Source organism: Oncorhynchus clarkii, chromosome 9 (assembly GCF_045791955.1).
Source record: "Oncorhynchus clarkii lewisi isolate Uvic-CL-2024 chromosome 9, UVic_Ocla_1.0, whole genome shotgun sequence".
Classification (NCBI taxonomy): domain Eukaryota; kingdom Metazoa; phylum Chordata; class Actinopteri; order Salmoniformes; family Salmonidae; genus Oncorhynchus; species Oncorhynchus clarkii.
In genome coordinates this window covers 49,413,788-49,480,078 of record NC_092155.1, presented here as the reverse complement: position 1 = coordinate 49,480,078, position 66,291 = coordinate 49,413,788, and the positions used below count along the sequence as shown (strand labels likewise).

The following is a 66,291-nucleotide window of genomic DNA, read 5'->3' as shown; positions in this document are numbered from 1 at the left end:
GGAGCCTTGTGTCAGACACAGAGTATCCACTTCTGAAGCAGTGTGTGCAAAAGGTGACATCAGTTTTTGTCAGCGTTTATTCATGTGAAGCAACATTTTCAACAATGAACATTGTGAAATAAAAACGGAGAAACAGACTGACCAATGCACACCTCGATTGCCTAAAAAGGATAGCAACAATAGACTATACATTTAGAATTAATTCAGTCAAGGAGCAGAAGGGCCATTTTTGCTCATCCAACTACTGAGGTAACCCTTAATATGGGTCTTATACATGTGATGTAGCCTATTTGATGTGTGTATGTATATATTTGTGATGTGCTGTACATCAAATCAATTGCATGTGCTCTATTTCTCTGAATTTGCTCTCAATTGATAATTGATCGGAAGAAAAAGTACAACAAATTAAAGATCTGTGCGGCCCTCTGAATGATTGTCTCAACCCAAAGTGGCCCCCTTACAAAAAAATGGTGAGTAACACGGGTGTATGGTGATGTCATATTGCAGAGTCTACCTTTAACATGTGACTAAACATGATGATGAGGCGAGTGCAGCTTCTCTATGCCTTCTAAACAGTGTGGATAGATGTAAAGATAATCAATTATGACAAACCATGATGACACATACAGTGCCTTGCGAAAGTATTCGGCCCCCTTGAACTTTGCGACCTTTTGCCACATTTCAGGCTTCAAACATAAAGATATAAAACTGTATTTTTTTGTGAAGAATCAACAACAAGTGGGACACAATCATGAAGTGGAACGACATTTATTGGATATTTCAAACTTTTTTAACAAATCAAAAACTGAAAAATTGGGCGTGCAAAAATATTCAGCCCCTTTACTTTCAGTGCAGCAAACTCTCTCCAGAAGTTCAGTGAGGATCTCTGAATGATCCAATGTTGACCTAAAATGACTAATGATGATAAATACAATCCACCTGTGTGTAATCAAGTCTCCGTATAAATGCACCTGCACTGTGATAGTCTCAGAGGTCCGTTAAAAGCGCAGAGAGCATCATGAAGAACAAGAAACACACCAGGCAGGTCCGAGATACTGTTGTGAAGAAGTTTAAAGCCGGATTTGGATACAAAAAGATTTCCCAAGCTTTAAACATCCCAAGGAGCACTGTGCAAGCGATAATATTGAAATGGAAGGAGTATCAGACCACTGCAAATCTACCAAGACCTGGCCGTCCCTCTAAACTTTCAGCTCATACAAGGAGAAGACTGATCAGAGATGCAGCCAAGAGGCCCATGATCACTCTGGATGAACTGCAGAGATCTACAGCTGAGGTGGGAGACTCTGTCCATAGGACAACAATCAGTCGCATATTGCACAAATCTGGCCTTTATGGAAGTGGCAAGAAGAAAGCCATTTCTTAAAGATATCCATAAAAAGTGTTGTTTAAAGTTTGCCACAAGCCACCTGGGAGACACACCAAACATGTGGAAGAAGGTGCTCTGGTCAGATGAAACCAAAATTGAACTTTTTGGCAACAATGCAAAACGTTATGTTTGGCGTAAAAGCAACACAGCTGAACACACCATCCCCACTGTCAAACATGGTGGTGGCAGCATCATGGTTTGGGCCTGCTTTTCTTCAGCAGGGACAGGGAAGATGGTTAAAATTGATGGGAAGATGAATGGAGCCAAATACAGGACCATTCTGGAAGAAAAGCTGATGGAGTCTGCAAAAGACCTGAGACTGGGACGGAGATTTGTCTTCCAACAAGACAATGATCCAAAACATAAAGCAAAATCTACAATGGAATGGTTAAAAAATAAACATATCCAGGTGTTAAAATGGCCAAGTCAAAGTCCAGACCTGAATCCAATCGAGAATCTGTGGAAAGAACTGAAAACTGCTGTTCACAAATGCTCTCCATCCAACCTCACTGAGCTCGAGCTGTTTTGCAAGGAGGAATGGGGAAAAATGTCAGTCTCTCGATGTGCAAAACTGATAGAGACATACCCCAAGCGACTTACAGCTGTAATCGCAGCAAAAGGTGGCGCTACAAAGTATTAACTTAAGGGGGTGGAATAATTTTGCACGCTCAATTTTTCAGTTTTTGATTTGTTAAAAAAGTTTGAAATATCCAATAAATGTCGTTCCACTTCATGATTGTGTCCCACTTGTTGTTGATTCTTCACAAAAAAATACAGTTTTATATCTTTATGTTTGAAGCCTGAAATGTGGCAAAAGGTCGCAAAGTTCAAGGGGGCCGAATACTTTCGCAAGGCACTGTATTTATACACTAAGTATTCTTTGTTGTATTTGTGTGATATTTTTTTCTAAATGTTTTATTTAAGAAATGTTTTTTTATTTTTTTTATTTTACTTGCTTCATGTACTGTGAATGGATCACATGAAATGGCGTTCATTACATTTGGTCTATAACAAGACGGACCGATGTTACTCTGGGAAAAAAATACATTATTATTCTTTGTGTCATCGCCATAGAGTGGGTTTCAAAATGTAAGGGTAATTTTCCCAAAACCGGGGAATTTTGGGTAAGTTACTGGAATTTTGCAACCCTAGCCATAACACACTTGTTATTTTAAATCAATGCTTTTGTCAGAGGAGGTTGGTGTGAGGAGCTGTAGGAGGATGGGCTCATTGTAATGGCTGGAATATAATTAATGGAACGGAGTCAAACGTGGTTTCCATATGTTTAATGTGTTGGATACCATTCAGATTTTTTTCCATTCCAGTCTTTACAATGAGCCCGTTCTCCTATAGCTCCTCCCACCAGCCTCCTCTGGTTTTGTGTATCATGCTACTTTATATCCACACTAAATGTTGTGTCTCTGCATATGACATGCCATCAGATGAGGTTGTATGACAAATGGTAAATGCGCTACGCTTAGTTAGCGTTGGGACCAGAGGGATCCGTTTCTTTGCCCAAAAAATATTATGGACACACCTGTGTTTAGTACGTCTGCTGTGATGGTTTAGGCATTGCTCTGAGCTTGTTGAGAAGTTTGTGAAAGCTTGACAAATGTAGGAAAGCAAGCCCATGGCAAACACCATAGGTCCCTTGAAAAGAGCAGAGACCTCTGTCTTCTGCCTTGACATTACTCTTCAAAATAAAGGTCTCTTTGTTTTGTAAATCATTCAAATGTATCCACCTTATTTTTGTATAATTATCACTGTAGAAAATATGTTTTAGAAGATATAATACAAAAGTGTTGTGTTATTTTCAATGATAGCATATTATATAGAGAGATATATTGTCATAGTGCACATCTTCACCTTTCCAATGCTTGAGTTGTCCAGACTCCCTGTTGCCTGGTACTAAAATGACATGCATGGTCAGGCTGGCTGTGTAAGGTGTTCTGATGTGTCGGATACGGAGGGATTGCACGAGGTCCTGGTCCCAGTTTTCCACATTTGACTGGCTCTGGGAACCTAGCCCACACTTATAAGCTACCAATTACCTATCCGGCAAATCTTCAGTGGAAAAATCCTCCCAGGGTTGTTATTCCATGGACCATCGCACCTGTTCTTATCACTGGGATCACAGTCACTGAAAAGTCCAGGAGTCAGTTGCGGTGCCACTTTACGGTTTACAAGTGATCCTGACACCGTTAAGGAGAAGTCTCCAGGCACATCATTTGTGTTTGATTAGTTCCTGCACGGCTCAGCTGCTCCTCCTGAAATTGTAGCACCTTCTCTCAATGGGTCGTTGCCATCTGTGGTGATCCTTCACTGTAACAGACTACCAGAGTCTAATTCATAAAGAGTAACCCAACTTGACATGAGTGAGACTGGAGTGACAGGGCTTCGCTTTAGCGTAACCAACACTGGCGTCCCATTCATGCTGCCTGTCAGAATACATCCCCACCAGACACTCCACACTGTAGCATTTTTTATTAGTTATGAATGAATCACATCTTTTATTTGAGGTTGAGATGGTTTGCCTAGAAGGCCAGCATCCCGGAGTCACCTCTTCACTGTTGACGTTGAGACTGGTGTTTTGCGGGTACTATTTAATGAAGCTGCCAGTTGAGGACTTGAGGCATCTGTTTCTCAAACCAGACACTCTAATGTACTTGCCCTCTTGCTCAGTTGTGCACTGGGGCCTCCCAGTCCTCTTTCTATTCTGGTTAGAGCCAGTTTACGCTGTTCTGTGAAGGGAGTAGTACACAGCGTTGTACGAGATCATCAGTTTATTGGCAATTTCTCTCATGGAATAGCCTTCATTTCCCAGAACAAGAATAGACTGACGAGTTTCAGAAGAAAGTGCTTTGTTTCTAGCCATTTTGAGCCTGTAATCGAACCCACAGATGCTGATGCTCCAGATACTCAGTCTAAAGAAAGTTTTATTGCTTCTTTAATCAGAACAACAGTTTTCAGCTGTGCTAACATAATTGAAAAAGGGTTTTCTAATGATCAATTAGCCTTTTAAAATGATAAACTTGGATTAGCTAACACAACGTGCCATTGGAACACAGGAGTGATGGTTGCTGATAATGGTCCTCTGTACGCCTATGTAGATATTCCATAAAAAAATCTGCCATTTCCAACTACAATAGTCATTTACAACATTGACCATGTCTACACTGTATTTCTGATCAATTTGATGTTATTTTAATGAGAAAAAAAAGTGATTTAATTTAAAAAAACAAGGATATTTCTAAGTGACCCCCAACTTTTGAACGGCAGTGTGCTTCCTGTAAGTTATTCTACAGACATATAGTACCAGTCAAAAGTTTGGACACACCTACTCATTCAAGGGTTTTTCTTTATTTGTTCTAATTTCTACATTGTAGAACAATAGTGAAGACATCAACACTATGAAATAACACATATGGAATCATGTAGTAACCAAAAAAGTGTTAAACAAATCAAAATATATGTGAGATTCTTCAAAGTAGCCACCCTTTGCCTTGGTGACAGCTTTGCACACTCTTGGCATTCTCTCAACCAGCTTCATGAGGTAGTCACCTGTAATGGATTTCAATTAACATGTGTGCCTTGTTTAAAGTTAATTTGTGTAATTTATTTTCTTAATGCGTTTGAACCAAACAGTTGTGTTGTGACAAGGTAGAGGTGGTATACAGAAGATGGCCCTATTTGGTAAAAGACCAAGTCCATATTATGTCAAGAACAGCTCAAATAAGCAAAGAGAAACGACAGTCCGTCATTACTTTAAGACATAAAGGTCAGTCAATATGGAACATTTCAAGAACCTTGAAAGTTTCTTCAAGTGCAGTCGCAAAAACCATCAAGCGCTATGATGAAACTGGCTCTCATGAGGACCACCACAGGAAAGGAAGACCCAGCGTTACCTCTGCTGCAGAGGATAAGTTCATTAGAGTTAACTGCACCTCAGATTGCAGCCCAAATAAATGCTTCACAGAGTTCAAGTGACAAAAACATCTCAACATCAACTGTTCAGAGGAGACTGCGTGAATCAGCCCTTCATGGTTGAATTGCTTTGCTGGTGACACTGTGAGTGATTTATTTAGAACTCAAGGCACACTTAACCAGCATGGCTACCACAGAATTCGACAGCGATATGCCATCCCATCTGTTTTGGGCTTAGTGGGACTATCATTTGTTTTTCAACAGGACAATGACCCAAAACACACATCCAGGCTATGTAGGGTCTATTTGACCAAGAAGGAGAGTGATGGAGTGCTGCATCAGATGACCTGGCCTCCAAAATCACCCGACCTCAAACCAATTGAGATTGCCAAGAGTGTGCAAAGCTGTCATCAAGGCAAAATGTAAAATATCTTTAACACTTTTTTGGTTACTACATGATTCCATATGTGTAACTGCATAGTTTTGCTGTCTTCACTTTTGTTCTACAATGTAGAAAATAGAAAAAAAATCAAGAAAAGCCCTTGAATGAGTAGGTGTGTCCAAACCTTTGACTGGTACTGTATGTAGCTGGTAGATGATAGTTGAAACTAAAATCTTGAGTCCACAATTGTTTTCTGTTCTACTTACTCTAACAATAGCATGTGTCATAATAGTATCACAAGTCATCACAAGAGTGGTTCTCGACTTAAAAGAGTTGCCATGACTTCAAATGTTAAGTTGTCTCAACATGTATCTTATAATGCAACTAAGTTGACATAAGAAGGTAACTCATCCGTTGAAGTTAAAACGAGTACACATGTTTTTCTGTGTACTGTATACATCAACTAACTGTACTACAGTAGCTACGTCTTTCAGGACGGCAGCCTAGGCCGCTCGAGTTCCCGATGCGGTCCATCCTGGCTCCGAAGCACCCTGTGAAAGCTTTACTCCTGGTGGCCATGACCAGGTCCTGCAGCCTGCTCCTCTGACTCTGCACCCCGCTGTAGCTCCCTTCTGCAGCTGGCTCCCGTACGTCTGAGAGCAGAAGCCTCTGTGGGGCCTCTGGGGCCACGTCTCACCCTGGGCTAGCCTGACTGTGTTCGTGCTCTGGGTTGGCGCCCTCGTAGTCCACCGCAGCCAAGGTCTCCTCGAATCGCTCCAGTAGATTCTGTACAACAGGGAGTTGACATGGACGTCCCCATATTTCATGACTTGATTAAGTTGCAGTATCCTGGGCACTGTTTTGGACATCTACCACAGACAAACAAGTACCTGAAGCCATTGACATGGAGGCGATTCAAAATGTATTTACCTTTAAATACAAGAAACCTTCATTTCAAAATAACTTTTTTTTTACTTACTCAAAATATGGTTTTGAAGAGCGCATATTAGGTCAGACATTTTGTCATTGACTAGCTGTTGTTAGATCACAAAAGTTTCCAGGCCATTTGTCAAACAACCATCCATCAATCTAATTCAACACAACTTTATTATCAATTATATCAGGGATAAAGAATCAGTGTGCCCTACCTACATCAACTGACTGGACTAGTAGCTACCTATCTCCAATTGGGCCAAATTGCTAGCAGGGTAGGGTCAGCCCAACATATGGACTGCCACATGGAGTCCCCATGAGGTGGCCTTCCTCGCCATGCCTGATGCAGTTTAGGTTCTGGTTTGTTAGTGCTAAGGCGGGTTGTTAGCCAAGCACGCTCTTATATAGGCACTTAGACATAAACACACACACACACCCACAGAGGAGACGATCTGGTGTCAGTGGCTCATCATTTTGTGCATTGTCTGAAGTGCATTCTGACACCTCTGTCTGATAAGGCTGCTGGTAAAATGTAATTTTAAGTGGCGGCAGGCTGGTGACTGATGTGTGCGTGTTCGTGTGTGTGAGAGGATACTCATGGTAGGGCCCGGTCACACAAACAGCAGTCTTTTTGGCCTGCGCTCAGACATGGCCGTGCGTTGCCGGGAATCCATCCGCTACACAAATACTTGGCATTGCTCTCGCTACAAACCCTAAATATCCATAGTGGGTTAAAAGCATGCTCTGCTAGTCTATATATAGTGGGGGTTTATTCATGAAACATTTCTCCAGGTTAGAATATGTGTTAGGGAATGTTGATTGCATCATACTGGCTTACTTGGCAAACATAACATATATAAAGACATTACAAGACATGACAAGGCAAAAATAGGCAATTAATAAGTGTTAGGTATGGTCCTAGGAAGCCTGTAGGTACATTCAATAACCTTTAGCTCTGTCTAAATGGTGTGTAATCCACACCTTTATCTGAACAAACACTTACATTGGCCTAGTTTAGAATGGTTAAAGCATCCTTAAAAGAAGCAGAATATCTTCCTTTGAGTGTGTGGACCTACTTTATAGTGTTTTCTCTTGGAGGAGTTTCCTAATTGTCTTGCATGGCCCAAGAGAGAGAGAGAGACCTATGAGAGGCAATGTATGACTTAATTAATCTTGAGTGGTGGTATTTACGAGTCGTCAATAATAAATAGTCGACTTGTGTTGTGGCAATAGTTACCAGGCCCTCCTATCAGTATTGTGGTAAAGCATGTGAATTGTCTGCTAAGGGGACTGTGGTTGGGCATTCACTGATATATGGATGAGAATCTTGGGTGCTTAAATATCAGACTACATATCTCATGTCCTATCCATGTCTGGCCAGAGTCATGGGTTTGTCAACGTTGTGAAATCATGGAACTATTGAACCAAAGTATAAAGTTACACGTCAAAAATACGTCTGGATGAGTCAGAGGGGTAGCCGAAGACTATTTCCCGAGCGTTCTCTCTCCATGGTGCTGAAATAACAATAGCAGTGCCGAAGACGGTGTTGAAGCAAACCTCGAATTTGAGGTTTATTCCTTGTGATTTTACTTACAACCAAGTTGTCACGCGCATCAGCGATATTGGACTCCCCTGGACTCACTCATCACCTGTTATTTCCTCCCCTATATTTGTCAGTTCCCTGCTCTGTTCCCCGCTGCTGTATTGATAGTTTTTAGTTTGTGTTACTCGTTTGCTGACGCTGTTCCCGTCTCGTTCCATGTCCATTCTATATTAAATGTTTTACTCCCCGTACTTGCTTCGTCTCCCCAGCGTCAACTCATGTGACACAAGTCGTTTTTATTTGCGTCTCTTCTGTGTGTTTTTATTGTTTTGTGAGGGTCACCCTGCTAGGTCTCTTGTGAGTTAGTGGGCTATGGTCAGGTCATCCCAATTGATAATCACCTGACTCAGTTTGGCTTATGATAGGCCTATGAATAGGATCCCAAGGGGTTTAGGCAAACTTCACATCTTATTATTTTCTCATTGATTATTCAGCCTGAACCTATGACTTAGGCAGTCTGTTGTTTTGAATAATTCATTTTTCCTAATGGATGGTATAGAAAGTAATTTGACAAAACATTTCATGAGCAATTGTAAACATTTATTGTACATCAATGACACCATATAAAGAAACCTCTTGCATTGGTTCAAATAAATATATTGGCAATAAACAAAAATGTAATAAATTGAAAATAAATAGGTAGCCTACAGACTATAAATAAGAATACCCCTTGGTAAGTATTGACTTTGCTGTTCCAGGTAATGTGTAAGACTTCATCTTCTCTTTGGATCTGAAAATAGAGAAACAAGAAATTAGCCAACGCAATTTTGTCTCTCAACATAACTCTCACAATGGATATTAGTCAACTTAACCACGCGGTTTTGGAGTCGACTACTTGGACCCTATTTGATTAAGAGATTTCGTCTGATGCACAGTAGTCTATGATATTAACCTTAACTATACCCACTGTATTTGCCAACCGTGTTGCATCCAAGAGAGCTCATTGAGCCGATTCGGTCTAGCCTTCGCCCGAAGCAGCCCGAGTATCTCTTCGATGTTGAGTCGTTTCGGACAGTTTTCAGGTCCCGAGCCGAGAGGAACTCTCTTATTGCAGATTTGTCGAGTCGGTTTTGTTGTTGCTCACGCTCATCCTCTGCAACCATTGCGATGGCTTCGTGAGTCATGTTGTCCAACTTTTCTGTGGCGACCCGCTCGACCTCGCTCCGCTCAGGAATGGACTCTCCAAGTCGATGGAGAAGTACCTAAAATGCCAAAAGCAAGTTTCAACAAACGTTTTCAATGGTGTCTATCCTTGGGCTTTAACGTATAGGAAATATGAACTACATGATCTATCCACAACAATATCTCTTAAAGGCGCAAGACTCACCTTTAAGACATCCATGTCGTCATTGGTCAGTAACCCGTTGTAGACAGGATATGCGCTGAGCAGCGGCAGATTTAAGAACAGGATAAGGCCAAAAAGAGGAATGTTGGAGAGCTGCATTATTCTCTTTCTTCTTCAGTGAAGGTGAAGTGGTGTGTGAAGCTTATTGATTTTCTTCGCAGTTGTCGTTGTTTCTACACACCTACCGCATGGTCTTTTATATCTAGTCTGACACGCACAGTTATGCGAGGAATTGGAGTTGCATGCCAACACCTGATTGTGATAACAGTAGCTGTCGGAAGCAACTCCTTTTAAAGCGTTGTCTTCCTAGATAATGGGGCATACCCATGACATAGGCCTAGTCAGTTCAATCCTTTCTTTAGAAACACACGTTCATACATTTTATTGTAGGAGATTGTTGACTTGGAGTAGGCCTACAGGAAGTCATAGGCTTAACACGGGCTTTGCCAACAGTGTGCCGCTGTCTAGCATTGAGGACAGACCTCGCGGCTTGTTTATTGTTACTAAATGTGGTGATATTCACGATTAAGTCATTGTGAAGTTCTTAGTAAACCTCAATGATTCAATGACTATATGTCATAAGCCTATATGGGTTTTAGGTAAACTATATGCATAAAAGTGAGTTTAATGAGATATACCCAGGGGTGGACTGGGACAAAAATGCAGCCCTGGCATTTCAGCCACATCTGCCCGTATCACTGCATGCGCCCACACAGGCAGTAACGCTACTGACACATAACATAGGCAACTATAGTACACCTTTTCTCAACTTTTACTGTACCAGTGACCGGTGAAACATAGTCATCCTTTTTTAACCAGCTCATGTTTTAAAACAAATGCAACATGTAAAAGCACCACTACAACTCACCACTATAACTCACCACTATAACTCACCACTACAACTCACCACTACAACTCACCACTATAACTCACCACTACAACTCACCACTATAACTCACCACTATAACGCACCACTACAACTCACCACTACAACTCACCACTATAACTCACCACTACAACTCACCACTACAACTCACCACTATAACTCACCACTACAACTCACCACTACAACTCACCACTACAACTCACCACTATAACTGTGTCGCTGTTGCCTCCCTGTCTGTATCTGTATCTTCTCTGCTGTGCTCTGTCTCTGTCTCTATCTTTGCTTCTTCTTGTGCTCCTCTGTCTGTCTGTCTGTCTGTCTGTCTGTCTGTCTGTCTGTCTGTCTGTCTGTCTGTCTGTCTGTCTGTCTGTCTGTGTCTGTCTGTCTGTCTGTCTGTCTGTCTGTCTGTCTGTCTGTCTGTCTGTCTGTCTGTCTGTCTGTCTGTCTGTCTGTCTGTCTGTCTGTCTGTCTGTCTGTCTGTCTGTGAGTGACTCCTAAGTGGTAATTGCTATTACATACACTATAGAGCCAACATATTAAGGAACTGGCAGTGCATCTGTGTCTCTTTGTTTTCTTCCTACCTCCACTGCACTCACCTCTGAGTTGTCTCTGCTAAACCTAGCATCCTTTCCCACAGCACTGGCACCAGAAGACCAGGGGACCACACTGCCTGTGCTGGGCAAGCAACATCCTAGTTGTGAATGAATAAACACATTTCTTAGATACAAAATAAAGATTACTGAATAAATGCCAAATAGATGACCATTGGTTCATAATACCTTATGAAAGTATATAAGTGCCTGGCTGTCATACACGTTCTCCCCTAATTACTGTTACATATATACTATAGAGCCAAAATACCAATAAACGGACAGTACATGTGTCAGTGTGTGTCTCTCTCTATCTGTCTGTGCAGTAACACTTTATTTTAAGGGTCCATAACAAACAAAATATAAGACATTTACAAACCGTTTGCTCACCATTTATTAATCATTATTCCCACATTTGTAAATGTTTGTAAGCTAGTTATTCACACATATAAAAATACACTTCCTTAAACATCCTGTGTTGTGTGCTTGATATTTTACCAGGTACTGCAGGAATGTCTACCAATGGCATACCATATGTTTGTGAGAAAGTACACTGGTCAGTCAAAACATTTAGCAAGTACTTATAAAGTATAAATACCACTCACCTTAGATTAGGCACTGCAAAAATACTTCAGTATACATACAGTACATTAGACAAAGAAGAAAATCACTGAATCAATCCCTTATAGATGACCATTGGCTTATATAATATCTTATAACAGCCTGACTACATATTTCAATTAGTGCATGTCAAGTGTTAACCCCTGTACACTTAGTTAATGTGTGCTGGGATGAAGCGGACACAGAATCTCTTGTCAGAAACACACTTTATTGAATTACCCTTATAAATTGTTTAGTGCATTAATGTTTCCCCATATATCTAGTAATTAATTTCTCCTAATGTCACGCCCTGACCATAGAGAGCTTTTTATTCTCTATGTTAGTTAGGTCAGGGTGTGACTAGGGTGGGTCATCTAGGTGATTATATTTCTATGTTGGAATGGTATGGTTTCCAATCAGAGGCAGCTGTTTATCATTGTCTCTGATTGGGGATCATATTTAGGCAGCCATTTCCCCTTTGTGCTTTGTGGGATCTTGTCTAGGTATAGTTGCCTGTGAGCACTACTTTGAGCTTCAAGTTTTGTTTTTTTGCTTTATTGTTTTTTCTTTGAGTTTATTTTCCTAATAAATAGGATGGAAAGATACAACGCTGCATCTTGGTCCACTCCTTTCAAATGAACGTGACAGAAGATCCCACCAACAACGGACCAAGCAGCGTGCCCTGGAGGAAAGTCAGGAGTGGAGGACATCCTGGACGTAGGACGAGATTACCACGCTGCATCTTGGTCCACTCCTTATAATGATCGTGACACCTAAATGTATACATTGCGGGTCAAAAGTTTTAGAAAACTGTCACGACTTCCGCCAAAGTCGGCTCCTCTCCTTGTTTGGGCGGCGTTCGGCGATCAACGTCACCGGCTTTCTAGCCATCGCCGCTCCATTTCTCATATATCCATTTGTTTTGTCTTGTTTCATACACACCTGGTTTTCATTCCATAGTCACACTACATGTATTTAGTCCTCTGTTCCCCTCCATGTCTTTGTGTGTAATTGTTTATTGTTAATGGTGTATGTTCATGTGCTATACTTTTGTTTATTGTTCATTGTTTTTTGAGCACTTAGATGTCATTTTGAGCCTATTTTTTTACCAGAATAAAAGTGTGCCTGTTTACTCTACTCTGCTCTCATGCACCTGACTTCGCCTACCTTACACAACCTTAACAGAATTACACACTCTACTATGGAGTCAGCAGGAGCAGGTATCCCGGTTAGAGGAGACGAGGAGTGCGTCCAGGAACATTCCGCTATGTTACATCATCTTGGTGCCATGATGGATCGCGTTGTCCAGACTATGGACCGCTGGGAGAGACAGGAAGTCTCCCCAGTGCCTCGACCAGCGCAACCGGGGTTACCTCTACCCGTCCCGTCCAGAGCCAGTCCCAGTGGGATGCGTCTCTCCCTTCCCAGGGAGCATGATGGGACGGCAGCACAGTGCCAGGGATTCCTGTTACAATTGGACCTCTACCTGGCCACTGTGCACCCAGCTCCCTCAGGAAGGGAGAGAGTGTCTGCCCTCGTCTCATGCCTCTCAAGAAGAGCTCTGGAGTGGACAAACGCTGTGTGAGGAGTTCACCCGTCGCTTCCGCGCCGTCTTCGACCATCCGCCCGAAGGTAGAGTGGCTGGGGAACGGCTCTTCCATTTGAGGCAGGGGACGAGGATCGCCCAGAAATTTGCTCTGGAATTCCGGACCTTGGCCGCTGGAGCAGGCTGGAACGACAGGGCCCTCATCAACCACTATCGGTGCAGCCTGCGCGAGGACATCCAAGGTGAGCTGGCCTGCAGGGATGCCACCATCTCCTTTGACCAACTGGTGGATTTGTCCATCCAGGGGGCTCTGTCGGTGCCATCTTCCAGCACCCCCGCTCCAGTGCCCATGGAGTTGGGAGGGGCTGCGCGTAGGGAGACTGGAGGAGGAGCCATCACGTGCACCATCTGTGGCCGCAGAGGGCACACTGCCGGTCGGTGCCGTGTCGGTTCCTCTGGGAGTCGAGGCAACAGGCAGGGCACTCTGGTGTCACCCCAGGTGAGTCTGAACCACACTCATCCAGAGTCCTCTGTTGACCAAGTGTTTGTATCTGTTTGTTTCCCTGATTTTTTCCCCCCCGCATTCCCAGCATAAGGCACTTGTCAATTCAGGCGCAGCATGGAATTTTATCGACAGAGCGTTATCCCTTAGTTTAGGGATCCCTATTATTCCTGTAGTTAGATCTTTCTTAGTTCACACTCTGGATAGTCGACCATTAGAGTCCGGGCTAATCAGGGAAGCGACCATCTCCTTTGCCATGGAGACGCAGGGGGGTCACGAGGAGAAAATCAGTCTTTTCCTCATTGACTGTCCTGCGTTTCCCGTGGTACTAGACCTTCCCTGGTTGGCTCAGCATAACCCCACTATTTCCTGGCAACAGAGGGCTCTCACGGGGTCGTCGCGAGAGTGCTCGGGAGGTGTGCAGGAGTTTCCATTGGTGCTACTACGATGGAAAGTTCGGACCAGGTCTCCACCGTGCGCATCCCCCCAGATTATGCCAATTTGGCTCTCGCCTTCTGTAAAAAGAAAAGACTCAATTACCACCTCATCGACTGGGGGATTGTGCGATAAATCTCCTGGCAGATGCTGCGCTTCCCAGGAGTCACGTGTATCCCCTGTTGCAAGCGGAAACGGTAGCTATGGAGACATATGTTTCCGAATCCCTGCGTCGGGGTACATTTGGTCCTCCACTTCACCCGCCTCCTCGAGTTTCTTTTTTGTGAAGAAGAAGGAGGGAGGTCTGCACCCGTGCATTGACTACCGAGGCCTAAATCAGATCACGGTGAGGTACAGTTACCCGCTACCTCTTATTGCCACGGTGATTGAGTCAATGCGCTTCTTCTCGAAACTAGATCTCAGGAGTGCGTATAACCTGGTGTGTATCCAGGAGGGAGACAAGTGGAAGACAGCGTTTAGTACCACCTCAGAGCATTATGATTACTTAGTAATGCCTTATGGGTTGATGAATGCTCCATCAGTTTTCCAATTCTTTGTAGACGGGATTTTCAGGGACCTGCACGGGCAGGGTGTAGTGGTGTAAATAAATGCTTCACAGGGTTCAAGTAACAGACACATCTCAACATCAACTGTTCAGAGGAGACTGCATGAATCAGGCCTTCATGGTCGAATTGCTGCAAAGAAACCACTACTAAAGGACACCAATAAGAAGAAGAGACTCATTTGGGCCAAGAAACACAAGCAATGGACATTAAACTGGTGGAAATTTGTCCTTTGGTCTGGAGTCCAAATTTGAGATTTTTGGTTCCAACCGCCGTGTCTTTGTGATAGGCGGTGTGGGTGAACGGATGATCTTTGCATGTATATTTCCCACTGTGAAGCATGGAGGAGGTGTTATGTTGTGGGGGTGCTTTGCTGGTGTCACTGTCTGTGATTTATTTAGAATTCAAGGCACACTTAACCAGCATGGCTACCACAGCATTCTGCAGCGATACGCCATCCCATCTGGTTTGGGCTTAGTGGGGCTATCATTTGTTTTTCAACAGGACAATGACCCAACACACCTCCAGGCTGCGTAGGGTCTATTTGATCAAGAAGGAGATTGATGGAGTGCTGCATCAGATGACCTGGCCTCCACAATCCCCTGACCTTAACCAAATTGAGATGGTTTTGGATTATTCTGACCGCAGAATGAAGAAATACCAGCCAACAAGTGCTCAGCATATGTGGGAACTCCTTCAAGACGGTTGGAAAAGCATTCCAGGTGAAGCTGGTTGAGAGAATGCCAAGAGTGTGCAAAGCTGTCATCAAGGCAAAGGGTGGCTATTTGAAGAATCTCAAATATAAAATATGTTTTGATTTGTTTAACACTTATTTTGGTTACTACATGATTCCATATGTGTTATTTCATAGTGTTGATGTCTTCACTATTATTCTACAATGTAGAAAATAGTACAAATAAAGAAAAACCCTTGAATGAGTAGGTGTTCTAAAACTTTTGACCGGTAGTGTATACTGTTGTTCTTTTCCTTTTTTGCCAGTGTCATGAGTATTTACTGTGAGCAGGGTTAATTATGTGTCTAGGAAATATTGGTCAAGTTGCATTGTAGCACATTTCAGTTTCATATTGAAATGCAGTAGTTTATCCTTTTACAATCCTCCAAGTGGATGCGATGTTCAGGTGCACATGAACACTTGCTACACTGACGAGAATTTCCTTATTGTAATGCATCCTGTGTTTGAAGTTCAAAAGTCTGTGAGCTCCATATCTTGTCTGTCATGTATGTGCTTAATGGGAGCACGGGTGGGTGCTCGGCTCCATAAATTATACGTTTTGCTGCTACTTGTTGACCTGCAGGACTATCATTATTAAATATGTATTCATTAATTGAAATTATTCCTGTTTTGATGATAAGCCGGGAATGTTTAAGATGCTTATTAGGACAGAATATGTAAATGTGGGTATGATGAAAATGCCTCTTACATGATTTAATGCCATATTTGGGTAAAGAGCTCCATGGTTAATGGTATAGGCCATGGGTGTAAAGCTATACCTGTTTCACCTGAGGGTTTCAGTTATGTTCAAGCTCTGGTATGTGAGCTTTGTGGGGAGGCTGTCCCTAGCCTCTATAATCCAATCTGTTATAGTTGGTTTGGCAGGATAGGCCTGATTGAGGCTTAGGTTTTTGATTTGTATTCAAACCTGTATTTTGAATGTTTATTTTGTAAATACCTTTTGTGGATGATTTAAATATTAATTGGATTTCTCCATTCACCTGGAACCACCTTTCACTGATAATAAACTGGACACTGTTTTGCACCTGATCCTGCTGCCTCCTGCTAATTACTGCGCTTAAGGCTGCTCCAACATCTGGTCCCTTTCGCATGTGCATTTTAGTACATTTTAATCATTTAGACATAATTTAGCTAATGTGTGTGTCTAAGGTGTGGTGTGTCCTGGGCCCTGGGCAGATGCTCTCTCTACAGACCTACCATATAGATTTTGAAGTTGGACTTCTGTTGCGTAATTAAATGGTGTCATATCGATGTAGAATAATAGACTACTGCGTCTGTCACATTCTTGTATCTGAATTTGCATAATTTTTTTTAGTGTCAGTAACTTTACTTTCCAATTCTCTGGTCCAACAGCAATAGTTGGGCTTATAATGAGAACAAATCCATTAACTGTGTCATACTACTTGACTACAAGAATGCGAAATATTGTTGATAGATCGTTTTATCATAATAATCCTCTGATTATTTGGACCTCGTGTGCTTTCATTGCAGCGCATAAACTGTTCCTTGTATTGCAGTAAGTAGTTCATTAGAAGGTATGACTTGAATTGATCTCATTATCTTTCTCTCTGTGTGACAACTAATGTGACCAACTATGGAAGGCTGTAATGTATTTAATTCATAATAAATATATAATTGGATAATTGATATGATAATTAAGAAAGGTTCCATATCTAATAATTTATTACAAATAATGCCCTCTCACAACACGATCAAAGATATACATTGATTTGATACACACAAGTGAACAATACTGTACAGGCGTCCAATTCATAACAAAGGCGTTGTATTAGGCATTTCTGGAGAGTGCGATTAGGAATCAAATTTTCCTTTTCGTGGCAGAAATACAATATGCATGTCCAGTTGTCACTGACAGTCTAGAAACCAACCAACACAGAAATTAAGAGATTTAATTTTGCAATTTTTTATATCGAAATTATTTAGTATAAATTCGTTTATGAAATACATATTTCTCAGTTTAGGACTATTGTTTGAAGGGGGAAAAATGCATTCCCCAGAATGCCAGGGAGAGTTCCACAGAGGTCAGACATGACGCAGTTTTTTTGACGTCCATGAATGGGTAGGTCTACTTTGTTCTTCAGTTCCCAGATATTATCTTCTTGTTACCTGCAAATACAAATTCAAATCATATAATAATCAACTGATTAATTTAATTTATTTGTGGTTATACTGTTGTCGAACATCACTATGCAGAAGTTCAAGTCATAGCCCTAAATTATATCAATGAATAATTAATATACAGCACTTTCTTGATTATAGTAATGTAATGGAGTTAATATCGATGTGTGTGTGATCTTGCAACAACCTTTATGTTATGTCTTACAATAGACAGAGTTTTGCGTAAAATCAATTCGTGCGTAAAGCCAATACATTTTACGCATGCCTTTTAGCCCCAATGTATGGACTTTTTGCACACACATTGACATGATACTACATTCTTGTGCTTATTTGTACGTTTTTTTAAAGGCATTCCACTCAAATAATTGCCTTCAAATATACCAGTCTTGACGTTATTGCACCCCAGTCCGCTCCACGAGCCGATTCTCTCAATCCGGTTACCGAAACAGCTGTTGAACGATTTGGCCGTCCTCAAACCGATTAGATCTTTCAGGCGTGACACCACAGGGCTTTCGGGGGCAATTATTTTGGCTGCGTTGATTACCATTCTCTCCTCCTGCCCCCGGATCGCCGCGGGCGAGTTCTCAATGTCCTCCATATGGGCTACGACCACGTCCTTAGACTCTGACGGATAAACGTCATTTTCCTCGTTAACCGTCAACTTGTCCTCGAGGCGCTGGATCAGGTCCTATAAGTGAACAAATGGCGCTTATTAGTGTCACATAGTCATAACGTATTACTTTGAAAGGTGATTTTAATATAGAATATAGGCCTGTGCGCATATAATGTATGCTGATGTCACCAGTTACACTTTGTCTGCCGAAATTACACAATTCTAAGAACTTAAATTAACTTGATTGCCTTTTTTAAATGTTTTTGTACCGCTTGTAACTGTATGTCCTACCTTCATATTTTCCAACTCTTGAACATTCTTACTGGCATATAGATTTCCCCAGCTCACACAGTGCGTCATTATTAATACGATATATCCAAGGAAAATATGACATTTTGCCATTCCGATAACAATCCCCTGTGGTCTTTTTGAGGTGTTCCAGATATCCCGTTCAGTGTTTTAATGACAGGATGACTAGGGGCCCGTTTTATGTAGACCCCTTGCTTCAGATAGTAGCTTACTTATCAAGGACTGCATGTTATGACATAATTCAGCTTGACATTCCGTCGCCTTGACAGTGATAAGGAAGCAGGATTGTGTGCGACTGCCTTTGAAGATAATATTTTGTTTGGACCATTATTTGGACTGGATAGGCTTATTTTCTGTAGAGTCGATGGTAGCTGTTGAGGTGTCATGTTTATAGTTTGTCTTTGGGGGTGAGAGGAGGAGGAGGATGAGGATGAGGATGGGAGATGAAGAATAGGTCAGGTGGAGGATGGAGAGGTGAGAAGGAAGTTGCGATAGGCTACTGACCGCTGTTGGCAGTTATGATGATGATATTGGCAAGTCAGAAACAGATGCTTCACTTGCTTGAGTGAGGAGAGCGTAAGTCTCGGTATGCCAGACCGTGATTGTAAAAAAAAACCGGAGGCAATAAAACTCACAACAAAGTAATTTATTATGCAAAATATTTATTTCAACGCATTAGGCTACAATCTATCGCAAGTCTGCACGTTCTTTTTCTTACAAGAAAATAAATAGATAAATACATACAACAATAGTATATTATAGCAAGAGACAAAAATGAAAATTCATCAGTATACAGTTCTAAAATAATAACCATTTAAGTATTCCAAATGCGAACCACAAATTTAAATACATCTCATCACAAACGCCATTGTAAACTCTCAGTCGAGACTTTCTGAGGTGAAGAGGTTCATCCTTGTTGAAGAGTTCAAGTAAGGGTCGTTTCTTGTGCTCTGATCAACAGCCCAAACCCTGCAGAAACAACACAAAACATAGAGCTGGTCTTGAGAAACAATACTGCATTTATTTGATAGTTCAAATAAAGCCATTATAATATAAATTCAACTCCAACATACTGTAGCGACAGCTTGAATGGATAATCCCATTCGGTTAGATTGAAGCAGAGGATAACTATACCTGTCCTTTAGCATCCAAGCCCACTGAATGACCCAATTCGCTCTAGCCTGACGCCGAAGCAGCTTCTCAGTCCACCCTTCTTGAACCGGCTCCACGAGCGCTTGGGGGTCGTCATAATGTCATTGAGAAGACGCGCAATTACGTCCTCCTTTCCCGTCAGCGCAGAATTCCTTGCGTCTTCGGAGTCCCAAGGAGGCACCTCTTCCGCGATGTTCTCTGTATTCAAGTCTTTCCCATCCACCCCCATCTCCTCCGACGCGTAATATGGTAAACGACTCTCCTCCTCCAGAAGCTGTTTCAAGCTCTAACGGAGAGAAACCATGGAATTATTAACCTCAATGTCACTTAAAGCCACTTGAAACAGTCTTTCATTAATTACAATAATATATATATATACACACATCATAGATATCACATCATAGATATATATATATGAATTGGTGGAATAAGAAGAACAGAAAAATAGCAATGATCAAGAGAGTTTGGCACATGACGCACCAGCTTACCTGTAGGTTTGACATTGGGTTGGCTCCGACCAAGTTCAGAAGTACAAGCGCAGTTAAACAGAAAAATGGGATATTTGAAATCATTTTCATGTAGTTCGTCTTCTCCCCTTCGCTCTGTAGGTAGACCAAATCCTTCCTCTTGCCTGTTCGCCTTTGGCAACTAAACGTCACCAGGTGCGCTTTTATACCTGTGCGTTTCGTCACGGAGGCCCAAGAAAACATGAACCGTGATTAATCTAGAGAGGAGCAGACAATGCTGTGGGAGTGTGTAGCTAATTCGACTGGATCTCCACCTCAATTGACATATGCCTAAAACTGTGACGCCAAGAGGGCTCTACCCAATTACCCCTGTCTCCATACCCATGTCAAGAGATGCATAAAGGGGACTATACCTCCAGCTAAATGTTTTATATGTCTCTGTGGTTCATTTGAGATGATGCTGTTGTGTGATGCTTTCACAAGGAGAGACAGTGAGACAGACATACTAACAGACAGACAGCCGTCAGGGCAAAAACTGGTTGAATCAATGTTGTAATTTCAACCCCCCAAATCTATGTGATGACGTAGAGAGGCAGCCAGACAGACAAACAGGTAGAAAGGCAGACAGACAGAAAGGTAGAAAGGCAGACAGACAGAAAGGCAGACAGACAGAGAGGCAGCCAGACAAGCATGCAGGCAGGCAGAGACAGACAGACAGACAGACAGACAGACAGACAGGCAGGCAGGCAGGCAGAGACAGACAGACAGACAGACAGACAGACAGACAGACAGACAGACAGACAGACAGACAGACAGACAGACAGACAGACAGACAGACAGACAGACAGACAGACAGACTGACAGACAGGCAGGCAGGCAGGCAGGCAGGCAGAGACAGACAGACAGACAGACAGACAGACAGACAGACAGACAGGCAGGCAGGCAGGCAGGCAGGCAGGCAGGCAGGCAGGCAGGCAGGCAGAGACAGACAGACAGACAGACAGACAGACAGACAGACAGACAGACAGACAGACAGACAGACAGACAGACAGACAGACAGACAGGTAGACAGACAGGTAGACAGACAGACAATCTGAGTCCCAATGCGGTGAAGTGGAGCAAACAAAGAATAAAGAAAAAACTAAAGAGAAACTTGTTGATACTATTATATGACCTTGAACAACAAAGTGAACAACAAAGACCTTGAACAACATTTTATTATATTTATTTCAAATTAAGTGATTGTCATTCATTGAACAGGCTACGTACAGAAAAGTTGGTATTGGGAGTTATTTCACAACCTATCAGTGTCTCTTTTCAGTCTCTTTTCAACTTTTATTGAACAAAAATTGATATCCAGGACCTGCTCAGGGACAATAGATGTGTGTATATACAGTTTTCCTATTTGGCATTGTGAGTTACCAAAACCCTACATGCATTACAATCATTCTGATATGTTTTGTCATCTCATCCACAGGAGTGAATGGGGTTTACACATCACATTTTTATCAAGCTCAAGTGATCCTAACATTGCTTCTTTAACCTCCTCCACTCCTATTCAAGTCTTGCATTTGTTCTGACATACTTGTTAAGAAGCATATGGATGTACAGCTGTTACTCCAGGCTGGTTACATTTCTCTAACTCAGTCTGGATCCCAGTCAATGAAGATGGAGTTATGACCTCTCCTCTCCTCTCCTCTCCTCTCCTCTCCTCTCCTCTCCTCTCCTCTCCTCTCCTCTCCTCATTATATCCGTAAATAGTTACTCAGTAAGGCAGTGTTTTTATTTTTGTTTCTCTCCCAATCTTTGTAGGAAAGTCCAACCAGTGTCAATCAAGAAGTCATGAACACATGTTGTTTTCCCCCTGTGGAGAAGTCTGCAGAAAATACCTTGAAACTAAGAAAATGTATTGAGATACGTCTTGGACAGTGTTTTAAAGATGTCTCTCTTGGCCTTCAGGTACCAAGCTTACATTTAATACTTGGCCAAAGAGTCAGACATTTGCTGGTCTACTGTTCAGTAATCCTGTCTCATGCAAAAGATACTGTTGAAAACAAATCAAATCATGATTGCCCTTGTATCCATGGATACAGAAATGGATCTAGCCTCTATAACAACAATGCCTTAAGGCTGCTTCTACTTTACGTTATTGAAACATAAAGTACCAAAACTGGAGAAAGCATCTATGCTATTATGATATTCCATAATATAATACTTTTCTATACTGTTTGAACTGACTTTTTTTGGCCCTTATTGCTGTAATGTCCAATATAGAGAAGAGTTGAGAGTTCACATATTACCAGTGATTTGTCATTTCAAAATGGGAAATCTGATGATGAATGTAAGTGTATGGATCAGTGATGATGCTGAAGGCTTGCAGTCCATGTTCATGAAAAGAACACAATAGAAATACATTTGCATGTTTTCATGCAACTTTATACATACACTACCGTTCAAAAGTTTGGGGTCACTAAGAAATGTCCTTGTTTTCCATGAAAACATACATGAAATGAGTTGCAAAATGAATAGGAAATATAGTCAAGACGTTGACAGGGTTATAAATAATGATTTTGAATTGAAATAATAACTGTGTCCTTCAAACTTTGCTTTTGTCAAAGAATCCTCCATTTGCAGAAATTACAGCTTTGCAGACCTTTGGCATTCTAGTTGTCAACTTGTTGAGGTAATCTGAAGAGATTTCACTCCATGCATCCTGAAGCACCTCCCACAAGTTGGATTGGCTTGACGGGCACTTCTTACGTACCATACGGTCAAGCTGCTCCCACAACAGCTCAGTCATGTTGAGATCCGGTGTCTGTGCTGGCCACTCCATTATAGACAGAATACTGCTGTGACTGCTTCTTCCCTAAATAGTTCTTGCATCGTTTGGAACTGTGCTTTGGGTCATTGTACTGTTGTAGGAGGAAATTGGCTCCAATTAAGCACCGTCCACAGGGCATTGCCAAATGGAGTGATAGCCTTCCTTCTTCAATATCCATTTTACCCTGTACAAATCTCCCACTTTACCACCACCAAAGCACCCCCAGACCATGACATTGCCTCCAACATGCTTGACAGATGGCGTCAAGCACTCCACCAGCATCTATCTGAACATCTCAAACTTCATCTGTCCATAACACTTTTTTCCAATCTTCATCTGTCCAGTGTCTGTGTTCTTTTGCCCATCTTAAACTTTTCTTTTTATTGGCCAGTCTGAGATATGGCTTTTTCTTTGCAACTCTGCCTAGAAGGCCAGCATCCCGGAGTTGCCTTTTCACTGTTGACCTTGAGACTGGTGCTTAACGAAGCTGCCAGTTGAGGACTTGTGAGGCGTCTGTTTCTCAAACTAGACACTCTAATACACTTGCCCTCTTGCAAAGGGTTTTCTAATGATCAACTAGTCTTTTAAAATTATAAACTTAGCTAACAACGTGCCATTGGAACACCGGATGGATGGTTGCTGTAATGGGCCTCTGTACGCCTATGTAGATATTCAGTAAAACAATCTGCCGTTTCCAGTTACAAAATTAATTTGCAACAATAACAATGTCTACACTGTATTTCTGATCAATTTGATGTTATTTAAATGGACAAAAAAAATTTGCTTTTCTTTCAAAAACAAGGACATTTCTAACTGTATTAGATGCTAGTATCTGTATATCCACCACATAATAGTACAGAACAACCCTAAACATTAGCAAACACAAAATACAGTATTTTAGTGCTAAGGCTACTGTAGCTGTGTTTAATCAAGGCTACTTCATGCACCTATTGTTCATTATTCACACACACACACACACACACACACACACACACACACACACACACACACACACACACACACACACACACACACACACACACACACACACACACACACACACACACACACACACACACACACACACACACACACACACACACACAGTACCAGGTTCAGATCCGTTAGCGCTGTGCATTGTTTATATGATGAAGCACTGATGTGCTAATTAAAAACGTTAATGAGGGGGAACCCCCGTTAGCTGGAACAGACACATTCTTCATCGGAGTGACAGTGTATTGTTTTAAATGTCACACCACGTAACTAGCTCTGGGGTAGTTATGTCGCTCATGTTCCGCTATAGGTTAATGTGGTTCAAAAGCTGTAGTGATTTAGAAAAGGCAAATGAAACACATGGTTCGATAAAACTGGATTGTATCCTCTATGGCTTTGTATTGCCATTTGAGAGTTGACACATCTTTGTTTCCAACTGTGATGAAACGTTGACGTCATTCATTTTGATTCATAATTACACTGAGTATAAAAAACATTAAGAACACCTGCTCTTTCCATGACATATACTGACCAGGTGAACCCAGGTGAAAGCTATGATTTCTTATTGATGTCACTTGTTAAATCCACTTCAATCAGTGTAGATGAAGGGGAGGAAGGAGACAGGTTAATTAAAGAAGGATTTTTAAGCCTTTAGACAATTGAGACATGGTTTGTGTAAGTGTGCCATTCAGAGGGTGAATAGGCTAGACAAAATATGGAATTACCACACCAATTGGTGGTAGGTTTAAGGCACACCGATTTGTGTCAAGGAATGGAAAACGTTCCTGGGTTTTTCACGCTCAAAAGTTTCCTGTGTGTATCAAGAATGGTCCCCTACCCAAAGGACATTCAGCCAACTTGACACAACTGTGTGAAGCATTGGAGTCAACATGGGCCAGCATCCCTGTGGAATGCTTTCGACACCTTGTAGTCCACGCCAGAACTAATTGAGGCTGTTCTGAGGGTAGAGGGATTGTTCAACTCAGTATTAGGAAGGTGTTCCTAATGTTTGGTATACTCAGTGCCTTCAAACTATTAGCACCCCTTTTCTATTTCAGCATTTTGTATTACAGTGGGATTCAAATGGATTTAATTGTCAATTTTTGTTAATGATCTGCACAAAACACCATGTAATGTCAAAGTGGATGAACAAATTCTAACATTTGTTTAAAAATGTATGACAAATAAAACACTAATATAACTTGGGGGGTGAGTGCAATTCAATACTGAGCAAGGTGTTCTTAATGTTTTATACACAGTGTATAATTGTATTATATTTTAGCTTAGAGAGAGAGAGGGTGGGAGACAGAGACACAGAGAGAGAAAAATTTCAACCTGACCTCGTATTTTTCAACAATTAAAAAATGTGAGTGTTTGGCCTGCCAGGTGCGACTTTTGAAAAAGTTGAGTCTGATGAACGGTCTTGGTGTTTCAAACCCCTGAAAAGTACATTATCGGCAGATGCCCTGAGACCTAAGTCAATTTGGCATGATAGCTCCTTGTGCCAAGAGGCTGGTGAATTGTCAATTAGTCCCCCTCCACCTCCAAACTGTGTGCCCCACATCCGAGGCGGCGGGAGGTGGTGGTAATCGGGCTAATCGCTCATAATTTGCCCTTGGTCTCTCTTCTCACTAGGGTAGTGTGTGAGTGTGCTCTAGGTTGTGGGGTTGTTTGGAACAAGCTTCTAGTCTACACACATGCATGCGCACACTTACACATATAGGCACACACATTCATACCACACCAACACACGCACACACACGCAAACACGCATTCACACGCGCACACTATTTCCAATAGAAGTGAAACTTCAAAACAGGAATGTGATTTACAGTAGACAGATTCATTTGTCATTTCCCCTCATGTTCTATTACAATCCTCTAGCCTAAGCTTTCACACAACAATGTCAGTAAACTCTTTAGCACAAACTGGGAGACATAGCATCAGTAAGAAAGTTCAAAATGCTGATTTGTGACAAAACGTTAGAGATTAGGGCCAGGTTTCAATATGACCGCATAAATGTTGTCAGCTACTCACTTTTTAAAAAGGCAATGTTCCCGAGTTCGTGGAGACCACATATGTCAGCTCAATTGGAAATTACCTTTAAATGTCAAGTGCACTATAACACGGATCTACCACTGATCGGATTGAATCCCAGCCTAAATTGTATTTTACAGCAAAATACAACACATATTTTGCTGTACAGCCATGTCAATATATAGCTAGCTACTAATAATATACAGTGTAAGATATTATAGCTAATGAACATTAATTACAAATCATTGATGATGATTACTATGACAACGATGCTAATGATCCACCCGCTCCGACACTTGAATTAAAAACATGACAGGACGAGAATGGGTCGAGAATTTGTCACCTGATTAGGAACAGAAAGAGGCGGACGAGAGACAGCCACTGAACCACGGATGTTCTCAACTAACGCAGTCTGTCAGCACTGTCCTCTCACTCTTCCGACACACACTGATTATCATAGAGACATTGCTAAAGCGCAGCGGGAAGAACACTCATTATCCCCGATTCACTGGATGTATACCAAATGAGACCCTATTCCCACTACTGTTGACCAGGGCCCATACGGATGAGGAATAGGGTGCCATTTAGGATGTAACTACTGTCTTTCTGAGAAAGGCTTTGTTTGAATCCCTGTCCACCCCCACACAGGAAATTGTCCAGTTGAATTTTCATTGTAACATTTCTAGTGTCGATTCAGGAGTTAAATTCACTCTGTAAGAGTGAATTTAACACTCAGTGGTGTAAAATAACACCCAGTGTTGGTGTTAATAACTCAAGTTATTGTTTTACACTGTGGAGAGTAAAACAGCCACATCAAAACCACGCACATCATTATCATATTTCCCAGCATGCTCTATTGCAGGTAAAATTTTTAGTATTGTTTTTTAAATCTGTGTCTTTGCATATACAGTTGAAGTCGGAAGTTTACATACACTTAGGTTGGAGTCATTAAAACTCGTTTTTCAACCACTCCAGAAATGTATTGTTTAACAAACTATAGTTTTGGCAAGTCGGTTAGGACATCTACTTTGTGCATGACACAAGTAATTATTTACAGACAGATTATTTCACTTATAATTGACTGTATCACAATTCCAGTGGGTCAGAAGTTTACATACACTAAGTTAACTGTGCATTTAAACAGCTTGGAAAATTCCAGAAAATGATGTGATGGCTTTAGAAGCTTCTGATAGGCTAATTGACATAATTTGAGTCAATTGGAGGTGTACCTGTGGATGTGTTTCAAGGCCTATTTTCAAACTCGGTGCCTCTTTTCTTGACATCATGGAAAATCAAAAGAAATCAGCCAAGACCTCAGAAAAAAATTGTAGACCTCCACAAGTCTTGTTTATCATTGGGAGCAATTTCCAAACACCTGAAGGTACCACGTTCATCTGTACAAACAATAGTACGCAAGTATAAACACCATGGGACCACGCAGCCGTCATACTGCTCAGGAAGGAGACGCAATCTGTCTCCTAGAGATGAACGTACTTTGGTGCGAAAAGTGCAAATCAATCCCAGAATAACAGCAATAGGCCTTGTGACGATGCAGGAGGAAACAGGTTCAAAAGTATCTATATCCACTGTAAAACGAGTCCTATATCAACATAACCTGAAAGGCCACTCAGCAGGGAAGAAGCCATTGCTCCAAACCTGCCATAAAAAAGCCAGACTACGGTTTGCAACTGCACATGGGGACAAAGATCGTACTTTTTGGAGAAATGTCCTCTGGTCTGATGAAACAAAAATAGAAGTGTTTGGCCATAATGACCATCGTTATGTTTGGAGGAAAAGGGGAGAGGCTTGCAAGCCAAAGAACACCATCCCAACCGTGAAGCACGGGGGTGGCAGCATCATGTTGTGGGGGTGCTTTGCTGCAGGAGGGACTGGTGCACTTCACAAAATAGATGGCATCATGAGGGGGGAAAATTATGTGGATATTTTGAAGGCATCAGTCAGGAAGGTAAAGCTTGGTCACAAATGGGTTTTCCAAATGAACAATGACCTCAAGCACACTTCCTAAATTGTGGCTAAATGGCTTAAGGACAACAAAGTCAAGGTAATGGAGTGGCCATCACAAAGCCCTGACCTCAATCCTAGAGAAAATGTGTGGGCAGAACTGAAAAAGCATGTGCGAGCAAGGAGGTCTACAATCCTGACTCAGTTACCTGACCAAACCTGACCAAAATTCACCCAACTTATTGTGGGAAGCTTGTGGAAAGCTTCCTGAAATGTTTGACCCAAGTTAAACAATGTAAAGGTAATACTACCAAATACTAATTGAGTCTATGCAAACTTCTGACCCACTGGGAATGTGATGAAAGAAATACAATCTGAAATAAATCACTCTCTCTACTATTATTCTGACATTTCACATTCTTAAAACAAAGTGGTGATCCTAACTGACCTAAAACAGGGAATTTTTACTTGGATTAAATGTCAGGAATTGTGAAAAACTGAGTTTAAATGTATATGGCTACAGTGTACGTAAACTTCCGACTTCAACTGTACATTGGCTGATTCATCTTAAGCTACAAAAAGATGAATAACATGCATTTTTCTAAACTAATCCCAATCAGTTAGTTAGATTTATTGCACCTGTTACTGTAATGGTTGTTCCAGTTTAAATGGTTAAGGTAGTCTTCTTATCAACTTTCCTAATCCTGACAGTCACTCTGAATGCAGGTTGCGGGTGAATACACATTCCAACTGTTAACCATCCTGTAGGTGGAATCTGGGTCGATTCCAGTAGGGAATACACATCACTTTGCAAGCCATCATAATAGGACTTGCAGGCTTGATTTGGGATGCAAACCAGGAATTTCCTAACACCTCTGTGTTAGGGTAAAACTAGCCCATCGAAGTAAGTTCATTTGATATATGTCTTGTATTGTCATAGATTTTAATGATAGCATTTGCCTAGATACTCAGTTGGTGAAAGCGACAGGCCTTTCAAATGAAATAATTCAATAACCATGTCTCTGTCACTCACAAATACAGTCATGGGTGTTAAATATGCAAATTAGGCTCTACTCCATACAGTGTTAAAACAATACTCCCAAAATGATTTACTGTAACATTGCAGGTGTTCATTTCTTGCACTGAGAAAGTGTTACAGTGTCAGCACTAAGCAAAATGAGTCCAGTTTACTCTAAATCAAGTGTTATGTTTTACACTGTAGGTGGTATGTAATTACTCTACAGTAGAGCTATGCAAACACCACTGTCAAGCTAATTTTAACACTTTAAGAGTTGAATAGGGAGTATAATTGAGTTGAATAGTGAATTTTAACACTTTCAGAAGTTTTATTTTCACACCAGTTCAGTGGGACTCATATGTTCACTGAAAATAGTGTACATTTAGCACTTTCAGAGTTAATCAATGTATACCATTGATTTTGTTGTGTACTTCCATATCCCTTTTAAACAATCATTAATGAAAATGCAAAAAAAAAAAAAACTGGCGAAACCTTTAAAAAAATAATTAAGGTAATTTGAATGACTCTTTGACCGTGCGGCATGGGCAGGATATTTTGAAGACAGTATCAGTATTTTCGGCTATGAATTGAGGGTATTGCTCACGGCACTTGTAAAATGATTGATTCACCACTGGGGGATCATTAGCTTGGCTGTTGAGGTGATCTGGTGGAGTGTGTGTCTGTGTGTGTGCATGCGTGGGTGTGTTCGCATGTGTGTGATCATGATCAGGCAATTCCCTGATCCACCTCTACGCAGACGACACCATTCTGTATACTTCTGGCCCTTCCTTGGACACTGTGCTAACTAACCTCCAAACGAGCTTCAATGCCATAGAACACTCCTTCCGTGGCCTCCAACTGCTCTTAAACGCTAGTAAAACCAAATGCAAGCTTTTCAACCGTTCGCTGCCCGCACTCGCCCGCCCGACTAGCATCACCACCCTGGACGGTTCCGACCTAGAATATGTGGACAACTATAAATACCTAGGTGTCTGGTTAGACTGTAAACTCTCCTTCCAGACTCATATTAAACATCTCCAATCCAAAATCAAATCTAGAATCGGCTTTCAGTTTCGCAACAAAGCCTCCTTCACTCACGCCGCCAAACTTACCCTAGTAAAACTGACTATCCTACCGATCCTCGACTTCGGCGATGTCATCTACAAAATAGCTTCCAATACTCTACTCAGCAAACTGAATGCAGTCTATCACAGTGCCATCCGTTTTGTTACCAAATCACCTTATACCACCCACCACTGCGACCTGTATGCTCTAGTCGGCTGGTCCTCGCTACATATTCGTCGCCAGACCCACTGGCTACAGGTTATCTATATGTCTATGCTAGGTAAAGCTCTGCCTTATCTCAGTTCACTGGTCATGATAACAACACCCACCCGTAGCACACGTTCCAGCAGGTATATCTCACTGATCATCCCCAACACCTCATTTGGCCGCCTTTCCTTCCAGTTCTCTGCTGCCAGTGACTGGAACGAATTGCAAAAATCGCTGAAGTTGGAGACTTTAATTTCCCTCACCAAGTTTATACATCAGCTATCTGAGCAGCTAACCGATCGCTGCAGCTGTACATAGTCCATCTGTAAATTGCCCACCGAATCTACCTACCTCATCCCCATTCTGTTTTTATTTGATTTACTTTTCTGCTCTTTTGCACATCATCATATGCTCATTTATCACTCCAGTGTTAATCTGCTAAATTGTAACTATTCGCTCCTATGGCCTATTTATTGCCTACCTCCTCATGCCTTTTGCACACACTGTATACAGACTTAATTGGTTAAATAAAGGTGAAATGAAAAAATGAAAGTGTGGGGTTTTGTGTACAGTATGTGTGTGTGTGTGTGTGGCTAGCCTCTGAAAGGCCAGGGAGAGAGAGGTGTGTGCACTGACCTCATAATGGAATGGCATTTGCAGGGCAGGAGATATGACAGGACTCAAAAGACAGGCATTTGTTGGACATATCACCTCAATATCAAAGACGCAGAAATGCAAACATATCTTCTAGAACATTAATATATGTGATTAAATACTTCCAGGGCAAGGAGTTTTTCCTCACCATGTGACTCATGTCATCTCATTGTTTCTGAGTTGGCCAGAATGTGTCAGCGGTTAGTGCCTCTGACCCCAGCACATATGCCAGTTGGCATTGGTTCGAATCCGGCCCACTGCCCTTTGCGTGTCTTAAACCTATCTTTCCAGCCTTTATCCTATCCTGCATAGTTACATCACACCCCGTGGTTTAACATAGATAAGGCTATTTTAACGTCAGAGACCTCCTCGCATATATATTTAGCATTAGTTCATGCTATTTTTTTTATTGTGTCGCTTAAACAAGCCAAGCACAGTTTTCGAAATGGCAAAAACGCTGTTGTAAGGTTAAATATATGCTAGATTTGGATGCATAGATTAGAATTTCCTAGTCCTCAGATAATTCCCGTTTTTTTGCTGAGAAAATGTCACACACAATCTGAATTCCATTGGGGATTTCCACAAATACACCAGGTGAATATTGGCAGGCCCACTTTATACACGTTGATTCACCACACAACAACATAAAATATCCATTTCAATGTACCACTTTTACAGTCAATGACTAAATGTGCCTCCAAGACATTCTGCGCTGGCACACGAATCCAAAAAGAGCTATTTTTTCAAGATCATTAAAATCTCTTTAATGCCTCTTCTTCCCAACACTGACCCCCCGTAGCTCACTGACATATATCAATGACGTTACCCCGGGCCACACGCACCCCTGCCGTGGCTAATGTCAGAGGAACCATGCGCAGTAATGATGAAAACACCGTGTCCACTCTACGTAAGCCCCAGGCTACTTTCAGACTTTTCAGAGGTTGCCAGCTTTCTCCTCAGAGAGGGGAGTCAGGCACGGTTGGCACAATGTACATAGAAATTTTGTAAAGGTGTAATGTGAAATTGTTTTTTTAATGGCTTAAAAAAACTCACCTGAAAGACATTTAGTGTGTCCCTGTGGTAACGCATTGGCTTGTTATCAAAGCCCAGTCCACAGGGTTTCAAACTCATGAGTAATTAGCTATGAATTCTGGCTTTTGCTGTTGACATGACCTCCTATGTCTGGGCTGGTGGCTTTGCATGAAACCCACCTGCGACGTCATCCCGTACAAATCTTTGAAATTATATTTTATATTGTGCACCAATATTGCATTCTAAAAGCCTGTTATATTAAGTGACCTTTAATATAAACCACATGGAGAATTCAATACATCAGATTTGTAGTAATAATAATATCTCGCTGATATGAAAGATAAGGTCCTTATGCTTCCGAAACTGTACCACAAGTGAAGCGTGCTAATGTTCAGACTGACCATTGGGGCTCTTAACAAAACTGTACAGAAGACACCTTTGTCCAATGACTATTATGTGTAATGTAATGGCACTGAGAGCCATGATCAAGGGCTACCCTCAAGGCCACCCCGCTCATTAGGCAGGATTAGTGTTGGTCCCATGTTTCATGAGCTGAAATAAAAGATCCCAGAAAGTTTCCATACGCACAAAAAGCTTATTTCTCTCAAACTTTGTGTACAAATTGGTTTATATCCCTGTTAGTGACAATTTCTTATTTGCCAAGATAATCCTTCCACCTGACAGGTGTGGCATATCAAAAAGCTGATTAAACAGCATGATCATTACATAGGTGCACCTTGTGCTGGGGACAATAAAAGGACACTTTAAAATGTGCAGTTCTGTCACACAACACAATAACACAGATGTCTCAAGTTTTGATGGAGTGTGAAATTGGCATGCTGACTGTAGGAATGTCCACCAGAGCTGTTGCCGTAGAATTGAATGTTAATTTCTCTACCATAAGCCGTCGCTTTAGAGAAATTGGCAGTACGTCCAACTGGCCTCACAACTGCAGACAACGTGTAACCACGCCAGCCCAGGACCTCCACATCTGGCATATTTTCTGTAGCGTACAGGCTGGAGATAAAAGGAATGACAATGTAATGAGACAGACACATTTTACATCATGCAGGTTTCTCAAAAAAAACCTAAATGGCATCCAATCAAATAAAAAATGAGCTGTCATGTTAACAAACAACGTATCCTACAAACAGGACAGCTCAAAGTAAAATGGACAATATGGAATGGACAATCACAACTGTTGTCAAGGGGTTTCACCCCATTGTCATGATCAGTGGTTTCAAGTGTGTATCCGTCCAAGCTGATCATAGCAACAAAACAAAAATACTTCTGCATTTCCGCTGTGTAAACACATTGCCAATTGGCCCACAATAACTCCTGATAAAGTTGGGTAGCTGATATTCAGAGCTTAGTCAAATTCATTAGTCACAGGAATCAGGACTAATAAAGCCAATGCAATGGCCTGTTTTACAAATGGTGGGCCTACCACATGGATGGGCATTCATATAATTCCTTTGGGGAGACATGGTAGGCTATACCCCAGTAAACATGAGCTGTTGTCTTTTGGACTTCTTTTTTGGTCCTATCCGGACCAGACATCTTTTTGTTGGTGTTTTACAAACGGTAGGCTTAACACAACAATTTCAGGCAACATTTTTTGCTCTCACCTAGTGTGGCAGAGAGTAATGTCAACTGGCCCTGGCTCATTTCAAGGACTCAGAACCTTCCTGAGCAGTATGATGGCTGCATGGTCCCATGGTGTTTATACTTACGTACTATTGTTTGTACAGATGAACATGGTACCTTCAGGCGTTTGGAAATTTCTCCCAAGGATGAACTGAGGTCTTGGCTGATTTCTTTAGATTTTCCCATGATGTCAAGCAAAGAGGCACTGAGTTTGAAGGTAGGCCTTGAAATACATCCACAGGTACACCTCCAACTGACTCAAATGACGTCAATTAGCCTATCAGAAGCTTCTAAAGCTATCACACCATTTTCTGGAATTTTCCAAGCTGTTTAAAGGCACAGTCAACTTAGTGTATGTAAACTTCTGACCCACTGGAATTGTGATACAGTGAGTTATAAGTGAAATAATCTGTCTGTAAACAATTGTTGGAAAAATGACTTGTGTCATGCACAAAGTAGATGTCCTAACCGACTTGCCAAAACTATAGTTTGTTAACAATGCATTTGTGGAGGGGTTGAAAAACGAGTTTTAATCACTCCAACCTAAGTGTATGTAAACTTCTGACTTCAACTGTATATGCAAAGACACAGATATGAAAAACAATCCAAAAACAATTACCTGCAGTAGAGCATGCTAGAAAATATGATAATAATGGGCATGGTTTTGATGTGGCTGTTTTACTCTCCACAGTGTAAAATAATAACTCTAGTTATTAACACCAACACTGGGTGTTATTTTACACCATTGAGTGTTAATTTCACTCTTACAGGGTGAATTTAACTCCTGAATCAACACTAGAAATGTTACCTAAAGCTACCGTTTGTTAACAAGAATTTTGGGGAGTGGTTGAAAAACGAGTTTTAATGACTCCAACCTAAGTGTATGCAAACGTCCTACTTCAACTGTACGTACAGTCACTGTGGGGACGTCATCAATGCACTAATTGATGAAGCCAGAGACTGATGTGGTGTACTCCTCAATGCCATCGGACGAATCCCGGAACATATTCCGAAGGAGAGTTTGTACGCGTCTCTCTGTGTGGAGTAAAGGTGGTCTAGAGTTTTTTTCCCTCTGGTTGCACATTTAACATGCTGGTAGAAATGAGGTAAAATGGATTTAAGTTTCCCTGTATTAAAGTCCCCGGCCACTAGGAGCGCCGCCTCTGGATCAGCGTTTTCTTGTTTGCTTATGGCAGTATACATCTCATTGTGTGCGGTTTTAGTGCAAGCATCGGTCTGTGGTGGTATGTAAAAAGCTTTAAAAAAAAAAAATACAGATGAAAACTCTCTAGGTAGATAGAGTATCTCATGATAAGCTGTAGACCACACTAACTCAGGCGAGCAAAACCTCGAGACTTCCTTAATATTAGATTTCGTGCACCAGCTGTTTAGAAATATGTGACTCACCACCTGGATTTGGTCTTATGTAGCAAGATTTGAAAGGGTGTTTTTTTACATTGGATAAAAGTAGAGACCCAGGGCTACAAAATTGTATATCATACACTACAGTTGAGGAACAATGGGAAAGTAATTATACTTTGAAAGTTGATAAACTTGTAAACTCACATTTGAGAAAATGGCCTTTGAATGTTTTGGTATCTAGTGAAGAGCTCTTCTTTGTCTACACCCATTCAGCATCATTCACACCCTCTTTTAAGCTTTAGCCCCACCCATCTCAGAACGCTCTCAGAGTGCACACTTGACTTCTCTAGCTGATGATTTGGTTACCTCTGGATAACATGAAAACAGTCTAACCAGCTCGGCTGGAAAAAATGTAATTACGCTTTTTTGCCGACGTTTACTGACACCGGCCATATTCAACGGGTGTTGTTCACTTTAGCTTAAGACATGTAGCTAGCTAGCTAGGTAAACAATGAACCTAGCTAGGTAACCAACGTGTAAGATCACACACGTCACGTAACGTTAGCTAACGAGCCAGCCAGCTAACGTTAGCTAGTTAAACAACAATGTTAGTTAACATTAGGCTCTAACTAGCCAAGGAACCGGCTCTGGGATATGATTAATAACATCATACACGTAACATTAGCTAGGGAGTCAGCCAGCTAACGTTAGCTAGCATGTTAACAGTACACTTTAGCTTAAGACATAGGTAAACAACTTGTAAGATCACACACATCACGTAACATTAGCTAATGAGACAGCCAGCTAACGTTAGCTAGTTAAACAACAATGAACATAGTGCCAAATCAGGTCGTTACACCCTGCATGAATCTGCTGGGAGCTAACCAAACAGGTTCAATGTTAGCTAGCTAACATTAGGTTCCAACTACCAAAGCAAACGGTTCTGGGAGAGCAACACTTATGCAGCTCCACTACACGATAATACATTTTAAAAAGCCGTGCTCGACAGGATTACCAACACAGACTGATCAGCTCAAATAGACAGAAGTCTTCTATATGGCAGACCAACCCGAACTCCTCTCTTGGCATGTCCAGCCCACTCAGTATCTCAGTCAATCATGGCTGGTGGGAAGGTTGCTGGCTTTTTCTGTGGCTTTATCAACAAGGCTTATAATATAACAATTGTATTCGTATTTACAGATGGCATACAAGTTTGTTATTAAGGCACATGAAAGTTCACATGATCCAGAGGCATTTCTGCCAAAAAACGCATTTCGATTTTTGAAAAATAATGTTCAAATGGCTCTCCTGTGAAGTCGTGACTTGCGACATATGCCTAGTTTCCTGAAATGGGTCACATATTCACAGACTTCCACAACTTGTCTTACCGGAGGCAGCTGTTCTATCTTGCCGATGCAGCGTAAACCCCGCCAGCTGAATGTTATCCGTGTAGTCGTTCAGCCACGACTCGTTAAAACATAAGATAACAGTTTTTAATGACCCGTTGGTAGATATTTGTGATCGTGTTTCATCTATTTTGTTATCCAATGATTGTACGTTGGCTAATAGGACTGATGGTAGAGACAGATTACCCACTCGCCGTGGGATCCTTAAAAGGCACCCCGACCTACGTCCCCGATATCTCTGTCTCTTTCTCATGCGAATCACAGGGATTTGGACCTTGTCCGGTGTCTAAAGTAAGTCCTTCGCGTCCGACTAATTAATGAAAAAATCTTTGTCCAGTGCGAGGAGAGTAATCGCTGTCCTGATATCCAGAAGCTCATAAGGGACGGTAGCAGAAACATTTTGTACAAAATAAGTTACAAATAACATGAAATGACATGAAAAAACACACACGATAGCGCAATTGGTTAGAAGTTAATAAAACGGCAGCCATCTCCTCCAGTACCATTCTTCTCCCTGTCACAAGGAGATTTATGGCTGATTTAATATGAAATCATCAACCCTGTTACTGTCAACCCTGTTACTTTATTTGGCACTTAAAAGACACTTACATAATTGATTTATTTCACCCCGAGATGGGAAAATGTGCATTTAATTGGAAAACACTTTTAAAAAAGGATGTACTACCTGTAAAGTGTCCAATGAATATGCATATTTTTGTTTTCCTTTTTCAAATTATTTTCTGTTTCATTATTTCTGAACACACTCCCGGGCCCTGGCTCCTGTGTTGGGACCCTGAGTCAGACACAGGGTGGTGTTTCGGCTCGCCCTATCTGCACAACACCACTGTCCTTTTTGGGGTGGAATGCGTTTCACAACGTTTTTGCCAGAATGTCACACATGGAGCCTGGTGACTGGAACAGAGGTCTGAAGTAGAGAAAATACTTTAGACAAATTTCTCACTTTTAGAAGAACAGTTACCTTTTTAAAGCAGAGAAGCATTAAGATATGTATGCAGGGCATGGAACACTAAGCACTGAGAAGTAACAGTGATCTCTCCTGAAATTGTAATACCTTTTCACTAGTCCTGGGTAAAAACCACTCAGTACCTGATACTGGTAGGCAGTAAGAAATCAAGACTCTCCTTTCCCTCAGTAGGTTCTGTTGTAAACTTATAAACATTGGACCTGTTTTAGAGGACGTACGTGAAACAATGTCACATAATATAATATAGCAGTCACAGAGAGGTGTGCATATGACGTAGATGGCAGCAAGGTCTCTGTGAGTCAGCACCTGGGGGCAGGAGAAAGAGAGAGACAGAGAGAGAAGTAGAAACAGAGAGAAAGAAACAGAGAGAAATAGAGGGAGAGAGACAGAAAGAGATGAATAGAGGTAATACAAGAGCGGGCAGAGAGAGGGCCGTCATCAAGCTGTCCCCCTTGTGACACCTTTATTATCAGGGCACTGCCAGTGAGTGTGGTATGACACAGAGGCGGTGTGTGTGTGTACTAGGTGGAGGAAGTATTAGAGGGGGCGTCGGAGGGAGGATTAGAGATGGAAAGGTAAAGGCCCATCTTGACTTCTTTGAGAGCCTTTTCTATCAAATGGCTTAATTTGTTCAAGTTGATCGTTGGGACACGTTACTGTGGTATGAAGTATCAGCATAATAAACGCAGGTTGACATTTATTGTCATGAGTGCTGTTTTGGTGAGATTGCTACCATGCTGGGAACAGCATGAAGCAAACTGTGTGTGACATGCACAGATACTGTGTGTGACTGTGTGAGAGCAAAGTGTTGCATTTCACTCGTCTCAATATCCTAGCCTATTTATTGATGATAGGCCCTGCTTTACTGAAGTTGCGAGACATTGCAAGCCAAGAAATTGCGAGATACAGCATTCTTTTGCTGATAGATAGCCCTAGTGCACGGTTCACGGTCGGTGGCCGACCTGCCTAAACTGTGCCCCTCCCCTCTCTCTCTGTCCCTCGCTAGCTCACTAAAGATTCAAGTGTTTGTGTTCTCGGAAGTACGACAACTAATCAGTCTCCTCTGTTCCAAAAATACTGAATCTTAGGAGTCGATTCCTAGTGGAATTGAATCTTGACACATAGAAATGGGAGCCGTCATACAAAGAGTAGAGGAATCAATTACTTTGGAGTTGACCCTCCACCACTACGTCATTTGAAAATTGGCAGAGAACGGCAACCGCCAGCAGAGTGAAGTCCTGTATGGAAGTACATTGAGAAGTTAAATGAGAAGGGAATGCAAACTTTGTAAGATGGATTTGAGGTACAGTAATAATAGCAGGGGTTGGAACCGATTCAGGGAACAGAACCGAAAACCGGTAAATAAATAGATAATGCCTATGATCACAAGATGCCCAGCGCTTCAAGCCAAGCCTCCTCCTCCACTCGCTCTCTCTTGTCTTTCCTTCATGCATGTAAACACTTCACTGATCTATAGCTTGCCTGCTCCATAGCATAGTATAGTGATTTAATGTCAAACTAAATCTAAAATAATCAGTTTAAAAAGGAACAGAAAGAACCAGTACTTTTTGGGGGGATTGAACCGGTTCAGGACTTTATTTTTGTTCCAACCCCTGAATGGTAGCACAGGTGCAATGCACCGAGACTCAAACCGTTGCTGGCAGCAGCACAGCTGCATTGTGAATTCACGTGGAATTGTATGACATTTTCTTATACTTTTAATGTAAAACTCTCGATGGCAGTAGAAGAAGAAAATGTACTAGTTCAAAATGGAGATGGCCTAAATAGAGCTCAATGACGAGTTTCCCACCAGTAATTACCAGTTGGAGGTCCATTCAAATATATTTTTTTCCAGTCATATTTGGTAGACATAGATCATGATAGAGATATAATCTTTATATATGTCCCATTATGACGTATGTGAGCGCACGGGCAGCGCCATTGAGGCCCTCTCCATTTTGTAGTAGTCATTTTCTTTTTCTCGTACAAACTGAAAGAGTGCATACTGCCAGCTAAAATGTGTTGTTTGAACAGGTATAAAGCAAAGGTTGGGGATTTACTGCCACCTACAGTTACAGAAAGTTTGCTCAGGAGTATAATTCATTGGCTGATCCCTCCTGATGGAATCATGTGATCCTTCCTTTACCAATAGGAAGGCCCACCCAGTTTACTACTTTAAAATGGTGGTCCTTTATCTAACTCTATGGTGATAAATTCCCACTTACCACTTGATTCCGAACTTGATTCCGAACGCAGCATAAACTCCGTCAATATTCTTATGTCACCAGGTCCAGTCAGCCAATCAGATGTTGTGTTGTTTATACACTTAGCTCAGTTATTGAGAGGTCAGATGTCAAGTCTCTGGCTGCTGCTAGCATTAATTTAAGTAAATGACAAGCTTGGCATTCCAAATGGCCCCGATTGCTTGCAATTCATTGTTGGGCCATATGACAAGAGCTTCTTGTAAATATCACCTCTCATCAGCAGGTGTTCATATAGCGGTCATGGGAATCAACTAGTTAGTCTCATTGGGATAAAATGTATATTTTTCATTAGGGAACTATAGTGGATGGCTAAGTGCTAATGTGAATGCATAGATAACGTGCATTCAGATTGTTGTATCCTGATCTGAAAAAGGTTAAACTTATTTTAGCTAGGGACAAGACTTTTTCCTATGTATCCTATGTCCCCATCTTTGTTAACCCAACTGTCACCGTGTCACTTATGGCTGGCCTAGACTGGATTGGTGCTGCTGTGCCTCTGTGCGTGTGTTTGTGTGTGTGTCAAACCGGGGTCTCTTGCTATTCCGTTTACAGTGAACCCCTCCCATCTCTCTCTCTCACTCACTCTGGGTGTCACTCCTGGGACGTGGCAAAATGTTAAAGTGTTCACAGGAACCCACCGCAGCACCAGTCCCAGGAGCATGTGGTACACCTGGCAAAGATAGCAGGGTCGTATTCATTAGGCACGAAATGGAAGCAAATGGTCCTGAATAGTGAGGTACTATCTGAACTTGTCCAATACAAAACACTTGTTTACGCTTTCCATTGTACACCAGATTGAAACATTTTGCTACAGTGTGACAAAATGAATATCGCCCAGGTCATTCTCCCTAAAGCCAGCTAGCTCAAATGAATGACTCAACCCGCACAGGGTATCTTGGATTTCAAGCTTGAAAATGCAAAGGGTATCCAATTAATAATATAACCAGTTGTCATGTTTTAATAATGATGTCTATAAATGTACACTATACACACAATATATACATATGTGTACACCCCTTCAAAATGAGTGGATTTGGCTATTTCAGCCACACCCGTTGCTGAAAGATTTATAAAATCGAGCACACAGCATTGCAATCTCCATAGACAAACATTGGCTGTAGAATGGCCTTACTGAAGAACTCTGACTTTCAACGTGGCACCATCATAAGATGCCACCTTTCCAACAAGTCAGTTCGTCAGATTTCTGCCCTGCTTGAGCAGCTCCGGTCAACTGTAAATGCTCTTATTGTGAAGTGGAAATGTATAGGAGCAACAACGACTCAGCCGCGAAGTGGTAGGCCACACAGAACAGAACAGGACCGCCGAGTGCCGAATCGTGTAAAAATCGTCTGTCCTCGGTTGCAACACTCACTACCCGAATGCATAGTGCCAACTGTAAAGTTTGGTGGAGGAGGAATAATGGTCTGGGGCTGTTTTTCATGGTTCGGTCTAGGCCTCTTAGTTCCAGTTAAGGGAAATCTTAACGCTACAAAAAACAATGACATTCTAGAATATTCTGTGCGTCCAACTTTGTGGCAAAAGTTTGGGGAAGGTCCTTTTCTGTTTCAACATGACAATGCCCCAGTGCACAAAGCGAGGTAAATACAGAAATGGTTTGTCGAGATTGGTGTGGAAGAACTTGACTGGCCTGCACAGAGCCCTGACCTCAGCCCAATCGAACACCTTTGGAATGAATTGGAACGCCAACTGTGTGCCAGGCCTAATCACCCAACATCAGTGCCTGACCTCACTAAAGCTCTTATGGCTGAATGCCAACAAGTCCCTGCAGCAATGTTCCAACATCGAGTGGAAAGCCTTATCAGAAGAGTAGAGGCTGTTATTGCAGCAAAGAGGGGGGGGGGGGACCAACTCCATATTAACACCCATGATTTTGGAATGAGATGTTCGACGAGCGGGTGTCCACATACTTTTGGTCTTGTAGTGTAGTTCTGGACGCAAATCTGTAATCAGAAATTATTGGAAAATGAGGAGGGCTTAATGTGCACATATAAACAGATATGTCAGTCCAGCTTGAACAAAAATAATATTCTTACTATCACAAATTATTTTATAGGTTTCATTTCAGTGCTGCTCAACTCAGGCTGTTCATTTTCAGAATCCTGAGAAGGATGAAGTTTTGTTTTAGGATAAACAGAACTACAGCCATTTAGTAATGCACCCTAAGCTCGTACATTAGCAAAGGGCTCAAATTTGATCAAATTGTGCCCCCTTGTGGCATATTGACAGAACAACTTCCACCTTGATAAACTACATGATTCATACACATTACCTGAATGCTCGCCGGTCAGTCTCTCTCCCTCTCAATATGAGGAAGGTGCTCCCAATGTTCAGTATACTCTGTGTATATTTGTTTCTACTGCCCTTTTGAATAAAACGTAATTCATTTCAAATGTTGTAATTGTAATAGCGTAGTGACTTGTTGTTCTCAGGGCACCATTGCAAATTAGATGTCACGCCCTGGTCTTAGTATATTGTGTTTTCTTTATTATTTTGGTCAGGCCAGGGTGTGACATGGGTTTATTATGTGGTGTGTTTTGTCTTGGGGTTTTTGTAGGTATTGAGATTGTGGTATAGTGGGGTTGTCTAGAAAAGTCTATGGTTGCCTGGAGTGGTTCTCAATCAGAGGCAGGTGTTTATAGTTGTCTCTGATTGGGAACCATATTTAGGCAGCCATATTCTTTGAGTGTTTCGTGGGTGATTGTTCCTGTCTCAGTGTTTGTTTGCACCAGATAAGGCTTTCTAGGTTTTCACGTTATGGTTATTGTTTTGTATTGTTCGTGTTTATTATTTTATTAAACATGTATCAAAATAACCACGCTGCATTTTGGTCCGCCTCTCCTTCACCGGAAGAAAACCTTAACATTAGACCCTGTTCTCAATGGGTTTCCCTGGTTAAATAAAAGTTAATAAAACAATTAAAATAATACCATCCTTGACAGAACTTACACTTGACAAGCTACGTTATTCATACACAGTACCATCCTTTATACAGCCAGTGTTTCATTAACATGATTTCTGAACTCAAAATCCACCCTTAGCCGCTATCCGAACTAGACACTGCTGTAGATCTTAGGTTAAATATGGAGTATTTGCTTTGCCATGCGGGAAGGGTGGAATTTTGGCCATATTGCTTATTCTTTTCACATCTACAGTGCCTGTATTCAACAGTGCTGATCTAGGATAAGTTTTGCCTTCAAGATGCAATTAATTATGATTATATGGACAGGGGGAACCTGATCCTAGATAACCACTCCCACTAAGATGCTTTTTGAGGGATTAGCCTACGTGATATTTGTTGTCCTCAGTGTGGATCAAGGAGAAGAGGCCAATTCAGACTATTGAGATGTACCCTTCAACTGGAACTTTTTTCCACTTTGAGCAGCCTACAATTATCTTAATTTGATGGTCAGGGTTAACCCTGTTGGAGCAGTGGTTGGCAAGTTAGCAGCATTGCACTGGTTGTTACAATATATTAATTCCTAAAAGTCTAAGCTGTTGGGGGGTGGGATCATTTCCCTATTTGATTTTAGGACCCCTTTTGGTATCAAAAAATATATAAAAAATGTTACGATAAAATATTGAATTTCGCCTTTACTACTATTGCCCATAGAAACACATTCATAAATGGCAACAAAAAAAAGACAGTAAAAAAGTAAAGCATAAGGAATAAGGTTTTGAAGTGTCTGGCCTATAAGTAGAAGTTGTTGTTTTTTACACATATTTAACCCCTTTTTTTTAGTAGGTACAAAACTACCTTCATACTTCCATGTATTTTTTCAAACCGGTACAGGCTACCTTCATGATGGTCTCCGCTTCTTTCGTCTGGTGTTCATATGAGAGTCTCATCTTTCCAAAGAGTGGTCTTCTTAGTTTGTAGGCCAAAACAACGTTTTAGTGAGAAGGGAGATTTTCGGGATGTCTCATGGTCTGACAAACACAGCTGCAGCCCGGATATCTCTAGCTTAAACTGACGGATTTTGAGTGGGAATTTTTTATTATGTTACTTAGATTGACGCACCGGTGTGTCAATAGACTCTAGGGAGTTTTAACTTGTATCGTATTGTATTCTTTCATAAATGCAATCACATTCACCATAGAAATGTCGCTCCCCTACAGTGTCTTCTTCTTGCGGGCAAGATTTGGGTTCCAGTGACACACCAGGCTGTCCTTCTGAACACTGTAGTTCTTGTGTCCGATCAGCCAATATGTGTTATTTGTCCCTTTACTCAGAGGGGAAATGCTGTTTTATTTCATAATAGCTCAAACACAAATCACAGTAAGGATTAGAAAACAGGAAATTCAATCCCCCCCCCCCCCCCCCCCATTGCTTTGAACAGAAATCTTTCACGCACTTAGAGGTAATCTGATGACTTTTGACTTGTAAGTTAATTAGCTAGAGAGTTTGGATGGGTCCCAAATAATTATACACTTCACCGGCACTCTGGGAAAATCCACCGGGTCTATTGACAGTTCATTACACAGTACCTCGCCCCTCTATGTCAGTGTGAGGACAGTTGACCTACTAAGTATCCTAATGATGTTATAATGTTCAGTAGATTTAATAAATGAGGTGATGATCATGCTGTCAAACTGTAACTTAGTCATTCAACAGTCATGATGTGAGCTTCTCCATTCCACTTCGATGGAGACAGTATATAGAGGACATGAATAGCCAATGATTTGCTCAGAGTAATAATAGTATTTTAGTGGCTGAAACTAGACATTTCTCCAAAAAGCAATATATATATATACACATGTATATATATATATATATTAAAAAAAGTATAGAATAATTTGGTTTTCCCAAGGAAACTATTATAAGGTTTGCTCTATTCCCAAACAGTCTCACCTTCACGTCGGTCTCTCCTCTCAGATGGAGCTCGTAGACACAGTCCTTCATCAGGGCCAGGTAGGTGGCTGAGCTGGCGTGGATCCTCTGAGCTGACGCAGACACAGACACACACACAGCATTGGGAACAGGTGCCTGCATACTGTACTGTATGTGTGTGTGTGTACACCTACGCAGGCTGGTGGACTCCATTCTGGAGGTGTGTTGACAGTATCTCCAAACAGGCCGTATCTAGGCATCTTGTAGCTGACAATACCTGCTACACATGGACCTGGAGCAAGGAAAGCAAATGAAGAGAAAGACAAGCTTGCTATACCATATTTGACTCACTGATCTTTACATGGGCAGTAACTCCATACAATAATCCCAAGTTATAAAAAGGCAATCAGGTTATAGACTTATAACAAACCTACCACCACAATACATATGCAATGTATATTACCACACATGAAGTTCCCTCTCAGGAAATAACATTTATTTGAATTGAATTCAGTATTGCTTGCATACACAAACTGTACGTCTCAAAACTCACAGCATCTGCCTGTTAGGTGAGATTATCAGGTACTTTGCAGCACCCAAAACCCTTATGTGATATGATTTGAACATGGGTATGTGTGTGTTTTGTCACCTGTGTGTATTCCTGCGCGAAGCTGTGGGGTATGGCCACCGATCTGACAGCTGGCACCAAGTCCAGCAACATTTTGGCTCTCGTCAGCGTGCTTGTCCCCGTTCCTCTCAGGCAGGCCACTCACCACCATGTAGGGTGATTCCATGCTATCACAGATTGTTCTGGCAATTCTTACATAAACACTTCATTGGGAGGAAGGATGTTTAACATGCTTTTTACATTTTTACGATTTTTGAGAAAATCATAATGAAAGTGTCCATTTTAGGCCCTTTTTTAGAACCGTACGGACATCTTGGTGTCATTATACTACTTATAGTGTGCTCTAAGATATGGAGTTTGTCTTGATTCTGAGAAATGAACTATGAACAAATTCAACATTTGTGGTAGCAGGATTACAAGATGTTATATTTATGAAATCTTTCCCTTTCTGAGTTAACTGAGAGGAGTCTTTTTGAAGCTTGGGCTGGCAACTGTTAAAGAGATGGCTTACACTCTAGCTTCCTGCAGTTAGTATGGATGTGTGGTCAAGGGAAATGAGATTTGCTAGATAGCTTGGGCTGACAATGACTTGGTGATAACTACCTAAAGCTGGCATTCTATAGACAAGATGTGGTGTGTGTGTGTGGAACCCGAGATAGAGATAGTCTGGAAGAGTCTAGAACAATACCTCATTGTCTCATCTTCCTGGCATCTGGGAAACTAAGTTGGGTTGGGGGTATAACACCATCCTGTGTGGATAACCAAGGTGGCTTAGGGGAGTTGGAACCAGTCTGACTTAGCATTTTAAAGTCCTATATGAGGTCTGTTTTATCATTATCAGTTAGTCTTTTCATAAATGCAATAATGAATCGATATTGAATAAAAATGATTGTTTGAAGAAATTACAAAGTCTCACTCACTTGAATAGAATATTCCACCACACATTACAAATATTATTATGAATTACGTTTTGGATTGTGCTTATTTTTTAGACATTGTTTGAAACAATATACTCTTCAAAACACATCAAATTTTCGAAGGAATTTTCAATTTTACACATATAAATTGACATAGGTAATTAACCAATGAGAGTCATCCTGTATGATTGCACATTCAGCAAATCACCAGCAGAGGGAGTTCCTTTTGAATCCATTTTCCCATTCACTGTGTTGATGTTGCTCATACATGGGACATTACAGGATTTACCCCAGTGTTTTACCTAAAAGGCTCAGATTTGTCTGTTTCCATATACGCAGGATGGCACCTGTGTTTCACTGGGCCATGGCTTTGGTGGACCTGCTCTCACTTGGGGCCAAAGCCAGGCCACTGGTACTTTTCAGCTGTCATTTACATAAATGGCTAACTGTGAACTTTAACACCTTCTCACAAAGCAACTGTTTTGATTATCTAGAGGTTGTTTAGTCCTCTCTATCAGCCCTAGCACAATTTCCCTAGTATAACATAAGGGTGTATACACTAGTGTAACACTGGTGTTCAGTGGTGATTTTAGCATGTACATCTTGGTGGGGTAAACTCAACTATTTTGTTTAGATGTAGTGGCTTTGCTGGCATGCACAACACTAAACAATACATTAATTGCACTATAACGGTGCCCACAAACTGTTAGGGCCTACATAAAGCTGTCACGACAGTGGAGCTTTCCTTTCAGCATCATGGAGTGAATCCTTACCACTGCTACACCTGGCTATCAGTGGAGCCTCATCTGGCATCAAAACAGTTCATTCAGCCTCATTTACTGACTTTTTAGAACCATAGCTGATATGGCCGACTTGCTTAAACAAATGTGGTTTTTACTGACTCCTTGTGGATTTGTGTAAACCGATAAGAACGATAATAATAATAACGAACATGCTCTACGAACACCAAGATGAGTTTGGACTTTTGAACCATTCACAAGGATTATTACATTTATGTTCAATCATTCATAATGTTTGTTCTTATATCATTAACACTTAGCATCAAGTATAAGCAAGTGCAAGCAAACTAGCTGTGATGAGGTTGGACTATTCGTTCAGCACTTTTAAAATGGAAACCGACAGAAATTCAAATAGGCTAACCGCGTCTCTCTCTCTCCCATTTTAGTTATTTTATTAAGCCTATGTGGTCTAAAAAGGAAGGAAAATAATCACGAGGATCCACGTTTATAGATAATATACCGACGCACAGACAGCGCATTGGGCAAACACAACAACTCTTGCAATATCAACTGTAATTACATGGCTCTATTACTGAACTTTTTGTTGAAAACAAATATTTGAATGGGAAGAGTGTCCCTGGGAAACATGGTTACAGACCCAACAACACTATATAGAATCTGCTCCCCGTGAAGAAAAGCACGAGCTAATTTATACAGCAGCATACAATACAATTTTGTGCTGTGTTCACTTGAACAGGAAGGTGGCGCTGTGATTCTTCTTGTGGGCAAGTTTTGTAATCAAATATACATGAATATGTAAAATTATATTTCAGAATGTAGCAATACTCAACTGTAAAATGGTTGTGGCTATTTTGCTTCCACTGGTCCTGGGGTAAAAGACATGAATTTTACCCAGTACCAGGAAATTTTAGCCAAAAACCTGTCGGCCTCTGCCAAGAGGCTGAAACTAGAACGTGCTTTCCATCCGATCCTGCAAACTATGTTACAAGAATGTGGTACGATTTTGTTTGCTCTGGACTCCAGAGAAGTGACATGATATTAGCTGCTAACATGAACGACTTTCAGCTCCAAACACGGGTGTTAAAAGTAGTATATTTATGTAGCTTATCTTGCGTTTTGAAAATGCATCACCATTTATGGCTATATGCGCGCATATTCGCGGATGCACACACGCAAGTGCGTGCTGGGTCGCAGATTTGCGGGTCAAATAGTTTGCGAACCACTGGGATACATGATAGTGGCTACATATAGTGGCTGCTCTGAGCAATTGTATTAGTATATATATTTTTTTGAATACAATATATCTTATTTATTTTATGCAATCATGTTTTGTTATATTTATCAATGGTGTCAATCATTTCGGACCACACTAGTTTCAGTAAGTAGTAGGCAAGAACGAGTCCAATCCAATCTCCATGTATGCTACAGAGTCCAGTCTTAACTTGTAGACGTCATAGGAGTCGATGCGAGTGTCGAGCACATGTACAGATTGTTCAGCATCCCCATGACTTGCAGGGGGGTGCAGGAGGCCGAGGTAGTGGTGAAACCAACAATATCAGAGAAGAAAATAGTGACCTGTATAGAATGACAGAAAAAACAAGATGCCTCTCTTAATTCATCATATGGTAAATTGTGCATGCAAAGTATGCTGTGCATGTGAAGTACATGTATATAGTTGACTCCATTGTGATTTAAGTCTCTTTTACAAGACAGACAGTGGTCCAAAGTAAACATGGGTAAATGGAGTAAGTGTCATTTGTAAGTGTACTCTACAGTTCTATTGTATACTTATATGGTCTCCTTGTCTAGCAGCTGAATAATGGGGGTTCCTCAGGAATCTGTCTTATTTCCTCTTTAGCTTATATGACCTTCCTCGTGTGTGTCATGATCTTGATAGCCAAATGTATGCAGATAATATTGTGATTATTGTGTTCCATTTTGAGAATGTTACAATGCTGGGACTCAAAGGCTGCATTTAGACAAGCAGCCCAATTCTGATATGTTTTCCCACAGATCAGCTCTGAAAAAGATCTGATGCGTAAGATCTGATGTGATTGGTCAAATGATCAGAATTGCGCTGCCTGTGTGAACGCAGCCATCGAAGCCTGTGTCAAAACGGACCACATCCCCTTTGGTAGCCAATAGCCCTGAGCAAAGTGCTTTTGGCCCAGCTGGTTCAAGCCACTCAATAAGATCCCCGTGTAACCTGTTTTATCTCCTAATGAATATGGAACACCGTAATTACAGATAATCATGACAACAATAAGAGCAAATAAACCAAATGTAAGGGTTCATTCAGCACATTGGTTTGGTGATTTTGACAACCAATTTCACCAACAGAGTCCCTTAACATTACAAGGCCCTCACAGTAATTTGTTTAAATTGTAAAAGTGATGAGGGAGAGAAAGGGTCTCATCTTGATGCTATTTAAGTTGGTTATAGAAATATCAAGGAGTTTCTTTAAATTGAAAGTTGTTGGTAGAAGGTGCCATACCCTCTAAGAAAGCATGGGTTCTTGATAGCAGTGGTGTAAAGTACTCAAGTAAAAATACTTTAAAGTACTACTTAAGTAGTACTATTACTATTTTTGACAACCCATTCCTAAATAAAATAATGTACTTTTTACTCCATACATTTTCCCTGACACCCAAAAGTACTCATTACATTTTGAATGCTTATCAGGGCAGGAAATAGTCAATTTCACTCACTTATCAAGAGAACATCCCCAGTCATCCCTACTGCCTTTGATCTGGCGAACTCACTAAACAAACATACTTTATTTGTTAATTATGTCTGAGTGTTGTATTGTGCCCCCGTAAATAAATAAAGCGGTACTATCTAATATAAGGAATTTTAAATCATTGCTACTTTGGTACTTAAGTATATTTGATTAATTACATTTACTTTAGCTAATTCAGTATATTCAGAACCAAATACTTTCAGACTTCTACTCAAGTAGTTATTACTGGGTGACTTTCACTTGAGTCATTTTCTATGCAGCCATCTTTACTTTTACTCAAGTATGACAATTGGGTAATAAACACACAGGAATTCACTTGATGGAACAGCACAAAATGGAATTGAGCGACATGATTGAACTGAAGCCCCACATCTCCTCAGATCAATCACACACACCTTCTCGTAGCTCTCTGCCTCCACGTGCTTCTGCTGCCACAGCTGCTTGGCCACCATCTGGTGCAGGAGGTCCTCGGTCAGTTGTCTCTGGCGCTTCAGGTCCTCGGTCCTCTCTCGCAGGCTACGTGCAAAATTCTGGGTCCACGCCGTCATCTGCTTGAAGGACATCAGCACCAGTGGTTAGATCAGGCAGGCAGAGTGATCTGCTGGCACCACCCCGGCCAGAAGACCCACATGGGTGTCCCTCAGGGCCTGGAAGCCAGTCTGAGAGCCTGTGAGGACGCCCACTTTGACCACCATGTCAGATGCTGAAATCTGCCAAGGGGCAGAGACGAAGACGCATGCATTGACTTTGAGGCTGTTGGTCAGGTTGAGCTTTAGGTGAATGTTTTCCATCCAACAGTCATGCAGTGTTTCTGACGAGAGCTGGGCAAAGGCTAAGCGGCTCAGTGTGTGGATCCACTTCTCGTGAAAGTCAGCTTGGGTTCCAATGGAAGAGAGTTCACTGAACTGGTGATTGAGTTCCAGGAATGTGACTATCAGTCTCAGTGAGAGGACATCTTTCCAGTCTGAAAACTTCTTGACCTGACTAATGTCCTGGAGTCTGACAATCGTCAAGGAGAACACAGGCTTAACTAGTAGAAAGAGGAGGAAGGGAAGCGCTACTAAGGTACACAATAGTACATTTTGGTAGACAGAAGGTGCTCTTTGGTAAAAAGGGTAAATTGGTCATCAAAAAGAAAGGAGGAACAAGACACTTCATATAATTAATTAAAATGCCTTTATTTGTAGGGCATGTTCAATAGAAACAAAGTTTTAAAAATCCGACATATTTCGGGTGCATGGCCTTCGTCAGGGAGTACAAAGAAATAATACAATGTCCTCTTATGAACAACTTTTCCAATTAGCCCTAATTAGAAGAGGGCGTGGTTACAAAATTGATTGGACACACCTAGTAAGCAATATTATACACATTATGGGGAGCTGATGACAGCAAATTGACCTATCACGAACCTACAGGAAGGGTGAGAAATCCAGGCCACTAAATACCCTGGTTGAAAAACAGATATGGATTTCTCACCCTTCCTGTAGGTTCATGATAGGTCCATTTGCTGTCATCTAGTGGACATTTTGCTCAATTGCCCTCAGCTATGTTTAGACTGTTGTTGTTCATGTTTTGCTGTGTTCTAGTGTACTATTGAATATATTGCTTTCTTATTCTCAACACTTCTCCCAGTCATATTTAAGGTTAGAACTACCTTTCTAAGTGTTCTGATACTTCTAGCTTGGAGTTGTATTTTTATGATAACATAGCTACAGTATTTCACTTTTTAATGTGTATAGTATTGCTTACTAGGTGTGTCCAATCAATTTTGTAACCACTCCCTCTTCTAATTAGGGCTAATTGGAAAAGCTGTTCAAAAGAGGACATTGTATTAATTGCATGGCGAAGGCCATGCAGCCAAAACACATCGTATTTTTAAAACTTTGTTTCTATTGAACATGCCATACAAATATAGGCATTTTAATTAATTATATGAAGAGTGCCTTGGTCCTCCTTTCTTTTTGGAGAACACAGGCTTGTTGTTGTTGTCCTCAGCTCATTATTGTTGTTATCCTCACCTCATAATCACAGGTAAAATGTCGGTCAGTGGTCTTGGCTTGTCTCCTTACTCCTGCATAGACTTCTTGTGTTTTGGAGTTCACCTATGAGTTGGAGAATAGCCGTGGTCCTACGTGAAGTCAGCTCGTCGAAAGTCGCCTTTGTGGCGCGCAGCAGGTCCAAGTTAGAGCTGAGGTCAACGGAGACTGAGCCAAGCAGAGCCAGAAACTAGAGCAGACAGACAAGCAGTTAATATGCGACGAACAGTGCAGTTACTGCCAAGACACGGAGAGGGAGCACCTGCAACAACAAAAAAATATATGAAAAAAATATATACCTAGATAAGGATTTATGATTACATAATTTTAAAAAATGCAATAGACTTATTGTAAATATGAAATATGATTATTAAATAATGCAATTATAATTTTACAACCTTAATAGATACAAGTGGGATATACATGTTTATGTTTAAGCACTTTTCATAACACCCAAAGTCACTTTACAAACACAAGAAAAGCACATTAAAATAAGCAAGTATATAAAAGTACCCTTAACATGAGGACAGGCTCGCCATGGACAACACCAAACATGGCTGACTAACCAGGGAAGTGAACTAGATAGGCTTGCTTATCTGTTGTTTTCGAGGATAAACACTGTGTGAATACATTGGTATACGTTTGTTTTATTGTTCTGCTTAAACCTAGTGTGGGAAAAAAGTTAAACGAAATGCATTTGTTTATTGGATATAATTTTGATATTTATCATGGTTTTTACAAAAAAAAAAAGCCTTTTAGCTAGGCTTACAAGTAAACCAAGGTTTTGTAGGTTTGTAGGCTATTAACATTGAACAAAACAATACTCACAATTGCCTGCAAATATTCGCATTCGCTGTCGGCTTCCTCTTGCGTCGTTGGTGCGACTCTCCTTTTATGTCTGCTGTTCTGAATTTTGGTAAATATTATTTTCAGAGAAGCCGAGGACAGAGTCAGGGATGCGAGGCATTCCTTTTTCATGTAACGTTACTCCAAAGATGACTTGGACTCGTCGTCCCGAAAGTAAAATGCGGATATCAAAGTTATGATGTAGTCCTACATTTTTATGATGCAATTTAAAGAGAATAGAAGGCAGACATTATGTGAACAATTATTACAAACATGTCTCATTTGGCCCCGCAATATTGTTTGTTCCTGATATCAGAGGCTTATAAATAGGATGCAACTAGTGACGTATGTTGGATAATTGTGTGGTTTAATTTCTGCAAAGGGAGGAATTACATGCCAATAAAGTCTCACCTCATTTCACCCAAGGCTTTTCAACAGAAAAAAGTAATACATTAAATTCTGACTCAATTTATCTTGCTTCTCTTTGAAATACATGTTCATATTGACATTTTTGACGATAATCTACAAAACGGGCTAATCAACAATTTCCCATCAAATTAAGATAGTTAAAATATCCCGTGTTATTACACAATATATTTCGTTCCAACATACATTGAGGTAACAAGTTGGCTACTGCTGGGCATAATCTTACCTGCACGCAAATCTATGGACTGCTATTGAGTTTCTTGCTTATTTAATGATTTGTGTTTTCCTTTATCGGAAAATCTCCTAAATTAGTTGAACATTTGTGTTTCCATGAAGTGAGGAAGTAAATCTGCAATATGTAACTTTTTGGGAAACCCAACCAAATTCACATAGAAATGTGAGTTATACATCTGTCATTCACAATGAAAGCAACTGTAAGAAGTAGACATGTTCTATGTGCAATATTTCTATCCTTCCTGTGCGTAAGTTTAGTTTTTGCATCTTCTACTTTCGGTTTTGTGCTCCAGCTTCAAACAGCTGAAAAAACCTTTTGGGTTATGGGAAATAGCGGTGTAAATGGTACAATGATTCTCTACACTATACTTGATTGTTTTGTCACACACACTGAAATTAGGAAAACCAGTAGAATTTCAGCAACCAGGAAATGGAGAAGCGATTTCTGCATATTGCATCTTCAATGAATAGTGTGTAATTGCTTTTGCTGTATATGGGTCTCAATGACAGCTGCATCCACCCTTGAATATTTGCTTATCTATTCTTGAATACTTATATAAAAAGGGAAATAAGGGGAAATTACAGTATGCCGAATAATGGAACAAGGGACCAAGGGAAATTATAACTAGAATGCAGTTATTGATTTGCCTAATTCAGTGTCTGCTCCATAATAAAAGGAAAATCAGAGAAATACATATTGTCATGCATTTAAACCCCATGTTGCATTACTAATTAAGCCTTGTGGGTTTTGACCATCTTTGATATCATTTTATTTTTGGTGGGGTGAGAGAACGCAAAGGACATTCAATTTTGTGGAAAACAACATGTAGTTTAAGAGCTATATACCATCCTTTGGTAATTAAACCAATTTAATTAAAACCATAATTAAAACCCCTTCACACGTGCATAGAACCTAATAACTTTGATTAGAAATACAGATTTCACTTTCAATTCACAAACAAGTTAATGTATACTGTCAGAAATTGTTTACCATATTTACATCTTAATTCAAATTCTTTGTATACATTTATTCTTTATCCAAGTTGAAATCAACTTACAACATATTTTCCCCCAAATCACATTATCATACAATATTCAAATACAATCCAACCAAATTCTAGGTGTAATCAGAATAAATTAAACTTGTTAAGGCACACTCAGTAGTTAGTTACAAACAAAATAACTGATGCGAAAAAAGCCCTTAAAAATGCTATATAAACAAAGATGAACAATAAATGCAAAAAAACACACAAAAACTGAAGAAAACAATTAAGTCACACTTCACAATAAATCAGAGTTGTAGAAATTCAGCTTATCTAGTAATTGTGGAGTATTTAAACAACATTAAGTTAATGTGCATTATTTCACTAAATCATGGTGGATCAATTAACATAATGTGCTGCAACCACACATTTAAATGTTAAGAGTAGCCTATATGAAGTAGACAAATCTACTACATGTCCAAATGTAATTCTATTGGTTTAATGTGTCAGAGTGAACAGTGTGAAGTGGCAGTGGAAACTGGAAACATACAGGCTACAAAACCCATTTAAGTAAACCAACTAAAAGAACCATGGCTCATTTAAATGTCAATGTTTACATCTCAATCCATTTTTAATGGAGATGATTTCGTAAAGCTGCAATAATAACCACTTGTGAAGTCGTAAATACCAGTTGGATGTGTTCACATGCATTGAACTCGTTGACAAACGCAGATTGGCTAATGGCCAACAAGCTGAGTCAACCACAGCGTTAATAGCTGTACTTTTAGTTTATCAAATTACGGTGTTCAAAAACAATATTAATAGATTGCTTTTTATAAATAATGTTTTGTTGGATTAAATTGACGAAAATTCTGTTATCGAGGTCATTTCCTTAGTAGGTGACGTCAGAGGTCAGCATGTGGGAGAAGTAGGAGCTCAGGGATGATAGTAATTACCAGTTGGAGGGGCATTCAAGTGGATTTTCCCCAGTCGTATGCGGTAAATACCACCTTCCCACTTGGTTATGTTCGCAGGGTAAAATATATATGTGTGTAGCTTGGGTTAGGTTTCCACCATCTTGAAAAAAGGTGAAGGGATAACTGACATTTTTCAGAATTCCATATGGTAGAAACAAAACAAAGCTATGTCTAGAACCATATAAATAGAATCCCTATTCTTGGTTCAAACCGAGGGGGTCTTCCAGCCAAAATAAATGGAAGCATTGTAAACAGTGACAGACTTTTGTTAGCCTTGCCAATGAAAGAGGTCATCAGGTGAGGTGAGCTTCATTCTCTGAATTCAGCTTCAACATGTTTCTCTGAATTCAGCTCCAACATGTCAAAAGTCAAATAAACATTGTTGACCATCTCAATACAAATCATTGACAAACAATGACATGAACAGTAACACACTTTATGGAAATGTAATTTGTCTCATGCTGCCATCGCTGGCTGCTACTCTGCACCTGTGATGTCATGGCTGCTTCCTAAGCTTCCATTTCCTCACTTGGCTTCGTCACCTGGTGAGGTTAAAGGGGAGGGTTACAAACAGGAAGAGGAAACAGGAAATGCAAGGCTGTTTACTGAAGCAAGCTCCTACTGGCTGACGCCCCAATCCCAAATCGACAATAGAGCTAATTTAAACCAGGGCTTCTACCCCCTGAGCAAATGTGGAGATCTGAGAGGATTGAAAAGGTGTAAGAAATATGGCAGCAATTCCACCTGGCACATTAGAAAACAATGTTAAGCTACTCCAACATTGCATTGGCCGTCGTCAAGACCACAAGAGCATAGGAGCTAGCGGCTAGGAATCGGTTGGGGATAGGCCAAATACCTATCCACACATGTGTATGAGAAACAGCAAGCTCTCTGAATATCAGCGAGAACCAAGTCCTTCTGTCAATTTAATTTCTTAATTTAGTCAGAAACCACCATCCAAAACCACCATCCAAAAAAAACAGCCCAATCAAAACAATGTAACATGGTGGAAGGGATTTACTGGCAGTCAAAACTAATCAAAGACAACCACTTACAGTAGAAATGTTCCTCCTTTGTAATGCCCATTATTATAAAACAGAGACATCTAATTTTGCAACCAATGCTGTAGATAGATGGGTATTTGTACATGATTGGAGACAGGCATCAAGAAGCTTTCGGATAATTCCCGGACTAGTTCGTACCACCACGTTGGACCCGTTTGTGTTCCAGTTTTGGTGTCTCTTTCTAATTTTGAGACATAGCACAGACAGTTCCTTAGCCTAGCCTATACTGAACAAAAATATGAATGCAAAATACAACAATTTGAAAGATTTTCCTGAGTTACAGTTCATATAAGGAAATCAGTCAATTGATATAAATTAATTAGGCCCTAATCTTTGGATTTCACATGACTGGGCAAGTGCACAGCCATGGGTGGGCCTGGGAGAGCATAGGGCCCACCCACTGGGGAGCCATGCCCAACCACTGGGGGAGCCAGGCATAGCCAATCAGAATGAGTTTTTCCCCACAAAAGGGCTTTATTACATGTAGAAATACTACTCAGCACCCCCCCAGACGATCCCACAGGTGAAGAAACCGGACGTGGAGGTCTTGGGCTGGCGTGGTTACACGTGGTCTGCGGTTGTGAGACCGGTTGGACGTACTGACAAATTCTCTAAAACGACCCTTATGGTAGAGAAATTAACATTCAATTCTCTGGCAACAGCTCTGTTGGACATTCCTGCAGTCCGCATGCCAGTTGCATGCTCCCTCAAAACTCGAGGTCTGTGGCATTGTGTTGTTTAACAAAACGGCACATTTTATTGTCCCCAGCACAAGGTGCACCTACGTAATGATCATGCTGTTTAATCAGCTTCTTGATATGCCACACCTGTCAGGTGGATAGATTATCTTGGCAAAGAATAAATGCTCACTAACAGGGCCGTAAACAAATTTGTGCACAACACTGAGAAAAATTAGCTTTTTGTGAGTATTGAACATTTCTGGGACCTTAAATTTTAGCTCATGAAACATGTTCATATTTTTGTTCAGTGTACTTTAAACCTCTCGAAATTAGTATGCTGTGTATCAAATTGAGGTGGTAGTAACTAGGCTACAATAGAAGCGAACAGAACTGAAAAGATTGGAAACCCACATTTACACCATTGTTGATTGAGAAGAGACTTCAAGGCACCCGTATAGGGATTAAAAAGAGGGTGAACTCATCTTAAACAACATACATTAGCTACACTAGAGGCTTATGGTTGGGGGAAAAAAATATTTGTTTGCTTTCACACAGACGGGAAATGCTATAGGCTACATTTGGAAATATATGTAAGGGTTTGGAAATCGATGGATTAAAACAACTTGCATTACTGCATGTAGTGAAATGTTGAGAAACAGAACTGGGATGGTCCACCACTTTAAATGAGGACTAACACTGGTGCGTTCAATGACAGAAGTTTTCAAATAAAATTTGAATGTTAGAATGTATTCCTAATAGGCTATGTATTGCAAAATAAATTGTGCCTTACTTTCCGATTAGAGCATTTGTCGTCAAATGTCTTCACAAACTGATTCATTTCACACAAAATGAGAAATCACCAAATAAATTGTTTGTACGGAAGACAGCAGAAAAAAAGGGCGAGGCTGAGCACAGCAATTATGCAAATCCACTCCAAAAAACAAGCACACATCCAAACTATGTCCCTGCTGAGACAGAGAAAGACACCCGAAGAGGAATGAAAGTGAAAGGGAATTCTCCACCACACACAAAAAACTAAGCGAGAAGAGCACAATTTGGACAGTTTTTTTGTTCATCAGTTCAAAGCAGTTTGTTGTGTTTGTGTTATTATACCTTGCTCCTGAAGAGGGGCTTGGCGCTGGGGCCGCAGTACTCATTGTAGATGAGTTTGAAGAGGAAGAGGTGGAAGAGGGTGATGAGAGAAGCCACGCCGAACCAAAAGAGGAAGGGCAGGCCCGGGTCCTGCTTGGCCATGTGCTCCTCGTGTGCCAGGATGGCTTTGAGGTGCAGTGTGTGCCGCAGGTCCTGCAGGTGGCGCAGGTCCGTGGATATGTAGAGCAGTGGTGTGATGGGCTGCGTCACCATCACCGGGAACACGTGGCCCTTGGACTCTACCATTGACGACGTCAGCTCCACCGGCTCGTTGAGGCAGCCCGCCTCGCAGGCGTACAGCGCTACGGGTTTCTCCTGGGGCTTGACCGACACATGCAGGAAGGGTTTGACCGACACGTGCAGGAAGGGCTTACCCTCGGCGTCCAGAAGCACAGCCAGGTTGATCAGGTCCTGGTTGTAGTGGATGCCTCGCAGCGCATAGCTGTTGTGCAGCACGTCCGGGTCCGCCTGGAACTGCAGGTGGTTTTCGTTGAAGGAGAGGCCTCCGAAGCTGAGTACGGCACCCTGCATGACGCCATGGGCACCTGCCGCCACAAGCACCTTGCAACCCCTCTTCTGCAGGGTGAGGGTCCACAGGGTGACCAGCTGCAGGACTTGGGCCACACTGCTGACCCGCTCCGGCCACAGGTTATCGGCATGCATGGTGGCATGCCCACTAAAGCAGTGGTCGGCGTAGTTGAGGCTGGATTCCAGGCGGGCGCGTTCTTCAGGGCCCAGGCGGCGGTCTAGCAGGGGTGCCGGCGAGGCCGAGAGGACGTAGTAGAGTGTGGTGTTGACCGTGGCGCTGGATGGCGTATGCGCGTCAGTGATCTTACGCATCTCCACCCCTGCAGGAGACACGCACAGTAGATTTGGAAACAGAAAATGGCTACATAGTCATTTGATCTAGAACTACATAATTCATTAGTTAGTCATTCATCATGATCAGATAGAATGCTTGTATTTTTGTAAATACTGGATTGTGTTAATATCATCTGGGTCGTTACATTTGATTTCAATCTCTTTTTGACCGCACCCCTTTTGATTTGAACAAAAAATCCTATACATAGTTTCCCATGTTAGAAGTGGTCAGAGTAATTTTTGGGACCTGAATGCCACAACATTTAGGATAGAGGTGCTCAAAGTTGACCCATTTTGCATACCCCACCCTACCATAAAGCATCCATGTCTTCATTACTGGAAAATATAAAAGGTTGAGTTTCATATAAGCCAAAGTATTTTATCATTTTTTGGAAAAAAAGTTAAATAATAAGTTTAAATAACATTAACGTAAATTATCTAAAAACACTTTTTTAAATGTACACTGTCATTCAAACGTTTGGGGTCACTTTGAAATGGCCTTGTTTTTTTGTCCATTAAAATAACATCAAATTGATCAAAAATACAGTTTAACAGGTAGCCTAGTGGTTAGAGTGTTGGGCCAGTAACCGAAAGGTTGCTGGATCGAATCCCCAAGCTGTCAAGGTAAAAATCTGTCATTCTGCCCTTGAACAAGGCAACTGTACCCCGGTAAGCCATCATTGTAAATAAGGATTAACTAACTTGCCTAGTTAAATAGGTTAAATAAAATAAATACAAATGTTGGAAATCACTGGAAACGGCAGATTTTTATTGAAATATAGATGTACAGAGTGTACAGAGGCCCATTATCAGCAACCATCACTCCTGTGTTCCAATGGCACGTTGTGCTAGCTAATCCAAGTTGATCATTTTAAAAGGCTAATTGAGCATTAGAAAACCCAGCTGAAAACTGTTGTCCTGATTAAAGAAGCAGTAAAACTGGCATTTTTTTTGACTAGTTGAGTATCTGGAGCATCAGCATTTGTGGGTTCGATTGATTACAGGCTCAAAATGGCCAGAAACAAATAACTTTTTTTCTGAAATTCGTCAGTCTATTCTTGTTCTGAGAAATTAAGGCTATTCCATGTGAGAAATTGCCAAGAAACTGAAGATCTCGTACAACGCTATGTACTACTCCCCCCTTCACAGAACGCAAACTGGCTTTAACCAGAAAAAGTGGGAGGCCCCAGTGCACAACTGAGCAAGAGGACAAGAACATTAGATTGTCTAGTTTGAGAAACAGACACCTCACAAGTCTTCAACTGGCTGCTTAAATAGTACCTGCAAAACACCAGTCTCAACGTCAACAGTGAAGAGGTAACTCCGGGATGCTGGAAATTTACCAGAAAGTTTCAGACCCTTTGCAACCCTAGTTTGAACTATACAAGCGATACTCGCTTAGCCACGTTAGCTTCACCCTCATGTGGGTGCTAGCAAACACGCTTGGTAGTGCTAGGTATCAATAGCCATTGTCAGCCAATCCAGTAGGGTCTGGAAGCCATGATGAGCTTCGACTGGTCACTTGCGCCACAATATCGTAGAGAATTTGCATAAAGTTAATCTATTGCCAACTTTAGTCCCACCCTACTCAGCTCCCTCGCCCATGCTCACATTGCTCAACGGTTCCCCCCGCCCAGTCCGCTTCTCTCGCTTTCCTTCCAATGAAAGTGAATTGCTTCTGATATTTCACTGTACGATGCTGCTGTATATTACGAGACGCAGCCGGGTAAGCTTAGTCTCAACCGATGGTGGGCACAACACAAACACTTAGATGGTGTAAATAGGGTCTAAAAAACAACATACTTGAAAATGACGTTTACGCATTTTTTGATAATTGACGTTAAAGAATTAAAAAGTCAATTTTTATATAAAAGCCTGCTTAACAAAATTTGTATTCAAATCAAAAGGTGTGCAGTCAAAAAGTGATTGAAATCAAAAGGAACTACCCATTCATAAATTGTTTTGTCCTGTACAGTCTACGAGAAAACTCACATACTAAATACCACAGTATTTGCACTGTAAAGAGAAAAGACATGGCATCTCAGCGTTGACTTTTACTTACCAGAGATGAAGAGGTCCATCCAGGCCTGTTGGTGGTCCTGGACCAGATCTTCTATGTTAGCCCTCAGCAGCTCGCCCAGCTCTTTCTTGGCCCCCTCTCTAAGCCTAGTGAAGGTCTCCTGCAACTTGGTCGACTCAATGGGCTCCGACGTCCACACCACCGACAGCACACTTTCTGCGTACTCCGACTTGGCCGCCACCTGGATGCGGCTGCCCAGCTTCTTGGTGGCCACCACCACCAGCAATATCTGGTTCTTCTCCGGCAGAACCACGCGGCCCGACGACAGCACCACCTCTTTGTCCTCCACCTTCTCCACGCTGGCTGAGAACTTGCTCCCGAACAAGGACGGTTCAGTGGAAACCTCCAGGGTGGCGGCCCGCTCCGAGGGGTTGTTGACGTGGATCCTCTGGAGGTAGACGTTGGGCCGGCTGCGGTGGGCAATGAACTCCTCTCGGACGGTGAGGCAGTCACGGGCTGACCCGGAGCTGTCCCCCGGGAGGACACAGTGGACGGACAGGACAGCCCCTTTGCGGAACCAGAGCATGGTTGCACTCGCCTCGGCCCGCTTCCCAGGTAGGTGGACACCCACTATGGGCGAATACTCAGTCTGGTGGACAGGGGCCGAGCCGGGCTGGGAGGACGAGGCCACCCACAGTCTGTTGGAGTCAATGTCCACCAGGAAATGGCCGTTACCTGAGACAAAAGGTGTGACCGCTTTCTCCTGGGGAGTGCTGTAGATTCCCTCCCCCCGGTCCACCAGTGACTTCCACCTGTGGATCTCAGTCTGGAGGCATTGTCCGGCAGGCCCCCCAGATTGGCCTGAGCCACTAAACAACCTCAAAGCGCCCTCTGAGCTAAGATACCAGTAGAAGATTAGGAAAACCAGCAGTCCAATGAGCATTCTTCTAGCCCAGCTGCTTGACAGCACACCTGGTAGGCCCTTTAGTCTTTGCTGGAGCCACATTTTGAATTTAGGCTTAAGAGTCACTTTAACTCAAGTTTGCAACTCGTGTTAATGAGCTAAGTAGCTTACGTTAGATAATGACAACAAACAAAATGGACGGTCAAAGTTGGTTCTCCATTCTAATCTGACCAAAACCAACGTTAACAGACTAGCTAGATTACCACTTAAAGTATTTCGCTAAATGTGTGAAGTGTTGTATTTCCTGTTGACAACTAGCTAGCTAACCTTTCGCTAGCAACGCACTGGTGAAATTAGCTAAACTGGTAGCTAGCTCTTTACTAGCTAGTTAGCTAACTAGTAAACTGGTACTCAAATATTGTATGACTAGCTATGTTGCTATCCAACCAAGAGCAACATACATTCCATGTCAAACATTGCTTACTGTCAAATCTAACAACGCTTACAATAACAAGCTACTGACTGTAACAACCTAACTGTTACTATTTAACGTTAGCTAGCTATGGTGGTTGCAAACTAGCATTGTTGCGATGCAAATTAGGCGACACTTTGCATTTGTTTCTCACATCGTGGCAATACGTCCATTGAGTGCAATTGTTGCTCATTTGTTGCTTGTCTCTAGCAGTTGTGAGATTTCATTCCTTGTTGAAGTGGATTACTTTGTTCAAGCAACTCACCAATCTATCGTTGACACTTTTGGATTTACTGAAATTAGCGTAAATGATGTTGACAGAAACCGGAAGTGTCGGAATTGGTTCAGTCGCATGATCATTTTTACGACACTGAAATGTTTTTTTTTATTGCCTTTAAAGTTCCAACAATAATAGCTATTTTATCCTCGTCTATCCATCGAATCTATGCTACTACTGATGAAGCGGGTTCTGATATGTAGTCTCTGATGATACAACGTTTTGAGACAGACTGAGGAGGAGATGGAGAGCATCTGTGAAAAGAGGAAAATTGGAGTTAAGAATTCTGAACTGAATAAGAGGATCTCTGAGCAGCCTGAAGCAGGAGAACTCTGAACTTAAACATTATGTTTGTGAGCTCAGTAAAGAGTCCCTATCCTGTCCCTCCGTTACGGCCATTATTATGAGCTGTCTTCCCCTCAACAGCCTCCTGTGGTGCACACCCCTTCATATTAGCCACATCCGTTGCTGACAGGTGTATACAATCGAGCACACAGCCATACAATCTCCATAGACAAACATTGGCAGTAAAACTACCCATATTGAAGAGCTCAGTGACTTTCAATGTGGCACCGTCATAGGATGCCACCTTTCCAACAAGTCAGTTCGTCAAATATCTGCCCTGCTAGAGCTGAAACTTCTAGGAGCAACAACTGCTCAACCACAAAGTGGTAGGCCACACAAGCTCACAGAAGGAGACCACTGAGTGATGAAACGCGTAGCGTGTAAAAATTGTCTGTCCTCAGTTGCAACACTCACTACCGAGTTCCAAACTGCCTCTGGAAGCAATGTCAGCACAATAACTGTTCGTCTGGAGCTTCATGAAATGGGTTCACTTGGCCGAGCAGCCACACACACAAGCCTAAGGTCACCATGCACAATACCAAGCGTAAAGTTTGGCGGAGGAGGAATAATGGTCTGGGGCTGTTTTTCATAGTTTGGGCTAGGCCCCTTAGTTCCAGTGAAGGGAAATCTTAACACTACAGCATTCTAGATGATTCTGTGCGTCCGACTTTGTGACAACAGTTTGGGGAAGGCCCTTTTCTGATTCAGCATGACAATGCCCCTGTGCACAAAGCCCATACAGAAATGGTTTGTCGAGATTGGTGTGGAAGAACTTTACTGGCCTACACTGAGCCCTGACCTCAACCACATCGAACACCTTCGGGATGAATTGGAACGCTGATTGCGAGCCAGGCCTAATTGCTCAACAGCAGTGCCCGACCAGCAGTGCCCGACCAAATATAACAGCAAAGGGGGCCCCAACTCAATATTAATACCAATGATTTTGGAATGAGATGTCCAACGAGCAGGTGTCCACATACCTTTGTACGTGTAGTGTATGTTTATTATATTGTATTCTTAGCTATATATATATATATTTTATTTTAATTAGTAGCAATAATTCATAAATAGCATCTTACGGGGTTCTTTATGGAACAAATGTTGGTTCAGTTAAGAAGAACCCCCAGGGTTGTATATTTGGTTCAGTGAAAGAGTGTAGGCCTATTAATGGAATCCTTCTGTCTATATATATAAAAAAATAAGTGTCATTGCAAACAAATTACTTTGGTTAACATGCTTGTTGTTCTTTTTTTACTTTTCCATTTCATATGCATTACATTTATAAATCTTTTAACTCCGGTACATCCAATGTGAAAAACATAAGCAACTGTACACTTTCATTGTTGACACATCCATTTGATAAATGCTATTCATATTTACAGTATAAAGACCTTGAAACCCCCCACAAAAAAATTCCAGTACAAAGGCAGGAGAGACGAGACAAAAGTAATTTAAATAAACATACCTGGCAATGTCTACATACTTACAGTCCAGCTTTCTCAGAGCAAAAAATATATACAGCTCTGAAAAAAATTAAGAGACCACTGCAAAATTATCAGCTTTTCTGGTTTTACTATTTATAGGTATGTGATTGGGTAAAATGAAAAATGTTGTTTTATTTTATAAACTACTGATGACATTTCTCCCAAATTCTAGATAAAAATATTGTCATTTAGAGCATTTATTTGCAGAACTGGTCAAAATAACAAAAAAGATGCAGTGTTGTCAGAACTCGGATAATGCAAAGAAAATAAGTTAATATTCATTTGTAAACAACACAATACTAATGTTTTAACTTAGGAAGAGCTCAGAAATCAATAGTTGGTGGAATAACCCTGATTTTCAATCCCAGCTTTCATGCATCTTGGCCTGCTCTCCACCAATCTTTCACATTTGATGTTGAGTGACTCTATGCCACTCCTGGCGCAAAAATTTAAGCACTTTTGGCTTTGGTTGATGGTTTGTACCAACTCCATATTAATGGCCATGATTTTCGAATGAGATTTTTGACGAGCAGGTGTCTACATACTTTCAGCCATGTAGTGTATATGGATGTTACATGAAATGGACAAGCGTTTTGGGGAGACTGAACATATTAGCAAAAATCTGTGAGTTTTAAGTCTTAAGTCAAAACATGGATTGCCATTTAGAAGGAAAAGCTGTCTGAAAAACAAAAAACACCCTCTGCTATGGATGTTACAGTCTGAAATCGACAATCAAATCTTAATGTTGTAATGATCAACATCTGTCACAACACATTTAGTTGTCATTTGACATTTTTTCCGAATGTAATCAGAAGGCGCAGTACCTTAGGATTGCAGGTAGCCTGAATAGTATACACACCCATAGTTATTTCTTTAATCACAATATATGTCAAAATAAAACTAGTTGAATTTAGACACAAATATAATCCTTTTTTGTATTTGTTTTTGTGTTTTTTTACAACCCACCACTGGTGTGCGTGGCCAAAGAGCTCTATTTTCATGTCATCTGACTATAGGACCTGTTCCAAACCAAGCGCCGATGCCGTTTAGCAGACCCCAGGCATTTGCATTTGTTGAAAATAGAGTTATTTGGCCACACACACCAGTTATAGACCATATAAAACCTTGACGAAAGTTAGCTTTACAGAGATAGTTTCAAGATGGTCCGATGTAAGGTGCATGTTTGTCAAACGCTTTTCCTAAAAAACAAAAACTATGGATGTGGCATTGCCTGTCCCAGTCACCCCTCTCTTTAAAAGACTGTAGAACACACAAACACAACTAAAGACACAACCTGACACAAGTTGTGAGCACTTTCTAAAAGCCATTCAATATTATTGACTGAAAATACTTTTTTGAACACGCAAACAAAATTCAAGACACTTCAATTTGGTCAGTATTATTGCTTCATTAAGGTCTCATACTGGGGGACAGCTGTGAAGAAACCTGTTTGAGTCTTGGCCACCTACTCTGGTCAAAATTGATGAAATGATCTATTGATAAAGTAACCTTAAACTTTTCAAATAAAGCCTGAACTCCCAACGTTTAGAGATTGAGGATAATTATGAACGTGGTTTCATAATTTAAAAAAGAAAACACTTTTGAATCCATCTATGGTACATTCCATGTCCACCAGGTGGTAGTGTAGGCTAGCATTGAGTACGCATTTTGAGTACCCCCCCCATTACATCACACACAGTGTGTTGTGTGAGAGAGAGAAGAGCACACTGGCATGTAATGCTATTCTCACATAAGCAGATAATTGGCGTTACTAGGCCCATTGCTCACCCTTGACCTTAAGCTAGGGTCATGACCTGGGACAGGTTCAGGTACATGTTTCAAAAATGGTGTCTTGGTTGCTAAGAACGTTGAACTTTGTGGCAATGTTAACGTTATGTCACAAGATGGATTGGTGGATAAGTGGGTTGCGGGGCTAGTGTGATCAGACGCCCTTGCAGCAAGTTAGCTAATCAGACAGGTAGCCCTGTGTTTTGTGGTGCTCGGGGCTGGCTCAAATGGTTGATGGAAGAGCGCGTTTGTTTTAAATGGAAA

General features: G+C 41.3%; 4 protein-coding genes across 4 annotated transcripts; all 4 read right to left on the bottom strand.

Moving 5' to 3' along the window:
* Positions 1-8,752: 8,752 nt before the first annotated feature.
* LOC139417279 (brain natriuretic peptide-like) lies at positions 8,753-9,748 on the bottom strand. Its single transcript, XM_071166540.1, has 3 exons — positions 9,557-9,748; positions 9,137-9,431; positions 8,753-8,959 (listed from the first exon to the last, which is right to left on the bottom strand). Exons 1-3 carry the CDS (start codon positions 9,671-9,673, stop codon positions 8,943-8,945), a joined length of 429 nt encoding a protein of 142 aa, XP_071022641.1. The 5' UTR covers positions 9,674-9,748; the 3' UTR covers positions 8,753-8,942.
* A 7,367-nt stretch (positions 9,749-17,115) lies between these two features.
* Positions 17,116-18,660, bottom strand: LOC139417278 (ventricular natriuretic peptide-like). The gene is made up of 3 exons (XM_071166539.1): positions 18,494-18,660; positions 17,971-18,277; positions 17,116-17,577 (listed from the first exon to the last, which is right to left on the bottom strand). The coding sequence occupies exons 1-3, from the start codon at positions 18,602-18,604 to the stop codon at positions 17,549-17,551; spliced, it is 447 nt and encodes a 148-aa protein (XP_071022640.1). The 5' UTR covers positions 18,605-18,660; the 3' UTR covers positions 17,116-17,548.
* A 770-nt stretch (positions 18,661-19,430) lies between these two features.
* On the bottom strand, positions 19,431-20,373 carry LOC139417277 (C-type natriuretic peptide 3-like). Its single transcript, XM_071166538.1, has 3 exons — positions 20,152-20,373; positions 19,646-19,949; positions 19,431-19,480 (listed from the first exon to the last, which is right to left on the bottom strand). The coding sequence occupies exons 1-2, from the start codon at positions 20,371-20,373 to the stop codon at positions 19,653-19,655; spliced, it is 519 nt and encodes a 172-aa protein (XP_071022639.1). The 3' UTR covers positions 19,431-19,480; positions 19,646-19,652.
* A 33,389-nt stretch (positions 20,374-53,762) lies between these two features.
* LOC139416461 (uncharacterized protein KIAA2013 homolog) lies at positions 53,763-62,502 on the bottom strand. Its single transcript, XM_071165081.1, has 3 exons — positions 60,800-62,502; positions 57,838-58,724; positions 53,763-55,522 (listed from the first exon to the last, which is right to left on the bottom strand). Exons 1-3 carry the CDS (start codon positions 61,761-61,763, stop codon positions 55,490-55,492), a joined length of 1,884 nt encoding a protein of 627 aa, XP_071021182.1. The 5' UTR covers positions 61,764-62,502; the 3' UTR covers positions 53,763-55,489.
* Between the last annotated feature and the right edge of the window lie 3,789 nt (positions 62,503-66,291).

What these genes read in the sequence shown, in the direction of transcription:
- LOC139417277 (XM_071166538.1), bottom strand. Translation starts at nt 20,373, where the DNA reads ATGTTTTCTTGGGCCTCCGTGACGAAACGCACAGGTATAAAAGCGCAC. An exon ending in ACCCAATGTCAAACCTACAG is followed by an intron (nt 19,950 to 20,151) that starts GTAAGCTGGTGC and finishes TCTCTCCGTTAG; the next exon opens with AGCTTGAAACAGCTTCTGGA.
- LOC139417279 (XM_071166540.1), bottom strand. Translation starts at nt 9,673, where the DNA reads ATGCAGCTCTCCAACATTCCTCTTTTTGGCCTTATCCTGTTCTTAAAT. An exon ending in ACGACATGGATGTCTTAAAG is followed by an intron (nt 9,432 to 9,556) that starts GTGAGTCTTGCG and finishes TTGGCATTTTAG; the next exon opens with GTACTTCTCCATCGACTTGG.
- LOC139417278 (XM_071166539.1), bottom strand. Translation starts at nt 18,604, where the DNA reads ATGGCAAAATGTCATATTTTCCTTGGATATATCGTATTAATAATGACG. An exon ending in AAGAGTTGGAAAATATGAAG is followed by an intron (nt 18,278 to 18,493) that starts GTAGGACATACA and finishes GTTCACTTATAG; the next exon opens with GACCTGATCCAGCGCCTCGA. An exon ending in GTGCAATAACGTCAAGACTG is followed by an intron (nt 17,578 to 17,970) that starts GTATATTTGAAG and finishes TTGTATTTGCAG; the next exon opens with GTAACAAGAAGATAATATCT.
- LOC139416461 (XM_071165081.1), bottom strand. Translation starts at nt 61,763, where the DNA reads ATGTGGCTCCAGCAAAGACTAAAGGGCCTACCAGGTGTGCTGTCAAGC. An exon ending in GATGGACCTCTTCATCTCTG is followed by an intron (nt 58,725 to 60,799) that starts GTAAGTAAAAGT and finishes TGTCTCCTGCAG; the next exon opens with GGGTGGAGATGCGTAAGATC. An exon ending in AGCCCCTCTTCAGGAGCAAG is followed by an intron (nt 55,523 to 57,837) that starts GTATAATAACAC and finishes TAACCTCACCAG; the next exon opens with GTGACGAAGCCAAGTGAGGA.